Consider the following 57,905-nt stretch of genomic DNA (forward strand, 5'->3'; position numbering starts at 1 on the left):
CATTCCAGTGCTGGATGATCACCACAGTGGATTTATGTTTTTAAGAATCACCTGGAAAAGGTATAGGAAGAAATGAAAACAAGTTGCACAGCTTTTCTTACTCAGAGGCAGAAAAGGTGTCCAGAACAATTTGCTCTTAATGGCTGTTTTAGCTCAAAAGAGGCCCTGAAGTGAAGAATAAACAAACTGTCACAGGAACAGAGCATAAGTCTCTTAAGATCAGGGTTAAGGTTCATTGGTACAATTGCTGTTGGCAAAACATGACTGTATCTTGGATTAATCTTGGCATGTAGAGAAATATAAAGGTACAGCGCTAATGTACAAATAATACCTTTTCTGTAACCCCTGCACTTGCAATACAACCAAATGCATCATGAAAAATACAGCATATTGCGAAAATGAAATGGGAATTCTAAATATGTTGAAACAGAGGTTTAGAAATTCAGAAAGCTAGATAATAATAAACAAAAGTTAGATAAACAGGCTCTGCTGTCAGTCTTACACAAGTTGTATTACTCTTGTTTAAGCTAAAACAGACTCCAGCCAGCCATTTATCTCAAAAAACCCTAGCTACACAATCTACAACTTGCCCTCAGCTTTTTTCCCCCAAGAAAAGCCTCAACTTTTTTTTTTTAAGATTACTTTAACATACTTTGACCCTCCCATGAATAAAACCAAATATGGACAGTAGAGTTTCATGCTGGAGGGGTAAATCCTCCACATAATTATTTAAATATTACTATATTATTGAAAAATCTCCCCGTTTTGCATCAGTAAAAAGAAAGGTTGTGCCAAAATCCCCTTCTCTTCTGTCTCATTATTTTGTTCTCACTGAATACCAGAGTCCTGAATCTAGGCACCTCTCACTCCCAGAAACATGTCTCTCCATACACTCCCCTGCCCACTCCAGCCAAAGGCATTTCAGCCCTTGAAGCTGGGTCAGAAGCACTCAGGATGCTGTCTCAACATGAGCACTCTGTTCTCCTTTGCCACCTTCAAAGCTCAAAGTCCCTGGAGGGATTGTTCAGCTTCAGGCAGTGGCCACGTGCAGAAGCTGGGACAGTCCTAGCTGCAAGAGGTGGGATGCAGCAAGGACCTCTCTCATCTCCTCCTGTGTGAGGTTCCTCATTCCCTTTCTACAGACTGTACCTTTAATTATCACACCACCTCAGCCCCTGGAAAAGTCACGTATCACCACTTTGATAGAGTGAGAAACATTTCCCACGAGGACTGTTAATATTGCAACAACAGAGCTGCAAATCCATGCTATTTATCCTTCCTCATTTATTTGCAGAGCATAGCTGAGAGGTTGGAGGAGGAGAAGCCATTCTGATAATGAAAACAAGCATGTGCATCCCAGTGGAGCATTGCATAGGATAACTGGAAGTTATCCTTCCTCCTCCCTAATAAATAATGCTGGTCAGCATTACCTGTTAGAGCAACAGCAGTGACACGCTGTTGGATTTCTGGACTGGGCAAACTCCCCAGCACTGGGCTGGTCACTTACTAAGCCTCTCCATTTGCTGATACACTCCTCCCTTCACAGGCTCCTTGGCTTAGAGAGCTGGAATATTCCCACTGGCTTCAAATATTAGTTCTTTTTTCCATTAGGATATTTTAGCAACTGTTGTACTCTCCAGGAGTTCTCTGGCCCGAAACAAAGTTTAGAACCAGCACTGGTAGTAGAGGAAGGCCAAGTTCTAACATCATTGAACAGTATGGTAAGACATAATGTGCCTGTGGACACTAACAGCAAGAGCTGCTGCTGACATGCACAGAGCAGGGAGTGTTCAGCAATGGAGAAAAGTCAAGCCAGCCTCGGATGAGTTTTCCACAGAACTGGATGCAGAATGCACAGGCAGAAATAGCAGGGCAAGTTCCTTGCAGAAGGATAGAGCTTAGGAGCAGGACCTCATGTTTGTGAAATCAGTCACCAGGCTGGGGACAAGAGCTTGCACACACAGTGTCACAGTGGCTTTTCTACCAGCTTCAGCACCAGTGCCACTGCTCTGAAGCACCAGCACCCATATGCTGTTTCAAGTCACTTCACACGAGCAGTTATAAGAACTGCTCAAGTCTGGGAATGCAGAGGTCTTCAGATATCCATCACCACAGAGACTGACCTTTATTACTTTCATTATCAGGGGCTCACATAATTTCACTATGGCTATTTTAAATGTTTTAAGCACATAAAGGTACATATATTTTCAAATCACATTTCACTCGAGTTATTTTTTCTGTATGTGAACAAGCACCTAGTAGGCTTTAAATGGTTGGCTTTAATTGAATGTTTAATGATTTGGTTTTTTATTAAAATGCATTGCTATATGGTTTATGCACATGCAGAAGAACCAAGGAAAGAATTACTAAGCTTTAAAAAACTTGCAAAATGTCACAATCATCTAAAACCTAAAGTCATATTAGGCCTGTAAAACATGTGGTCACTTAACACCTGAAAATCTTCCTAAACCTATAAACCCATAAAGTGTGTTACAAATTAACTGAGGGTTGTATAGTTAAATCTAATTAAAATTTTATTGAAAGTGTTCAAGCCCTTATGGCTCCCCTCAGAAACCCATTTCCTAAGCCCCTTGGAAGTAGGTATGCAGGGTATATCTTAATTCCCCACCCATCCTGAGCCAACCCCAGGAACAATGGGACTTTCTGGTTGCCCATATCAGCCCCCTAAACAAGCAGGCTCCTGAAAGCACACCATATAGAAATACCTCTGGGCCTACAGTGCAAGGATTTTTAACTCAGTCTAATTTAGGGCCCTGAGAACACTGGTACCCAAATGGATTTTTGTCACCAGCATCAACCTTCAATGCAGTTCAACAAAATCACCTCTTGCCACTGTCAAACATTTACAGCCAGTTCTACTATCATAGGCTCTCTGATGTTAAAAAAGTTCCATTTGTTGAGCAATAGCAATAGTGAGAAACCTCCCCACCTCCAAAAAAACCCAGTAATGACACATGGTAAGGGGCAAGGTCACTAGAAACAAGTTTTTAAACAAACTGGCAGTTAATATCCTAAAGACCCTGGAACTGTGCAACTCAGCTTTTCTGAATTTATTGTATTGACATCCACAACTGTGCATTGACTTAGGCTGCAGTCTGCAAAAATTAGGAATAATGTTTTCTTGGAATGTATGTATCTCTTTTCTCTTTTTAGAGGATTAAGTGGGAGCAGATATACCATCTATAAAACACTTACCAGTTCAAAAGCCTAATCTCTGAAAATAATTTATAAATTCTTATCTTCATGAATTTTGAGGAGACACATCATGACTCAGTTAATAGATTCCATGGTGCTAGTACAGAGAACTGAACTGCCAAGACAAGTTTTAATTTTAATTTATACATGCATTTAAAAATTTTGATTTGTAATCTACAGAAGATAAATCAGCCTGTGATAGCTGCCTGGTAGCAGCAGGAGCTGGCTGCTCCACCAGGCTGGGTAAGCACAAAGCCAGTGGTGACAGCGGCCTCACCAGCACGGTCCCCATCCTGAAGTCCCCAGGCACTGTGAGAAGAGCAGGTCTGCCAACAGTAACCAGGGTTAGCTGATAACCCAATGATTGTCACTAAAGTTGGGGACCAAGTAGGTCCCAGGTACAGCCAGGAAGCCGGCTGAGGATCAGGACTAGCAAGGATATGGCCAGGAATGGGTACAAGTACCACATAGCTCAGGCAAGGGCACAGACCTGAGCCAAAAGAGGGAGATCCTGATGATGTTCCTCACAGCCCTTTCTCACACTGCTCTCTTCCCAGTTTCATCCAAAGCTACACAGCTGCACTGTGTCAGGGCTGGCCTTGAATGCAGGAACAAAACTGTTGGTTCTCCTAGATGTTGACAACAACATGGCTTCAGCCTATCCCAAATAATGTGACAGGATGTGGGGGGATGGCATTTAAACTAATAGAGGGGAGATTTAGTTTAGATGTTAGGAGGAAATTCTTTACTGTGAGGGCGGTGAAGCACTGGAACAGGTTGGCCAGAGAAATTGTGAATGGCCAAACCCTGGAAGTGCTCAAGGCCAGACAGAACGGGACTTTGAGCAACCTGTCTATTAGGAGTTGCTCCTGCCCGTGGCATGAGGGTTGGACCCAGATGATCTTTAAGCTCCCTTCCAACCCCAGCCATTGCATGATTCTGTGATCCCAAAGCCTGGGTCCCTTCACAGTATTGCACTGTAACTGCAGCATTCACACACCTGTCTGTGTCCTCATCTGTCCTCCATGCCCTATGCCTTCTGCATTTCAAGGAGAAAATGCCAATGATTTCACCAAATACCTACTCCACAGTATAAACAACTCACCTACAAGTGTGAGCAGCCAACCCACTTCTAAAGCATGGATTTGAGCAGGCAAGACTCAGAAACACACCCATCAGGATATGACAGTGGGCTAAAGTCACTGCCTCACAGAGCACAGCGAGCTTTCCCATACCACAGCACAGCTCCATGGCTGAGGCACTCAGATCTCTGGGGCAGACCTCCAGAGTCCTCAGGAGAAAGTGGGGAAATACACTAACAGCATGCTTCTATCCCTGAAGCAGAAATTCCTGAAGGTAATACTGACTGTCCCATGCTTGCTCACAGAACACATGTGCCAAGAACATGTCATGTCTTTCTGCCTGCACAGCAGATGCCATCAAGCAAGCAAAGGCAGTGCCACAGGGCCTGTGCACAGTGTACAGAGAAGTACAGCTCCTCCCGTCCAAGCAGGGGCTCGTATGCACGCTGCCATGGTACTGTGAACACCAGTGGTCAGAGGTTTGCTCTGAAATGCTGCTCCAGCAACATATACAAACTACAACCAAATACACATACAAACTAGTCCTGCAGTTCTAAGGAAAGGGGGGAAAAATTCCCAGCAGCAAGCATATCCCTCCCTCACACTGTCTGACAGGGATAACCAGTTTACTGGGGCAGGGACTCCTAGGAATGCTCCAGTAATTTTGTTTCTAGCAGCATAGAGGTTGCCACAAATTACTACCACCCTCTGCAACACGGTGCTTCTTAGCATAATCTAGAATTTGAGTTAGCTTGGAATCAGAGTCTGATCTTGACATTTTTTTTCCTTTAAGTTTAATAACTCACTACCTAGCTTTATTTTTTTTTCAATCAGTTAATTCAGTCTGAATTCTCTCTTTACAGATGTCCAAGTGTGCAAATGTCCCACTGGTCATACATTCAATGTCTGAATAGTGACATGATGCTTTCTGATGTTCTGAACAAGCAATCTGATATTAGCAGTTAGGGCCAAAGTCACAGAACCACTGATTCTAATTACCTTGAAACAAACAGAGTAAACTTTCACCAGTTCTGAGCTGACATCTACTGGCAGAAAACTGCAACAGGAAACATAGAGAAGTGTTTTCTTAAGGATCTCCAATTGGTACCTGGTGAATGATTTGGGATTTGAAAGGATAAGAGCTCATGAAAGCATAAATTTATGCAATTCTGCTGCAAGGGTATTATCTCTCACAGAGAAATCAAGCACATAGCTTGGGGATGTAACTATTCAATCATCACCTCAAGTTTTGCATTTCAAGCATAACTTTGAGCCAATTTTATTCATGGAAATGACTGCTGAAATTCATTTTGGTCAGATCTACTTTGGGTTAGCTTAGATCACAAAGGGTATGAACACATAATAGCTTGCAACTGTGTTAAAGCTGTTCAAAAAGTTCTTAGGTTTCAGCTGAGGCACAGTAATTAATAACATGTATGTTACCCTAGGCAGCTGTAATATAGAGCCACCTCAGCTTGCACAAAGCCACTACTGAAGAGGATTTAAAAATTCAAATTATGCTCAGAAAAACATTGCTTTCTCAGGGACTCAAACAACTCTAAGAACATTACTTCAACAAATTAAATTCAGTGAGCAGACAAGGCTGTGGATGTATCTTTTCCACCCTCAGTTTCTCATACAGCACAAGAAGAGCTTGACAGCATGGGGAGAACCCAAACGTTGATACACATGGAAGGGCCACTCACATTCTTTAGATTCAATCATATGACGGCAACAAGATCCCTCCCTGATTTATGGCTAAACACATAGGATTTTATCATGTACTGTTGCTTTAGGAAAACATTAGAAGACTTCCTAGAAAAAAGAACAGCTTATTTCCTGAAATATATCAAAAAGGCATCACATGAAGGAAAATAAAAAATGCGAAAATCAGACTTAGTAAACTATTTTTTTTCTGTTCTTTGCACCCTAGTTAGTTCTAATAACCACAAATTTAGTGCTGATATTGAGTATCAACATCCTGGGGAGTACAAAAATATACTGAACAAGCCAGTCATTTTCCTTTGGCAGGCTATTTAAATCTTTGGCTGTGAAAAGCATGCTGAGAATTTCATCCTGCTAATTTTATACAGAGTAAAAAGAGTTCCCTTTTCCACATCAGAGGAATTTGAAATTTTTTCCCCATTCTCTCTGTAAGATGGCCAAAGGTCATGGGATGGGACAAAGAACTGACGTATACTTGAACTTTTCAGAATAATGCATTGAAGTCCTATACAGAGAAGCCTAGTAACTGAGAGCTTATTTCCTGCTCAGTTTACAGAGGAATGGAAATTTTCACAGGATGCCTCCCTTTCAGAGCAGAGCAGCCCCCACATCCACATCCAGTTATGATCTCTGAAAGCACAGAAACAAGCTGGCCATCAAAAATGAAAGCCTGACCACAGTGAAATTATTTTTGAGGAGGTAATTAATAAGGAACTATGGGAAAAGGAAAAACTTAGAAGGTCCAAGGAGTAAGCAGATACCAATGCAATGAACAATGAGGCCAGGCAGGAGCAGAGCAGGTGGAGGGACACGTTTGTTTTGGGTGAGAAGCTGGAGTGCCAGAAGGGACAGCAAGGAAGAGGAGGCTGCTTATTCACAGAGCAACAGCAGGGGTGCAGGGAGCATCTCACCAGCTAAATGTCAGAAATTATTGACTCAATTGCAATGAAAGAGTTTAGAAATTCATTTTCAGGGAGAGAAATAGATAGTTGCCATCTGCATCAGGTGATGATGTAATATTTCCCCAGTGAGGCATCATTCTGCAATAGCCCCTTGGTTGGACACTAGCTGAAGGCTGAGTGAATGAAGTGTGAGATTTCTCTGGGTGTGAGAACAATCTAATGGGTGAGAAAGCAAGCAGGAATAGTGCAACTTTCTGGAGTGGAGGAATTTTTTCACTGTCATTTCCTGTACGTGCCTTTACAACTTTCATGGGTACTCTGCCATAGAGCCACAGATGAACAAAGTTACAAATATCTAGGAAAATGATACAGGGAGTTAAACAGCACAAGGAAATGACATTTTGCTATCATTTACCCCGATGAAAACCTAAGGCAACTCTGTTGAAGTTAGTAGGGTTATTCCAAATTCAGGGTACTATCCAGAGCCATATTTGGCCTAGACATAAAGCAGTAGCAAATAACCTCAACTTCTATGTCTTAATGTGATGCAAAGCTGACTCCTGCAATCATGTTTTATTTGTGGGGAGCTTCAGTTCCTGTTACCCTGTTTCCAGTGGTTCTTTAAGTATTCGTTGTTTGCATAGTTAGGGGTCCTGTCATACAGCATTCACTAGGTGAACAAGTGCTTTAAATGCTCTCACTAATTTCAACATGCTGAAAGTGAACACTTTTGGGAAATACAATTCAACTCTTACAAATTAAAACAAATCAAAGTTTTCAGTCACCAGGTTTCAATTTTATTTGTGTTTCATGTGTTTGTGGGGGTGATGCAGCAGTCTAAAGCAACAGTTTCAAAGTTGCCAGGACATCTTGGTGAAAAAGAAAGGGAAATAAAAAAAGAATGCAGATTAATTACTTTCATGATAAGAATCCAAGCAGGTTTCAATCCCAAGTTGGGGCGTAAATGTGAATGGTACAAGAAATCAAACAGAAATCTGATTTTGCAGACCTGCCTTGTACTAAAGCATGCTGGGAATGAATCTTTTTAGGTGCACTGAGAAAAACAAATGCTTAATCAATAACCAAAATTCAAAATAAGCTGGCTAAATTCCAAGTATTTGTGGTTTTAATGACAACAAATTAAATTTATTATAAAACAACCTGGTCCTCATTTTTATACTTCTGTGCATTTACTAAATTGATTTGGGTTTTAATTTAACTAATTAATCTGTGGGGTGAAGGAAAATATGAATACTGTACCACTCCTAACCAGACATACTATTTATGCAATCTTCTTAAACCATGACCCACGATAATTGATAAAATACAAACATTTCCATCATGTCAAATTTAAGACTTCGAAGTCAAGGTAAGAAGATCAAACCAAAATTAATCTATCTACTCCCCTTCTTGTGTCCCTCTAGTCTGTGTTATTGGCTACCAAGAGAGCAGATATGGCCCCAATAACCAGCTGGTGTGCTTTAGCCCTTAGCAGCTGTTCCTGTTCTATGTTGATGGCTTGCCAATGAGAACCATTGATAGGGCAGGTTTAGTTGGGGTTGCAGGTGTTTGATGGAGCTATTGTAGAGAATAAGATGAGGGTGTGAGTAGGTTATAAAGACTACTCTGTCTGCCTTTGAAAGCTCTCTTCCTCCTTCATCTTTTGGGAGGGGAGGAATTGGATTGTGGCTTTCCCTAAAAATTAAGGTAAAAAAAGATGACTGATCTGCTTTGAGGGTGGAAGTTTAGGTTTGAATTGCCCAAGACTGGTTGGTGTTGGTTATGGTAATAGCTGTGTAAGTCAGTGTTTTCTCAACACCTAATATTTTATGGATTGTCTTTAAAACTAAGGTTTGTTTGATCTATCCCAAGAGAGATCCTAAACATAGAGAAATGCTGTTTTCTGGGTGTCTTTATGGAAACAGTTGTCCTATTGAAAGAAGAGATGGTGCTACTTGCACTAAAAAGGCTGCACTCTGTTCTGTGTAACTTAATATAATTCCCTAAGGGAGGTTCCAATATTATTTATGAATGTTCAGTGTGATTATTGGCAGTCACCTAAACAAAATTTGTTGAAAAGGCTTCAAAGACTGAAATGTTCTTAGTGTGTAGAACCTGGTGCACTCTCTGCCTCTGTTCTGTATGTAGTATATTAATATTTCTCCAAGTTGCTGTTCTTGTACAGTATATGATGTATACAGGTTTTATACTAAAACAGAGCTAAAACAAGAGAAAACTTTAATGCTTGCTTTTAGAGAGTACTCACTGACAGCATATAATCTCTTCTTACCGAGAAAAAGGGAAATAAATTGATTCTCACAAGATGTGATATTTTGCCAAAAGCCTTGACTTCTCTAGCAATGTAATTCATTGTAAGCAATTTGCTTTTTACTCTTAAACTGCAAACACATTTCTATCAGGTTAGGTAGAATCTTCAAACTGGGTCTTAAGGAAACACTCAAGGCTTCTCTTTTTAAGACTACTTGGCCTTTGGGACCTGATTCAGCAGCTCAAGGACACATGGGGCTGGGAAGGGGTGGTTTGAAAAATATCAAAACACTTACCTGGTTGGAATCTGATCACACTTTTGCTTCAGTATGCAAACATAAGTTTTATTTTAAGATAGGGAAGTCTTCTGTGATTGGGAAAATGGAGAGGGAGGTAGTAAAAAGGAGGGACTGAAAACACAGACTTGTGTCTGTCTTTAGAAGGTGCAGGCTTATTTCTCTTGTAAGCAGGGAAGATAGCTTTCACAGCATAAATTAAGGTTTTAAAAGCTAAGCATCTAAGCCTAAGACACTATTATGTACACAAAACTTCAGTCTCTTGGTCTCCTTGGCACTCTTGATGCCTTTTATTCTAGACTCTACTGTACTAATTTACAAAATGTTCAAGAGATTAGATGTTATACGTTCTTATTTATCTGCTTGTTGCTGTAAGATTTTTTTGCAAATTTTAAACTGTACTCTTTTGCTCCTGCCTTCCATTTCTAGCCTCAGAGCTTTGGATGGGGAAGGTGAACAGCTTGCACTTGATATCATCTAGTGTGGGTTTTTTGGCAGAAAAAAGCAGGAAAAAAATGATAGTGTATCCTAATAGTTGAAAATAGTGTATGATGGACTTGGCTGAGTTGTGAGGCACTTAAAACTGCCTCAGAACTTTTCTTTAAATGTTGGCCAGTTATAGGAGAGGCAGATCCTGTATGTGTCTGGATCTTTCCTAAGATAGATTTTTTGGTGAAAGGATTAGCACTTAGTTAATGCTATGTGGTGGTGCAAATAGTATTCACTCTTACTAGCCAAGGTGTAGGCTTCAGGAGCTCAGAAGAGGTATGCTTTGAATGCTGAAATAAAGGAAGGAAAAGATAAGATGTGTAATCAGCAGTATCTGCTGGGATGCTACAGCTGTTGTATGAGTGGGCCATATGCACTGTTCTAGCAGTGTGCTGGTTACAATAGCTATCTATCTTATTCTTACCTTTTTCACCCCTCATGCAATACTTCCTTCTATTAGGAGAAGCATGCTATCAGATTTTTTAGGAGAAAGCTAGTATGCATCCCTAGACTCTAGGTATGTCCAAATATGCATTTTAAAACCAATGTCTTGCTTAGACCACAAAGGCATGCCTGTAGTTACAGTATGGATGTTCCTCAAACAGAAGTGAACAGGTAAGCAGCATTAAATCGAGATATCTTCACTGAATGCTTCTGTTTTGTCCCCTTCAGGTTAAATGTGTAATGATCTTTGAACAAGTGGATGTACAAACTCCCTAAAGATGTCTGTTCAAAGCCAGCACTGTGCCATTATTATGAACCCTCCTCCACCAGAGTACATAAATAACAAAAGTAGTGGATGTCAAACAAACCAGCTTCAGTACTTACAGAGGGTGGTCATGAGAGCCTTGTGGAGACACAACTTTTCCTGGCCGTTTCACCAGCCTGTCGATGCAGCAGCACTGAATCTGCCTGTAAGAACCATTTTGGAACTGCAGTATTAATATGTAAATTATGTCAAATAATGTTAGAAAGATTTTTTTTTTCTAATGCAACAGATTATGGAAGACTATTTTTGCTATTGAACTGCTGTCATTAATCGAAGCCTACAAGAAAAGTGTTTTCTTTCTAGAGAAATGCTGCCAGGGATAAAGTATTTTGACAGCATTTGTGAAAACTTGGCAGCTTCTTTTTGTTAGTGACTGAGACTTTGTTGAAGTTTGGCTTCTTTTTCCTGTGTTCTATAAACTGGAGTGCTGCTTTGTGTAAATGGCTTTGAGACAACAAATGAGTGCATATACTTTTAATAAGTACTACTACCAATAGAGCTCTGGAGCCTCTTAAAATAAATATTCTTTGGGACTTTGAATGATATATGTTACATGGAAGAACAAGGACAAAATATAAGGTGAAGATATCCTGAACACCTACATTTTTGGTACCTATGACTATAGGGGAAGGTTTTCCTTTAAATTAAATACTGCTTCTAATATAACACAATTCTCTCTTGCAAATTAGCTTTCATAACTAAATGTGTAAAAATCTTCCTGTCCTAATATTAAGATATGTTTGGTGACTTATTCTTTCAATACTACAGGATTATTACACTATCATAAAAAAACCTATGGATTTAGGCACCATAAAAAAGCGACTGGAACACAATTACTACACAAAAGCTGCAGAATGTATTGAGGACTTTAAAACTATGTTCTGGAACTGCTACATGTACAACAAGGTATGTGGAACACCAACTCTTACCAGTAACTGGTTCTGTTGAATTATACAAACAAGTCTAAAACAAGCACATGGTTATTAGAATATGCAGTAAGTTAGTTGACATTTCATTATTGTTTTGAAACTATTTTTTCTGAAGTGTTGGTGATGTTTTTTAATCTGGGATTGACTGAGGACACATAAGTGAAGTCTTGCTTGCTGTTCCAGCAACTGAGTGTATAGCTTTTTCTGCACAAGGACTCCACATCCAAAATCTCTGGGGTTTAGCTGCAGAGCTCATGAACAGCAAGCACTATGTCACTGCTGTACAAGTCCAAGGCTAGCAACCCTGAGCCATGCTGTGTTCCTTCAACAAGTTCAACCTAATGAAGTATGATCATCTCCCTGTTCTTGGATATTTGTTGGCTGTGTCTTGGTATCTTTTGAGCTTCAACAGCTTCTTCAGAACACAGGGTTAATAAGGGAGTTGCACATCTGGCCCCTTGGGTTTTTGCTGTAGAAGTGTGCAGAGGTAAAGGAGAATTTTTCAATGGGACTGTGAGAGAAAGAGTATTTCAATAGTGAAGTAATTTGCTTTAAAGTGAGTTGCAGGAGCAGGGATGGCAATGATTTCAAGACCTCTCTGGTACTAGCGGCTTTTTTTGATCTGTTGGGGCAGGACTGTCTAGCCTGGTAGTTTTATGAGATAGCTCCCTTTACTGCAGCCTCTCCTTTACTGAATGGTATTGACCATATTTTGCAGCCAGGTGATGACATTGTGTTTATGGCCGAAGAACTAGAAAAAGTGTTTATGCAGAAAATAGCCCATATGCCACCAGAAGAGAGACCAGTGAGTCTCAAGAAAGGAAAGAGAAAAGGAAAGAAGGCAGAAGGTAAGGCCTTTATTACATGCTGAATTTATAATATATTAAGCAAGCAGAACTGGAAACAGGGTATCTTATTTGTCACAACTCAACCCTGAAACAGTTTGGGTGTTTTCTACTCTTTCCAGAACAATCAGACAAATAACAATACTGCTATAAGGCTTTAGAATTATTTTTTTTTAATTCAAGTTCCTTTTTTTAGAAAAAGAACTGACTTCCAATTCAGTGACTGTCATGCTGCTCAGCATTGTGTTATATAAACTAATAGGTGTGAACATCTGTGGGAAGTAAACAGAGTAACAGCTGAAAAAGACATGAATAATCTAATCAGCCAAACCAAACAGAGAAAAACATTGGTCTAAATTGTTCTCAGATCTCAGCAGTGGAGATCTGTAATGCTGCTAAGCAATACATGCAGGTATTAACTATGCTTAGTAAACATGAACCTACATGATGCAGTCTGCACTCTTTGCTGCTTGGTCTTTGTGTTTGTAGAAAACAACTTGCTTTCCCTGGCAAGAACATTTTTACAATATACAGAATGTAGTATGATGCCTCTTTAATCTTTGGTCTGAAGTCAACCCACACTTTCTTAAAGCCAAGTAAGGTGTAACTTGGCAGGATATTCTAGCTGAGGCACTAATGGTGTGAGCAGAGGAGGATACCAATGTTGCTGTAAGTAACTAACACTCTAGTTTACATTTATTTATGGCATTCCTGTATAGGCTAGTGGTTATGTGGACAGCTGGTCAATTTGACCATGAAAGAAATTCAGTGCAACATTTAAGACTTAACTTCTAAAATTTCCTATATTAAAATAACCAGAAACATGGCAGCCCAAGCCTGGGATTTCAAATGAAGCAAGCACAACTGAGAAGCAAGCTGAAAGCGAGCAGCCTCCAGTGATGACTCAAGAGCGACAGCAGGTTACCCTGGCTCCTTTGTCTGCAGCCCAGCTGACTGCTTTAATGCCAGCTGCAGTCCCTATAACAAAAGTAAGTTTCCTCAAATAACTTTCAGAATGAAAGATATTGAAATTGCTCCTTCAGGCACTTATGGCGAAAGCATAGGAGCCATGCTTATTGCTGTATGTTTTTGAAACTTTTGTTATCATAGGAGATAATAAGAGATCTCTATTAGATCTTCAATGTCTCTGCTAAATACCTGGGCCAGTACTAATTCTAGAAGTTAAACAGAAATTGGGATGATTGCTTGGCACATAATTTCTTATAAATGTGATTTTAAAATGTTGTTCTCAAAGAAAAGAAACTAAGATGATCATTCTTGAAGTATATATACTTCATTCTTGAAGTATATATACTTCTGTGGGCTTCACCTTGAGGGTAATTGGTTTTAAACCACTAAAATAAAGATCTAAGTTCTATTTAATAATTTCTCATGCTTTTCTATGTAAATCAAATACTTGTTTCTTCAAAAATTAGCATGTTTGCTTAAACACTGTGTAACTAGCCTGGGAGGTGGTGTTTGTAGCTCACAAAGCAAATTCTTGTTACTTCAATCTGAGTTGTATGTGAACATCTGAAAAAATTCCTGTACTGACTTAGTTCTGGTTGTGCTCTTCCAATGAGGAACAGGCACTTTTGCCAGTCTCCCCAATAGTGTATATTTACACTTCACCCACATGGAGTCTGAACACTACTGATGATAAAGCATGCATTATATGGCTTCCAAACCAAATACTACACAACTTAAAGAAAAAAAGAGATAAACCATTTACATAAGGCCCTCAACCAGGCCTAAATTAAATTGCAGTAGTTTGCCACCTTCCTGTGACTGTCAACTTGCAGCTAATTTCATAACCTGCCAGCTTTCTGGAATCTTCACAAATGGCTAAAATCTGAGCACAGCCTGGCCTGCAGTACATCTACTTCGTTCCTTTACATTTAAGATGGAGCTTGGTGAGCTAGGCTTTTGTAATACCTTGTTGGTTTTTAGTCTAAGCTTGTGGATTTGCTGAATTCTGCTCTGACTTCAATAGCTGTACAAGTTCTTGTTTTGGGCTACCCACACAAAAGAATTTTCTAAAACTGACCGTTCTCTTCCTGTTCTGGACACTTGTATATTTTTTCTTTTCTTAGGCAAAAAAAGGTGTGAAAAGGAAGGCTGACACTACAACTCCTACTACTTCAATAGTCACAGCAATTGGTCAATCTTCTGCAATGTTTAATGAGAGAAAAGCTGTTAAAACATGTAGAGGTGAAAATGAATGTATGGTAACAAATAAATTTCTGAAGAGATCCTTTTCAGATTCTCAACAGCCACCTGGAATTGTTAAAAAGATTCACTTGTCAGGACAACTAAAACATTGTAATGCAATACTTAAAGAAATGTTTTCAAAGAAACATGCAGCATATGCATGGCCTTTCATAAAACCTGTAGATGCAGCATCTTTCTCCACGGGGGTGAACCAAGCCATTGCCACATGTCCTACAGACCTGGGCACCATTAAAGTAAGTATGTTTCTGGGGAAATTAGGCTATTTGTGTAATTACAAGGTTTTAAATGTGTTAGCTGAAAAGGTACCATGAAAGCTGCTTTTTCTATGAAAGACACCACAACAGGCCTAGAAACCAGATGCATTTCTGTTTCTCAAACTTAGCCAAAGTCACTAAAGAGAGTCTTGTGAGTCTCATTGTGACACACAGTGGCTAATCTACCTAATTGCTGAAAAAGCTGATATAAGTAGTGAGGGAATTGTGATCACCATGAAGCTCTTCCAAGCATGCCACATGTTAAATATCTGTCTGTACGCACAGTGCTGTTGTTAATGCCCTATAAAACAAAATGAAATTCTGTCAACTCCTCCTTTTCCCTCAATCTCAATGTTCTTGAAGTGCCCTAGAACTTCTACACTGGATGTTTACATAACACATTTCACCTTTTTAGTGGGAAGCAACCATTCTAGATGGAGATATGTGGACAGCTCTCTGTGGATGCTGAGTGTATTTGTAGGGGGTAAAATATTTAGTCCAGTTAAGCTCCACTTTTTGGGAAATATTCAATTTTAATAGCTTAGCTTACTGAATTATCTTGAAAACTGACTTGCACAGTACAAAGGTTATTTCCCAGTGTCTAGTCCGTTTGTTTGACTCCAGCTATTATGGAATAAGCTTCATGTAAATACCATGTGTAGAATCAAAAACGGATGCTGAGTTCAGAACCAGATAAAACCACCCAAACATTGTTGTCTTGACCAAGTGCTGAAACTAGTACTACAAAGTCTTTCAGCAATTACAATTAAATCTGTTTAAAAGAGGAAAAAAAAATCTCTTTGTTAAAGAGACAATGTTGAAATGAGATGCAGGTATTTCCATAACATTTTTTATAATATTTACTGTCTTGATACAAGCTGAACCTGAATATATATGTTAAAATTCTTGTTCCTCCTTTCTTTCTGCTAGTTCATGGAGATACTGTATACTAAGTGTGCTTTTAATTTTCTTTTCCTGTAGAAGAAAATGGATAACTTTGAATATAATGATATACAAGAATTTGCTACAGATGTTAGATTAATGTTCATGAACTGCTACAAACGTAATTCTTCAGACCATGAAATAGTTGCTATGGCAAGAAAACTTCAGGTGAGTTATCTTTTAAGTCAGACTTGAAAAAGAATAGTTCATCTCATGGCCTGATGTAGAATCTACTGATATTACTGAACTACTGTGTTGCTGTGTAGTTCTACAAATAGTAGCTGCATAACACTTTCAGAAATCTGAAAAATATGCTGTTCCCAAACCTAACTCTTCAGGATGTTTTTGAAATGCACTTTGCTAAAATTCCTGATGAACCTGTTGCGAGTGATCATCTGCCACAGCCTGTGAGAGAAATGACAGAAGCTTATTCCAGTGAAAGCAGTAATAACTCTTCAGAAGAAAAATCATCTGAAGATTCTGAAGAGGAGAGAAAAGTGAACCTCAAAAAGCTTCAGGAGCAAGTAAGCATTATTACTTATTATCTGTGACTTAAGATCTCTCTAGTAATGTCACTTTCAATGATCTATTCCAAGACTTAGCAACAAAAATCAGTTTTTAAAAGGTTCTATTAACTTGTATTTTTAATACAGAATTTTAGTCCCATTTGGAAGCACTGCCAAATGTTAAGTGAATAGCGCCTCAACAAATACAAAGTGAGCAATGGTTCTACTACTCTTGCCTACCACTTCTTCAGAGGAATCTCAAAACTTCTTTAAAAATAAAAGCATGTTCCTGTGGTATGAGAGCCTCCAGGCACTCCACATGTAGCTTAGTGGCATATTCTTCCAACAGGGTCATTTCTTTCACATGGTCAAAAAGCATTGTTCCTACCCTCAGTCTCCTTTGAGCCATACACAGGCAAATTGTTAATTTCTCCTTCAAAAAGCTCAATATGAGAGAGAAAAGAAGGTATCTCAAGCTAAGCAGTGAAGCAAAGCCATGCTTCATATTAGGAGTGGGATAGGTGTTACTTCTTCTTGAACATAATTTTTAACCTGTTGCTGTATCTATAAACTCTGGGGAAAATTAGCATTTGTTCTGTTAGTGAAATGAGGGACAGTTTTCAGTCCTTGTCAGATTAGTATCATCAATTTATGAATGTAGGCACAAGGATGAACACAAGTGTACAAGCCAGCCTTTACAGTAGCGAGGTATTTCAGTGATTTCTAATCTCATCATCTGACCATCTTCTAATTCCTGAGGTTTAAACAAAGTTGTGTTAAGGTCTTCTCTGAAATTCTTAGCATTTCTGGGGAGGTGGGGGGGTGTGTTTTTTCCTGACAGAAAGCTAAAAAGCACATGCTGTTAGAAATGTTTGCATAAAATAAACAGTCCTGCGTCTTCTAGATGCATAATCTGTGACTGAGATACAATAGGTAAAATGTTTGGGGAATAAATATCATTTGGAAAGCAGACATCCTATTAATATCCATTCAGCTGCCACTAATTTCCTGTGATATTCAGGACCAGTTTACTGTTCCTCCTACATTGCCCAAGATTATCAACATTCTGTGGGTTTTCTTGTTTTCTTTTTGGTTTTGATAGCTTAAAGCTCTTCACCAGCAGTTGTGGGTTTTGACCAAAGCATGCTTATCTAGACCAGGAAAGAAAAAAGGGAAGGCTAAAAGTGAGAAAAGAAAGAACAAGGAAAAAGCTGAAATAAAAAGCTTGATTCAAAAGAAGAAAAATCTGAAATACATGAAGAAATCTAAGAGAAAGCTCTCTTTAAACATGTAAGTGTGGGGAACTTGTGTGGGTGTCAAATTATTTTAAACTGCCGTTACTGCAGTACACTTTTTTCCTGCAGTCAATCAAAGAAAACCATGCAGCAGGTCTTGTTGACACATAAGTCAGAAGATGAAGATGGTGCCAAACCTATGAATTATGATGAAAAACGACAGTTGAGTTTGGACATAAATAAACTCCCTGGAGATAAGCTTGGGAAAGTAGTCCATATAATACAGTCAAGAGAACCTGCACTGAGGAACTCTAACCCTGATGAGATAGAAATAGACTTTGAAACTTTAAATGCTTCAACACTCAGAGAACTAGAGAGATATGTAGCAACCTGTTTGAGGAAGAAACCAAGAATGCAGGGTATGTAGCATAAATGATGTTTTAAAAACCCATTAGATTTGCTTCCTGGTTTGCTTTCATGTTAACTTCTGTTTCACATGCAGCTAAAAACCCAACAAAGTCAAAAGAAGAACTTAATTTTGAGAGGAAACAAGAGTTAGAGAAGAGACTACTGGATGTCAATGGTCAACTAAACCCAAAGAGAGAGAGCTTCAAGAGTAATGTGGCTCTTACTTTTATTCATTTGCAATGGAAATAGCTTAAAGTGGAATTCTTCCCTTGGGCTTTAGTCCTGTTAGGTATCTGGAGCTTTTCTCCTCACAATAGGTGGGGTCTTAAGTTTCCCATTGATAATCTAAGGATTCTTTCTATGCTGACTGAGCTGAAGTCACAGCAGCAAATTTGGTCAGTTATTTATCCTGTCTAAAACAGTTTCCTTATTCCTGCACCTAATACTTTATTACAAGTAAAGATGGTAACAGTTTCACAAATTAAGGGGCACTGAACAATTCCCCTATGCTAATATACGAAAACATGGTGGGGTGTGGAGGGTCACACAAACTATTTGATTGCAATTAACTTTCTGTGGTTTAGAGACACAAGAATAACCACTTGTTATATGGCAGTGTCATGCTAACAAAACCTGTATATCAGGGACAGGCGTGCTGTGCTATCTTAGACTTAAGCAAGTTTCCTAGGAGAAAAATTCAGTTTTTCAGGCAATAATGCATTTCAAGATCAAAGCCAGAAATTCAGTGTGTACTTGAGCTGTACACTTACTGGTGGTTCTCATCAGGGGCTGAGAATGGATCAATGCAGCTGATGCTGCTATTCTAAGTCAAGCTGTTCCTCATTAAAATAGTGAGTGCTGTTATTGCCCTCCACTGGATATCTATTTAGGTCCTCTGTAAAATCAGCTGACATGATAGAAGCAGCTCTGGAAGACACAGGGACATGTGTACCCAGCATTAGCTCAGTCAAGTCTTCCTGTCTGGTATGCATAATGGCTTGAAAATATCCTACAAAGAAAATCTTAAGGAACTGAAATCAATTATAAACTATATGTTGTGAGGACAGTAAAGAAGCTGCCTAGGAAATCTTTACAACTGGTATCTGGCTTCTTTATAAGAGCTAAATCTAGACTTGTGTCCAGGGAAACAGGTATCCCTGTAACTTCTCATTTTTGAAGCTTCCACAGAGAAAAACTTTGAAAAAGGTTTGACTCCAAAATCATCATAAGCTGAGTTAAATCAACCCTGCAGATGCAAAATAGTCAGATGGTGGGGAGGTGGCAAAAGATGGCAATTTTGGGAATGCATATGGCTAGGGAAGGAAGAGTTGGCTGTAGATAAAGAACTCTGCAGGCAAGTCTGGCAGCAGCAACGTGCACACAAGCAGGCCCTTGACCACAGGAAAGTTTATGGGGGAAAATTGCTTGAATTGTGTCTTAAGTCTACTGTTTTAATCTACTTCAGAATTGTAAACTGTGTGATTACAGCTTCTCCTTGGATATTTCATTCATTCAAGTAGCATGCTGCTGGTAAATCCCACTCCTCTCTCTCTAGAGGGAAGTCTTTGTTTTCAAGTCCACTGCTAAATGGACAGTAGAGAAGGAAGCAAAATAAAATGAATTCTTGCATGGGAGAATAGACTCAACAAGGTTGATCACAGTCTTGTATAGGAAGAATGCTCCAGTGCAGGTTGTTCTAAATTCTTTCTTTTTCTCCTGCAGTTGAAAACAATGCTGAGTCAAGTACTGGGCCAAGCAGACTGAGTGACAGCAGCAGCAGCTCCTCAGATTCTGGCAGCAGCTCTAGCAGTGATTCTAGCTCCTCAGATAGCAGTGACTCTGAATCAGGTTAGAAAGTTTATTTTTGTGTTTGTGTAGGCAAAATATCTTCTCTCTTAGCATCGACTCTTCCACATGCTTACCAAGGATTTTAGTAATCTTTGGTTTGGTTCACTCCATTTTGAAGGCTTAATTCCAATGTTATGAAATGAAATGATGCCTTAATACTGTGATCCCATGGAACACAAGACAACCAAATCCCCAGTACATCCATTCAATTTACCAGTGAAAATCTATAGGGACTAAAATAAGCTAGCAAAAGGTCTTTGTATCTAACCTGGACACTTGACTCTACGGCTATAGCTTACTCATGTAGCTTTGATCCCTTTTTGAAAGTGTGATTCACTTTATTTTCATCTTCTGGTCTGCACATGAAGGGTGACCTGAGCAACAAAAGTGCCTACAGCATTAACTGTAGAGGCAAAATCCACCCTGATGCTTAAAATGTTTCAAGTTTGTTTAAAGGATATCACAGCATGAGAACACTGAATGATGTTTCTCTGTACACAGAACTTTTTGGTTTTCTAGGACAGAATAGATCTGCCAAACTGGAGGTCTGCAGTGTAGATCTCCACATGAGGTATAGGGTGAGATGAATGCTCAGCCCTCTGCAGTGTGGGAGGGAGCAAACACCGTGAATCAATGGCAATGGAGACCTTGATCCTGCAGCAATCTGTGGTCTCTTTTTATATCTGGGAGAAGTTCTCTAAACACATCAAGCTCAAGTCAAAGTGTGCAAGATAAGAATGTTCCTTTCACTGTGAGGTTGACTCTAGGTACAACTGCAAGTCACACCTTCTATGTGTGAATAATGAAACATATGTGAATGACTGATTTGGTTTTTTTCCATCCCCCTTTTTCTGCCCACCTCACTGTATTCACAGTTACAGAAACCTGTTCAAAACAGACTGGAGCCAGGCAGAACTGTCCAGCTTCTATGGGAAAATCTAAGGTAAATCTGCCTGGAATGGATATAATGATTTTGCCCTAAACAAATAACAAATTAACTATACAAATAATTTTGTTAAAGTTATTTTTTAACATACAATGGTAATAGAAATGATGCAACTTCATCAGGAAATATGGCTTGAATGCTATTTTTTCTGTAGAACTGATTGTTATGAAGATGTCCCATGAGCTGTTTTTAAAAATACCTTATGCATCTGTATAGGAACAGATATACTGGGAGGTTTTTATGTTTTATTATCATTGTAGTCATTATGTGTTTGATGAAGAAGGGCAGAATGCCCCAGGTATCCCACGCACCCCCAAAAAGGGCAAATAGTCTCCAAATGGGTCTCTGAGTATAGAATTGACCTAACAAACAGTGTAATGTTTTTAATCTATTAATACCCTCACCTCTATGCCTGAAAATAAATACATTGTACACTTATTTTCAGGATACTTTAATGTTGCTTATTGTTATGGTATTATTTGAACCAACAGCAGTTTTATCTAGAAATAATTCTTAATGCCTCTTAGATTGAATTGCTCTATTTCTGTATTATACAGTGGGTGTTATTTCTTGTCAAGGTTAGCTGCCTTTAAGAATTTCCCTTGAAGCTACCAGAGACAGAGACCTTGAATTTCAAAGCAAAATCACAGCCAAACCTTCATTCTTCTTGCAAGAGACTGACTTTCCCTTAAAGTACAGAAAACTAGGCTGCAAATTTATTATTCAGCTGCTCCTTCTGCATCTTCATAAGCAAAGATTCAGGGAAGGAATTATGCAACACTCTCTTTTTGCTTAAGAGCTTCAGCCTCTGCAGTGACAGAATGACAGCAATAAATTGGAGAAAACAGGATCCAGGAAATGAGCTTCAGCTTGGTCAGTTGTAACAGCCCCTTACTGACCTTCTGAGTAGCAACAAACATCATACTTGAAATCCTCACATTACATTTTGTTCTCAGGGGTTTTCTGTATCTGTCAGACCAAGGCAGTGAGTGCACTTTACCTTGTGGCTTTTTGTCATCTAAATGCTTAGAAAATGATGGATTGGTATCACAATAAAGGGGTACTGAATCTGATAAACAGTGGAAATAAGCAGTGGTGGGAAAAGAGGATCAAATAACTATTAAAAAATTTTGGCTGTATTAACTACTGCAGTCTCTTTATAGAGAATACCACTTTGTTTGCAGAGGACATCCTGCAATGCTGGTCTGCAAGCACAGCCCTCCTCTCTTACTAGCAGCTTGCAAATTCATGGATCATCTGAACTGCAGCAGCAACCTCCCAATGCACTGCAAATGCTTCAGTGTAGATCACTTAATCCATCAGAACAAAACACACAGACTCTCTCTGGTAATATCTTTATGCCTGTATTTGACTGCTGAGGAAAGGGGTTGTCAGGATGCCTGTATTGCCAAACAAGCTTATCTTGGAATTGTAGCACATGGATAACTGAAAAAGTTCTTGTAGGGTATGGATTACCAAAGAGCATAATGTAAATTAAAGCATGGGAGCACTGAGGATTGACTAGGGGTTTCAGATTACTGGGACACTGGTGGTGGGGCAAAGTAGTATTAAAAACAGGAGGTGTTCATGCTTCCTTCCAATGAGATGGAAAAGGGTATCTTAATGAACTTGGAGTTACAGGAAGTGTTGAACACCTTCAGGCAGGATTAGAGGCTTCAACCCCTGCCCTCTACCCAAGTTCATGTCTGAAATGCCTCCTTGCTGAATGGAAGGCTTGGTGCCACAGGTCCTCTGAACTGAGTGTTGTTGTCTAGACACATCAGAATAATGAAGTTGCTTAGGAACTTGATCCAAGGAGCTATTTTCCCTCCCTCATTTGAACAAGTCTAATAATGTTAGACACTACTGAGATTTTTGGTAGAAGACAGCATGAACTGGTAGCTGATTAACTGAGAAATCAATTAAAAACTAATTAAAAATAACTCTCTTAAATCACGTGGCTAGAATACATATCTCAATACTGACTTACTCCACAGATCTAAACAGTGACCTAATTTTGAGATGTAGGACTGCATTTTACATGACAGGGGAAAAATCATACCCTACTTCTTTCTCAGGTAAAATCTCAGCTGTACCTGCTCTGTGTGATGCTCCAGACCAGCAAACTCCTCAGAGCACTCCAAAGACAAATCAGTCTTCTGTCACCCACTCCAGAAATGTTTTTCCAGAGGTGAATACGTGCTTCTCTCCAACTTCAAACAGCATCTGTAAAGCATGTTCTTAGCCTTGAAATAAGATGTAATACAGTACTTCAGGCTTGAATTTGATGCCATGAAGGTCATTTAAGGTTTACAACAAAAGTTTTCTAAAACCCCAGTAATAAAGTGATTGTTATCCTTTAACAGGGTAGTACTTCATTGCCTTTTTGCTGTAAAGGAAAGTTTGGCTGATCACATTTATAGTGTACTATAAAGCTTATTTTATTTCTTTTCAGGGCTATAGCTTGAACTTAAGTAACCCTTGCACACTTACAGGTTAAAAGTCCACCCTGTAAACCAAAATCTTTACAAAAGAGGCAGATTATAATGTGTGTTTTGGTTTTGTAGAAATATCAATTTCACAAACTGAGCAATACTGAGACTCTACTGGGAAAGCATGTTGCTTTTCATACCTTTGCCTAAAGGTATGAAAACTGGGAATGGTATGGAAACTGGGGCTTTCAGGGTCTAGATGAGGTTGTAAAATATTTGACTGTTGAGTTCTGTCTTAATATGTTCTTGGAGAGTATCCTGGTTAGAAGGGCCTCTGTGGAGCAAAGGAAGTTATTGATTTTACTGCAGCATGATCACTTCCATGCTATGATGATTAATAATCCTTCTGAACATGGCTGGAAATTTAGTTGCTTTAATCAGGCTGTAATAGCTTTATTTTTGACAATGGATAGAAACTGCCTCTTGAATCTATGAGCACAGGAATGTGTCCTGCAAGTAAGGATGAAAAGTAGCTCACCCCTTCCTATTGGTGTCCACTGTCCAAGGTAGCAGGTAATGCAAATTGACTCAGTTTTGTGCAGCACTGTTATTAGTTCAAGGGATTACTACACAGAGTAATCTTGCATAGAGTAAAAATACCAAAAATACCCAAGATCACAGTCACCCTTTACCCTGAGCTACAAGCAAGAGTGCAGCAACTGCCTTTATGACAACCTTATTCTGCTGTACCATGTTAAGGGTTAAAGATCTTGTATCAGTTTCTCATGCTCTACCCACTCCCATCACTTGGGATTGCTGAGCTGTGCATATTCTAAATCTGAAGTCTTGATTTATGAACTTGCTTTGTTTACCATAATATGAGTGAAATCTATTTCTTCCTTGGTGTTTACAGAAGCTAGAGCTGCAAGAATTTACTGCTCTAAGCTTCTAAACCTTTAATCCTGATGCTGTATAATAAGAATCCTCATATGCTAAACACAAGTAATATAAAGGACGTATTTTCAAGTCTAGCTTCTCCTCTTCTAGGTGTCCAACACCATTTTTCAAGTTGACAGTGCTGACTGGAGTAAACAAGCTGAGCAAACAAGACATCTAGACAAATCAAATAAACTGCAAAACAAGACCAGCGTGAGAACTGCTGATTTAATATCTATAAGTCAAGAACAAAGTATGTAATGTCATAATAAAAACTGTGTAGCCATTATCAGGGTTGCAAAGTTAAAAATGCACAAGAAACTAGTTTAAAGAAATATCAAGCTGAATACCTTGTATATTATTCAGTTTGCAGAATAATGGTTGGGTATGCAGTTTTCCTTTGTTCTTCCTTTTTTTATTTGCTGCTTAAAAACAAAAAAAAAGTGAAATTAAACTGAATTAAAATGTTTGGTTCTTGTTCTGTGCTAAAATATATAAAGAAAAATTACTTTTTGATTTAAGAATTTAGCTTTCAGAATGTGGCACTAAGGATACATAAACCAGTAAACCATGAATTCTGAAAATTGATGATTCAATCTGTTGAACTTCACTGGCTTCTGAAATGTCTTCTGCTGGAGTTTCATGGACCTCTTTTCCCAGAGCACTTTGTGTGTATTTTGAGTTATTATCCTTGGCTCTTGGTGTCAAGGATCTGACAGCAAATCACTGTCAAAGAGACTTTCACTATGGAATAAACTTGCAATTATTACAAGAACACTGGCCCTCTGAAAGCTGCATTCTATACTTCATACATATTTCCAACTAAAGAATTGACTGAACATCCATGCTCTGTGTGTCCAGTATTGCCAGACACCATTGGTTTTATTTCTCCTTTCCTCTTTTCCCTCTAGAACACCTAGAGAAGGAGGGAAGAAGCTTCTGAAAACTTGATGAAATGAAAAAGCAGAGCCTGTTCACTGATGAATTCTTAGTTTTGGCAAAGAATAATGCTAAACAGTTGCAGTTTATTAAAGCAATTCTGAAAATGGAGATTTGATTCTTCATGAATTTCTATTAATTTTAGGGTCTTGACACACCAAGCCATACATCTACTGCCCCCTTTTGCTTAGACTTGCAGCAGCTGGAATTGGTACATGGCCTCAGCTAAGATTTTTGCTGACAAAGTTTTGTGGCTCTGAGGTTTTTCTGAAAACCCCTTTAATGACAAACTGGCTGAGGGTTTGATACTTTGAATCCGGCATTTATTTGCATAATCTAAAAAAGTGTTACCTAAGTTTTTTTATTAAGCATTTACTTAAATAATGAAACATCTCAAACTACACTAGAGGATTGCTGCTGAATGAGATAAAATGCATTGTAATCTCTGGTTTGAAAATAGTGTTTGGGGTTTTTTTCTCCCTCGAATAATAAAGAAGTAACAGCATGAAGTATTTGTATATCTGTAGGCTACTGGAAATGTGAGGACAAGCCCTTGATGGCTGACCTATCTGCTTTTAAAAAAAGTAAATGGGGCTGAGAGCTATAGGTGAAATGAGTTTGCATGGTCAATCAGGTAATCCTAAAGCTGGAATCAAAAGGAAAGAGGGCTGGGTGGGAAGGGGAGGAAGTGACCAAGTAGCAAAGTGTTGTGCTGAGCCTTCCTGACCAAACCTTTAAAGCATTCTGCTGGGACCTCTCCTGGAATTAACCAGGAGTTAATTTCTCATCTATAGTCGAGCTAGCTATACCTTTTCCTGCCCAAAAGTGGAGAGAAGTGGTCCAGGTCAACTTAAGCTTAGAAAATGTTTGGGAGAACTTCTGTCATTCTGAACTAAGTAATAAACTGCACTGTAAGCTTTATAAGTCAATTCCTTGAAAGACTAAAGATTTATCATTTAAATTTGAGAAAGAATAGTCTATAAAATCAACACGATCAAAAAGTCTCTTTTCATTCTTCCATCAGGTTATTGTACACCCAATGATAAATCTAATGATAAAAACATACCACAGCCAATGTCTGAACTCCTTCCAAGAAAGGTAAGTGATGCTCAAGTTCTGTTTGAGAAGAGGCTGAATGTAGTTACTAGCTTGAATAACTCCCTGACCTAGATCTTCTCTAAAAATCTGTTCTTTTACAAATAGAATATTTAGTATACAATAGGCCTTTGTCATTGGTATAATCTGTACAGATTTATCTCATTTTTAGTGTTAAAACCAAACAAATGACTCTCTTCATTGCAGAAGGTAAAGCATGTAAGATACATGCACACATGCACACAAATATATATTCAATATGCCCATGTTGCCTTACCAAAATATGGCTTGTTTCATCTAGTTTTAATATTTAAACAAGTAACTAGTGTTCCTTGATCTAGTTCTGATATCCAAGTTATTAGTGTGCTTTCCCTTACTGATCCAGTAAAAAAATAAGAGTAGTGTGGAATATAGTCTTGGTACTATTGGAAAACCTGTTCTGAAATAAGTCAAAGCACTTTTAATGACTGAAGATATTTATGACAGTTGAGCAAAATCTCTCCTGGCATACAGTAAGTTATCTTAATTGGAAGGACAGAGGGATTTTCTTATCTACTAAATTCTTCTCTTGTAATCAGCTAATTGAAAACATTAATTCAAAATTACTAATACTAGATCATGTCAACCTCTGGACCTAAAAATTTTTCTATATCATCTGTGAAACTAAAATGTTTCTAGGATTTTTCTTTAGGCACTTAGGTTTCAGAAAATTATTAACTAACATGTTGAATTCAATTCCAAAAATATGTATTTCCTTCATAAGCACATGCTTCTACTAGAAGGAGGATTTCTTAAAAATGCTGGTTTTATTCTGATTTATGCTATGAAGAAAATGCCACAGGGGAACAAGCAAAACCCACAAACCTAATATAAAATTACTGTTGTGTAAGGATTGTGTATAGAAATTAGATGGATCTCTGTATTAAAACCTTGTCAATGGACCTTGTATGAACTCAGCCCTGTGAATTCATGTTTTCTGAAATGCAGGAGTGGAGAGGTAGACTTAAATAGTCAGAATAGCTACAAAGGCTAACGTTTGTTGGTATATTACCAAAGATTCTCAAAGTTGAGGAGAAAGCACATTGAAATCTGCTCAGATTGCTGCATATGCACTAATATCCTGCTAAAGGAAAGATATTTTGGTGTAGATATTTCCAGCAGGCCTAGTCAAACAACATTGTGCTAATGTAAGAACTAAGCAGGTAAAGTAGTTGAAGAGGTTTTTTTTTTTTTTCCTCTTCTGTGTTTTCCTTTTTCTGATAACTTCAGGATACAGAACTGAAGACTGTAGATTCCTGGGTAAGCCTGTGTAAAACGATGAAGCTTCCAGCTCCAATAAAAGCATCTGCTGAGAGCTTCAATCAGTTCAGGGACGCAGTACTAAAGAGGAGTGGGCAAGTGCAGGAGTCAAAAAGGTCTCTTGGGCATGCTGAGAGGGAGCTGCAAAATCTTCCACAAGAAAACAAAAGATTTGTAACTACTTCTGTGTAAGTATTATTCTGGTTTTTGCCTGTATGATACTGGAGGGCTTAGATATTCAGGGACAAGGAGTTTGGGTTAGGTAATTGCCACATGTCAGATGAAACTGGGGAACTGTACCATGCTAAGCAAAACTGCACATCCAAAATGCACAGAGCAGCCTTTTCTCTTCAAATCAGTACTATTTCAGCAGTCAGAGAAACATCCCAGGAACTTCCTCCTTTGTTGTTGCTGTTAGTTTGCTTCTGGATTTTTTTTGTTGTTGTTTTTGTTGGTTTTTTGGGGGTTTTTTGGATGGAAGGGAGTTTGGATTTTGTTTGGGTACTAAGGTGAGAGGTTTTGGTGCCCTGGAGCACTTATGACCAGAGTTCACATTTGTCCTATTTTCCTACACCTGTAGCCAGGAATGTCCTCAACTTAGTGCTCTCCTAAGGGGACACAGGAAAGATTAGTCTTTGAGAGCATGTTGTTAACATAGCTATAAAGGGGTTCCAGTGTGCACCACTTCATACAGCAGAATTCTTTCCATTGCTGTAGAAAAGCACCTTCCATAAGCTTCTGCTTCCCTGGCTGTTTGCAGCTCCTGTTTCAGGCAGTGCCCTGAGGTCTGTGGCCATGCTGAGTGGGATAAATGACTGCCTACTAATTACTGCATTGCAGTAATATCCTGGAGTTTGTTTGCCACCTTTTGGAAACTGTAATATTCCCCTCTCCAGTAGTCTGGTTTTTTCCCCTTGCCTGTTTTACCCTGTGAAAGATAAATCTGAGCTGGTTCCTAAATTCTCCTGCACTTGCCCGTTGCTGGTTGTATTAGAATAAGTCAATTGGCTGGATTGTTTTATTTTAATAATCAGAGCATTTGAGAGACTTAAGAGTATACTCCTCATTCAGAAATTAGTGAAATCTACCTCAAATAACTAACTGAATAGGAAGAAGGTAGGAAAAAACCATCACAGGCCAAGAAAGCAACAGAAAATAAAGAATTTCAAAGCAAGCATATGTAAATTTTGTGTAGTATATCTATAAATCCCAAATGCATGCAGATTAGAAATGGGACACTGGAAGCATGAACCTACTACAGCCCAAAATTGTGTGCACATAACTCTTGTGACGGGAAATCACTTTGAAACAATGTGAAAGAGACCCTTTAAGTGCTAGGGTCTGATTTAAATTATTTGCAGAATTCTATCAGGTTATTGAAAGAACTTTTATCCTGTACTGATTTCGTCTCCTGTCTTTAAAGGGGCCCTGAAAGCACAGGATTGGATGCCATGGCAGTGACAGACTGTGAGCTTGAAAAAGAAATACCTAAGAGTAAACTGCCTGAAGCTCAACAACGTATTCTTGATCAAGACCGTAACTTGGCTAGAAAAATGGAACAAGAACGCAGGAGGAAGGAAGCAGTAAGTTTCTGACTCTTGCTAAACTGTTTTATTTTTCAACTTTACTATAGAATAAACAAATATTACATCAGATCCTTATTTCAAATGATCTGAATGATTGAAGTGTTACTACCTGAAGAGTTAGTGCAGAAAATGCAATAGGAAACTCAAAGTACGTCTTCAAGTGGCATGATATGAAAAACTATCTGCTTGGTCCTAGTACTCCCATAAGTTTAGAATAATTGTGTGGTAAAAAAATCTGAGGAGGAGTCCCTGCCCTCTAAATAATTTCAAACCTTGAGTGTTGCAAGCTGTCCATCCTCCTTAATGTGTTACATGTCACAAAAGTGCTAGTCCTACTGTTCTGGTGTGAAATACCATGCCTGAGCCTTTTTAAAACTAACTGGTTTTACTGGTGACAGTAATTAGCGTTTTCTAATTGCTACCTTTTTTAGATTGAACATTTTTTAAAAATTCATAGTGTTGTACAGTGGAATGTAAGTACCAGTGTGAGACCATGCTGGATTCAGGTAAGTTCAACTGAAGCTTTCATCCTTCAGCTCTTTTCTGAGCGCTTCAACAACACACACACTCAAACTTGTCATAACAGAGAAGACACATTCATTTTTGAGAAGATGCTTTACAGTTTTCTCTTAAATCATTAAGTATTTGACCTGCATAGTATCCATTAATGTCTGACTGCTCTGAAAAGACACTTGTTTGCTTTCTTGCAGACAGCTTGGATAATTGATGTGAATCTGCAGAGAGATATTATGGCATCTTTTGAAGAATATCTTGATTGAAAGCAGTGGTTTATATAGAACTTCAAACTACTAAACCCAGCATAGTTTTGTACTAGTTAGGATCTTAAATATTAAGACCACTTTAAAGATCTTTTCTAAAATGCTTTGTATTAAAAGCTTGTTCACTAATACCTGAAGTGTCACAAGGTTTATTTCTTTTCACTGCTTGTTTATACCATGTATTCTGTTCTGCTGAACAGTAGAATGGAGTTGTTCATTTGATTACAGTTTCATCTGTTGTTTATATCTGGTATTACAAAGAATCACTTTACTGTGACACACCTGTACAAAATCTGGGCTGTGACAAAAAGATCTCTCTAGAAGTGGTACTGTCTAAGGGAGGGGGTGTGTAACAATACTTGTAATTACAAAAAAACTTCCATGAACTCTTTAATTTCATCAGTAAATCTTATCTACTTGCATGTATTTTAAGGTCCAGATGTGTTTAATGTATTTTATGTTAACATAACATTTAGCTAAGGGTGCAAACATGTTTGCCACATAGTTCTAGTTCTTCTCAGGAAGAAATTATGGCAAACTGGCTCCAGTTTGATAGATTTTCTGATTGATACAAGATACTATTAGTGTTGAAAAATTTTCTGATAGAAACCAGAATGTGTAGTTTTTACATTCTTGTTGATTATATACAGGTATGGGAAATAAATATGGGACAAACAAAACATTGTTTTATGGAATTATTACCAAAACACAATGTGTATTACAGAAATGCTGGGTGGAAGGGGCCCCCTTCAGACAATCTAGTTGAGAAGTCTCCAAACCCTTTTTACCATGTACCCCATAATTTAAATATTTTAAGCATAGACCCCAAGACATGTATATTTATTAATTTATAAATTATATACACATTATAAATATTTCACTGTACTAGTCTATTTTTTACATTACATTATAATATTTTTAATTTCTGTTTTATTTTCAACCCTGTTTATTTATTATTTTGAAATTTTAAAAATTGTATTCAATATTTTATTCCCACACTCCACTTTGGAGACTACTGATCTCATTGAGCCTCCTGCTCAAAACTCTCTCCCAGTAGAGAACTTCAATTTGTCAAGTTCCTGGATGAAAAGTGAAGGTAACACTGCCAATTGTGATGAGGTTCTGCCCCAAGCAACTAAACTAAGTAACCTAAGTGAACAAAACTTTCTACAAATAACTGAATTTTCAGAGAAGACAATAAATTGCTTCTAAATTCAAAAATGCCAGCTAAAGCATGCCCAAAAATGGTAGCCTAGTCTTTCAGGTAGCAGGCTGATGAGTTAGTGCTAGTTCAAATATATTTATTCAATATAGTCATGGATCTTCAAACTCTGCCATTGCTGGAATGGTATTATTTCATTCAATAGCACAAAGAGTGTGTATGACAAATGCTCAGATTGGGCCAGCACCCTATGAAATGTCCAGGGATGTCTTGGCCTGGAGGCATGTTCAAGTGTACGCTGTTTGGGAGTTCTGAGAGCTTGGCTAGGCCAGGGATTTGGGATGAAAGCTGGGTTGTAATGTAAAGTGGTGCTGTTAGGATGTCTTTCATATCCACATCAAAAGTGACCTGCCTTCCTTTGTCATTTATACATTGTTAAGAGTTATTTGTCCTGCAATAAAGTGCTGCAGTTCACATCCAGGACTCTCCACCTTGCTGTCACTTGGATATACTTTCTCTCTGGGTTAATGCAAGCTCAAGAGCTCTTGCTTTGGAAATAGGAGGTGACGGAGGGAAGGACAAGAATTCCCTCTGAGCATTTCATCCATTGGATACAGCTATATGGGCATTGTTGGTTTGAACTGCTACTTTTGTCCCTTCAAAAACTAATTCCAGCTTCCATGACTCTGTACTGTCACAATGGGTCACAATGTCAGTGCTGCTAATGCTAATCTGATAAACCCTTTATTTGCAACCTCCAAGTCACTTGGAGAGGATAATCAGTTCCTGTCCCCAGACAGAAGGCTGAATCCAGAAGTAAGGGAGATGGCCTCCAAATGTGAGTAACAAGCCTCTAAGGACTGTTTGCCCAAAGCCATGAACATGCTGTCATGGTTTGACACTGGGACAATGTCAGTGCCCCCGTGAGAATACCCTCTCCCTGGTTTCTGCTGTGAGATGTGACCAGGAATAAGCAAAGCAGGCTCCTACTTAGGAAAAAAAAAAAATTAACTAAACTATAAGGAAAAGGGAGGGAAAGAAAAAAAGCACACAAGGAAAATGAAAACTTCACAAATACATCTCCTCCTCCTCCCCACCAAATTCCCAATACAATACATCCCCCAAATCATCAACTCTCAGTCTGACACCATCCTTCAGAATATTCAATCCTCAGTTCATCAAGAGGAGAAGGAGTCCTTCTTGTGCCAATGATGACCTCTTCCTTTCATGTCCAGCGCTCTCACCACTGAACACGGACCAGAGCTGCTTCTAGGGTCGACTTTTAAGCATGCTTCATCCCACCCCAAAAAGGCACAGTCTCAATTTGGGACATCTGTCCCCCCATATTTTTCACCCCCTGGGGCTAAGGGGTACCTACACCAAACCCTCTTGGTCCTGAGGCATTGCCTCCCCCTAGAATGCAGTCCCTGTATCACAAGGAAACATGGCTCTGTCCATGGCTACACAAAAAGAGTCCAGCATAAGCTACTCCATCATCTCTTCCACCTGAGTTCTTCTCTATTTCTCTCGTGGCCCATTTCCTCTTATCTCATCTATATCTCTCTTCTCATTCAACTCCAGGAGGATTAGCATTTGTAATGTTTCCATCATCCAAGAAAAGGGTTAAAAATCTGAGGCTCTGTCTATCCAGAGCTCCCATGGCTGCCCAGCCGGGCACCTTCTCGCACCGCCCCCTTTCTCCTTCTCAGCCGGCCAAGCACAGGCACAGGCTCTCTCTCTGTCTCTCCTGGGCGGGGGGTGGCTGCCTGTTGCCTCTCAGTGCTCCTCCTCCACCCCTCCATCCTGCAGGGGCCTTCCCCTCCCTTCTGTCCAGGGCCCGGCCTACCTCACCCAGCTGCATGGCTTCCCTTGGGCCTACCTCACCCGGCCCCATGGCTTCCCTTGGGCCTACCTCACCCAGCTGCATGGCTGCCCCTGGGCCTACCTCACCCGGCCCCATGGCTTCCCCTGGGCCTACCTCACCCGGCCCCATGGCTTCCCCTGGGCCTACCTCACCCGGCCCCATGGCTTCCCCTGGGCCTACCTCACCCGGCCCCATGGCTTCCCCTGGGCCTACCTCACCCAGCCCCACGGCTTCCCCTGGGCCTACCTCACCCGGCCCCATGGCTTCCCCTGGGCCTACCTCACCCAGCTGCATGGCTTCCCTTGGGCCTACCTCACCCGGCCCCATGGCTTCCCCTGGGCCTACCTCACCCGGCCCCATGGCTTCCCCTGCCCCGCCCAGCCCGCAGCCGGGCCAGGAGCTCTGAACCTTTCCCTGACCGGAACCCAAGAGAGCCTCCCAGGGGAGAGCCCTGCTTTAACCCCGTGTGCTCAGAGGAGGATCCAATGTCCCAATGGCCACATTAGGTGCCAATATTAAAATCTGAACATCCATTGGCCTAACCACAGCATCCCAGAAAACATATTTCCTGTCAAACCACCACACATGCTCAAAGATGCAGAAATACCACTTGGGCAAATGACTCCCCTGCAAATAACAAGCTGCTTAAATAAACTGTTAGTTACATAAGAGATAAAAGGTGTACTAAGTTCTGTTACACCATTCATTGACCTTTATCATTTGTGAAAACAGCTGCTTTAATGTGTCACTTGCATACTTGTGTCTATGCTAGTAGATTGTGTCTACATATAAATGAAAGGTAAGATAGTTATTAGCTTTTACAAGTTTCTCTGACATTAATAAATGGAATATGGTAAATTTATTGCTATCAACTATGAGTTGGTCAGGCTGGAGGCAGAGGCAAAATCAGTGATGTGAAAAGTTGTCCTCTTTTGTCTCTCAGAGAACCAGGATTAGTTGAGCTGACAAAAGATAAACAGGCAGATGGCACCTTATGGAGGGCAAAGCACACTGTCAAAGCACGTAAGACCATCTGCCCTGGGGTTGGTTTGGCTTGGCACCCATTACAACAATAATTTAGAGCAGAAGATGAGAAAATCAAAATGTAAAGACAGAAAAATAATTGTTGGGGCTCTCAATTTTTATTATTCATATGACAGGTAGAAGATTCTAAGCTTTCTTCTGCAAAATCCTGGAAAACATGTGGAAGGTACTTGCCTTGTACAAACATGTTTGTTACACATATGCAGACAGTGTGGTCCTAGAGTACAAAGTGTTCCTAAATAATAGAGAAATTCTACAGCTTCCTTAGAACTGCTAGGTCACCAGCACTAGCTTCTTCCCAGCTCAGATGCCAGATCCATGTCCACTACCTCAAGATGGCAAAACTAGATAGCTAAGATATCTAAACTCTGTTGCCAAAAGGTTTGTATAATTTAGAAATTTGACGTAACTATTGAGGTAGTTAGTGGTGTATAAAATAAAAACAAACTTGGTTCTATTCTTGTGAAAAAATTTGTTCTGCTTCTTTCTTTGTACAAGAATTACTGCATAGCATGGCCAAATACCTTTGTATAATAAGGCACATCATGGTTGCATCTTTATTCCTTCTTGTATTCTAGATGACTACAGGAGTTTTCTGATTGCCTTGCCTAAATCTTTCATCAACCTTTCTTTGAAGGCAAGTGAAAGCTTGTGGTCAGATTCAGGATTTCAAATGTGTTTTCCAATTTTTCTTAGGGGATGTTTTACAGTAATTAATTCTTATTACTGGTTCATTAAGAAATTTGATGGCTACCATGATATAAACAACAGCACTGGTTGTTTTGCTCCTGCCAAACTTCCTAATTTATCTAACTGGGTCACTGGTTTACTGAGGTGCACTTCAGGGAAAAATTCTGCTGCTGCTTAGTCTGATATTGAGAAGTTGCAAAGGCTTCTTCCCTACAAGAAAGGTCATTAGCATGAAGTCTGATGTATAAGAAATGAGCTGTATGCTAATCCTAGGGTTGGCAGCGTGAGTAATCTGAGCACGAAGGGAAAGCTCAGGCTCGGTAGGCATGATTCATGCAATCCTACTGGAGTCTGCAGAGGTCGGTGTCTGAACTGAATCATCTGCATCTGATGTTCCTTCTCTTCTTGCCCAAGAGAAGGAGGGAGCCTTAAACAGCCCTGCGCCTCTTTCCCCAGCAGACTAATAAAGCTCCTGACCTCACGTTTGTAAGGCTTGTGTTCAGACAAGGAGCAGGGATCATGAACAGTGTTATTCAGCATTGGCAGCTGGTGTAGGTCACTGATATTTCATTTGTGTTATAGATAACAGCAAGCTTGGAAGCTTTTTATAGCTACCTAAAATGTTATCTTTAGTAATAGAAAATAAATTCATATTAGGGCTTAAACTTGTTTAAGCTTTTAAAATCATCAACATGCAGTAACAGGCCATTATTTACAACATTCCTTTCTGCTGTTTTAGTTAATTTCATTTGATTTTTCTAAAAAAGGAAAAATTTTGACCTTATTGAAACCAGCATTAATTCTGTCACTGCCTTCAATGGGCCTAGTATTCAACATCAGTGTCTATATTTGTACGTCTGAATTTAGAACAAGTAGGAGAAAGCATTTGGTATGTTACAGACAAAAGTCATCTACAAGCTGTGTTCCATGCAGAGTGAAAAATTATATATATTTTGTCCTATATATACATGCTTATCCAATTTTTTTTAAAACTAGCTCATTGAATCACACATCTTAGAGTTAACAGATGGATGGTGTCTTTGTACAAGCTTCTACTTGCACTGCTGGACAGAGCAAAAATATTTCTCGGAAGTAAAGTTCTAATCCTACAGACTTATCTGGACCAAGAACAATTTTTTTTCATAGAATTTGGCAACCAGGCTCTCTTCAAATGGCAAGAAGCTGCACGTAGGCCTACATATGAGCTGTGACTCTCATATGGCTTCCAAAAGTCTTAAACCTGCCCATATCCTCTAGTCTAAAAAGCAAAGGTTCTAGGAGTAAAGGTGAGCAGGCCATGCAGTGAGTTAGATCAGGATTTGACACAGAAGCTCATTATACTTTTCTGGCAGTCAGCACCTACCATGTCCACATTTTGTTATCTTCTAGAGCTAATAAACTGTAATTTCTTAAATGCACTTTTACAACCTGTAAAATCAATTGCTTCATATAGTTACACTTCTACTTACAGTTTTGGATTACATGAGCCATTCTAGTTTTAAATTTCCATTTACCCTTCATATCAGTAGGTTAGTAGGAGACAGACTGGAGACTTTCTTTTTACCCTGGCATCTGTGGCCTTGTATGAGACAGTGACTCCTTCGTGTATGCTTGTAGTGATGTACTAATGGGCAGGCAGGGACTGTTCAGCCTCTATCAGCCCTCCGGAGCTGAGATATCGATACAGACTTAAGTTTAGGTGATTTATCTTTTTAAGAAATATTCACTAGTATTAGCATATAATAACTAAAATTGTAAATACGTTTACAAAATCACCCTTAAATGGGTAATAGTGAAACGGCAGTGAAAGAATGAAGTCTTGAAAAACACCATGGTGCGAGTACACAACCCCATGCCGGCAGTTATCCGCCTCTGGCACGGCAATAAGGTAAGGGCGCTCAAGGGCGCGCTCGGAGCGCGCAGCGCGATCGCCGCCGGGGCCTGGGGCAGGCACGGCGGCGGGGACGGCCCGGCGGCCGCTGCTCCCAATGACATTCCGAGCGCGTGCCGATGTGAATGGCGGCTCTGCCTGAGCGCGCAGGTGACACAGCCGCGCCCAGCCGCCCAGGGACGGCTTCTCCCTCTTTCGCCGCCAAATATCTGGGGAGAACAGCCCTCCTTGGCCAAGCCCTGCGTGGGCAGGCGCGACCTCCGCAGCCGCGCCGCCGCCCCCGAGGCACCGCCCGGGGTCCGGCGAGCCCCGGGACGTGCGGGCGGCCGGCGCTGTGCCCGGCGCTGTGCCCGGCGGCGCAGGGCGAGGGCCGCGGGGCGGGCGCGCCGCCGCCGCCGCTCCTGGTGCCTCCGCTCGGGCGGCTCCTGGCGGCGGCGGCGCTCCGAGCCCCTCCCGGCCGGCGGGGACGGCGGCGGCGGGGCCCGATGGCGAGACCCGGCGCTGCGTGCCCTCCGCCCGCCCGCCGGGTGATGGTGGCCGCACGAGCGCTGCTCTTCTGGGCGTTGGTTTACAGCTACTGCGGGGTGTGCGCCTGCATCGCCGGGCTGCGGCTGCTCTGGAGCATCGGCCGGCGCCCGGGCGAGACCTTCCGCTGGGTGGTGCGGGAGAACCCCCCCGCCTGCCTCAACGACCCTTCCCTGGGCACCCACTGCTACGTCCGCATCAAGGTGAGGGCGCGGGCGGGGGGAGCGGGCCCGCTGGGCGCGCAGGCACCCACCCCCGCGCTGTGCAAGGCACCCCTGCCTGCCCTGCCCTGCCCTGCTGTGCCGGCTGCGCTGTGCACGGCACCCCTGCCTGCCCTGCCCGGCTGTGCGGGATGCGCTGTGTATGGCACCCCTGCCTGCCCTGCCCTGCCCTGCCCTGCTGTGCCGGCTGCGCTGTGCACGGCACCCCTGCCTGCCCTGCCCGGCTGTGCGGGATGCGCTGTGCATGGCACCCCTGCCTGCCCTGCCCTGCCCTGCCCTGCTGTGCCGGCTGCGCTGTGCACGGCACCCCTGCCTGCCCTGCCCGGCTGTGCGGGATGCGCTGTGCATGGCACCCCTGCCTGCCCTGCCCTGCCCTGCTGTGCCGGCTGCGCTGTGCACGGCACCCCTGCCTGCCCTGCCCGGCTGTGCGGGATGCGCTGTGCACGGCACCCCTGCCTGCCCTGCCCGGCTGTGCCGGCTGCGCTGTGCATGGCACCCCTGCCTGCCCTGCCCGGCTGTGCCGGCTGCGCTGTTCATGGCACCCCTGCCTGCCCTGCCCTCCTGTGCGGGATGCGCTGTGCATGGCACCCCTGCTTGCCCTGCCCGGCCGTGCGGGATGCGCTGTGCATGGCACCCCTGCCTGCCCTGCCCTGCTGTGCGGGATGCGCTGTGCATGGCACCCCTGCCTGCCCTGCCCGGCTGTGCGGGGTGCGCGGACAGCCCGCCTGCCTTGCCGTGTGTGCTCGCACAGCTGCACAGGTGCATTCAGCACCTGCCTGCGTTTCCCCGGCGAGCGGTGCCGTGCCCGGCCCGGCTGCAGGCCCTCAGGCCGGGAGAATCAGTGCCCGGCCTCCGGGTGCGGAGCCCTGGGCGGGCGGTGAGCGGTTCCTTGGCCCCGGGTATCCCGGGGAGCCACTGCTCCCTGCACCGCCTCTGCTCTCTGCTGTTTACGGTTTGCCCAGTTGCACCGGCGAGCTCGTTTCGTGCACCACTGTTACAGGGAAAACGTAGAGCAAGAAGCTAATTGCTGACCTTCAGATTGTACAGTTTAAGCCACCAGTCAATTTCTGTACTTGTCTCAGGTCTCTGTGATTTGCTTCTTTACTGAATGCTCTAAATGAAGTTGTATTAGCTAGGTTTCTTTTGCAGCTATATGTGAGCAGAGAATGCATAACAAGTTTTGTCAAGTGCTATTTTTCATAAAATAAGCATAAAGATCTCTGTTCCCAGGGTTCTGTGCAGATGGTTTTGTGCCAGGTAGTACTAATATAAATTAGTCAGCCTCAGTTTGTCATGATTTGCTTGTTTTCTTTTGCTAACATCATTAGGAGGCATGTGTGGGCTTTTTACTCATATGACATGTTCTTTTTTTCCTGTACCACAAAGCATTAAATGAACAGGCTGCTGGGGAAGTGAGAGGGGTATGACAGTAACAGAAGAGCATTTGGGGGCAAATCGAATTGCTGTCAATATGACAGTTGACCGCTCATTTCAGGAAGTAAGAAACACTTGCTGTTGGATAACAGCAGGCTAATGGATTACTTTCCAAACACATATATCCTACAAATCCATTCAAATTTCAATAAAACAGCCATTGTTGGAAAAGGTGGCAACATCCTATGTCTGTTCTGGAGGTTGGAAAAAAGGGAACAGCAGCAACTGAAAAAGTCCAGGATGGGCCATGTGATATTTAAACTGCTGCTGTACACGTGGGAATAGAATTTTCAGGAGTAAAGGAAGTTCCTTAAAAGCAACAAATAGATTAGAATAAAAACATGGAGGGTAAATCCCAAGAGGACGCTGACTGAAAGAAGCAGCATGGAAGAGGGCTTACCTATTACTCACTAAATGAGAAACTGTGGAAGAAGACTGAGAAACTTCTACTTTTTTAAATAAGAAAAGATTAAAGACAGAATGATCTGGAGAATGATACAGATGATGTAATGGCCCCAAAATTTATTGGGAATTTATTTTTACCTCTAGGGACCTCAAGTTCATTGGCATCCCAGAGATGAAACATCAATGTAATTAGGGGCAAAAAAGAAAAAGTCCCTATTACATCCAGAGCAAATATTAAAAATCCAAATAGTTCCCTCTTCAGAGTCCTTTCAAGAATGAGGATATAAGTTAATGGTTTTGGAGCTCGTTAGTGACTTACAAGTGTAAAGATATGTCAGAGCATTTGAAGCATCTTGGCAAGAAAACCTTTTTTCATGCATTTGTGATCCTTGCCCTGATATTAGCTCTTGATGTGTAGCAAAGGCATGGGTTTTTTCTTTCTTTTTTGAAATAGCAGAGACAGTGCAGGCTTTGACATTTGTTCAGGAGCTGTACAACCCTTCTTCCTGCAGTTTCTTTCACATGACTTCTAAACAGTATTTCGTGAGCTAACTCCCAACTTCTCTATCTACTTCTGTGTCAGAATTCAGTAAAACCTCTAGGTCATGATCACAGTTTATTTAAATTCTACTGGATTTCACCTTCAGTCAATGCAAGCTTGTGTACATCCATTCTCTTCAATAGTATTTCCGTGTACAAGCAGGCAACTACAATAAGTAAGTTGCCTGCTTGTAATTCTCATAAGACCCAATTCCTTAAAAGTTGCGTCAGAAACTGACTATTGACACGGCAGAAAGAAGATTATAACATTAAAGCTTAATTTTCTGAAGTGAGTCTGAAACCTAGAATTATAAAAACTAGCAAATATGTCTTGCTTTCTGGTTATTTAATTTTGATTGCTTTTGGTTGTTAAGAATCCACGTGGTCCTTTATCTATCATGCCAGAATGCAATGTGATGGTTTTAAATAGTTGCATAATCTTACCAGCTAACTGAAAGATTGGAAGTGCATTTAAAGTATTCTGCATTTTAAAGTCTTTCTTTAAAGCAGATGACTGGTGTCAGTGTGAAAGCAGTGTGCTTGCTGTGACAATAACCTGCATTTCCCAGTGGCTGTGCCAGGCAGTGCTCTGTCAGAAGTGTTTGTGTGCTCAGGGCTGGGCTGGCACACAGGCACAGCCAGGCAGGTACTGGGGATGGTCCTTCCTGGAAGGAGCTGTGGTGGGTGTGCAGGGTGTGGGACACTCAGCATTGCCAGGGTGTAGCAGATACCTGATCTCAGAAGTAAAGAAGGCTTCAGCTTCAAAACTGATCATTTGATATTATTTTAGGTTCACTATATTGTTTCTTAGAATATGATCTAAACCATCATTATTCTTAAATCCCAAAGTAGCAGTTCTAGGCAGCAATAAACACACTTCTTTTCCTCTTATTTTAGGATTCAGGGTTACGATTCCACTATGTGGCTGCTGGAGAAAGGGGCAAACCACTCATGCTGCTGCTTCATGGCTTTCCAGAATTCTGGTAAAACTCCCTTCGACATTTTCTATTATAAAAGAGGCTGCATAAGATACCCAAGGACGAACACCTCTGCTTAAATATCCCCAGTGCGATCCCTTATATGTATTTATGAATACTAATGGCATGAAGTTTCACTAGGCAATGAACCATTGAAACATCTTTTTAACTGCTGCATCCACAAAGAAAGTTCCTTCAGACTAACACAAACCAACCATCTTTTTTGTACTGTCAATCCATTTTTCCTCAGGTATGTACCCTTTCCTGCAAACTTTGTGAAGGAACTGCTAATTTTAAACAAATTTCCTGTTTGGGTAGTACTTGTACTATATGGCTAAACTTATGAATTATAGCAGAGGGTGTTAAAATAAGGATCCACTATATGTTAAGTGCAATCAGGATTGCTCCATTTATTAAAAATACTACACATTAATTTTTAACTAGGGGAGGGGAAGAACTATGAGTTCTATAGGCTATTGTGCAGCCTAATTTCAGAATGCTACTCAGGGAAAAAGGTTCTATTATTAGTTCATCACAAGATGAATGATGAATCAAACCCAATCCTAAATGTTTGTTTATAACAATGAAAAGCAGTCATGTGTCCAATGATGTAACCAAATTGCTCAGGCTGTCGTTGTCAGGTTTAACTAGTGAAGCATGGCTTACAGAACTTGCACAGGAAGAACAGTAAGGGAATAAGGGGAGTACTAATGCCAGAAATACAGCAAGGTGAATGATCCTTTTCCTTACCAACTCAGCTGTGGGGCTAGAGGCCACTGCTGGAGCTGTGATTTTCCAGTCTGTACTCAGGTCATACCATGCTAAACTGACCCAAGTAGGAGAGGTCAGTTCTCTTCCCTCAGCAAGTTCCCCTAGGTACTAATGCCCTTCAGGGTGATGGGACAGAGCCACATTTCTGTTGTTAAATTTTCAAAGAACATTATTCTAGTAATAAATTGCTATCTAAAATTATTAACGCTGTAAACTTTGATTGAAAGGACAGTTAGATGGGTCAGTGCATATTCTCTTCAAACATTATGCATATCTTGAATAAAGCATATTCTAACACAGGCAATGAGAATACAGCTGATTTCCCCTATGGGGGAATAGTAAAAGAGAAATTAGCATTTTATATACATATTCTACTGAGATTAGGCATATTATTTTTAAAAAGCAGAAAGTAATTCTTACAGTTTACAATAGTGAGTCATGCTATAAGTGGCAGCTACTAGATTGTTTTGTCTGACCATTCAAAGGGATGAATAAAAAATCTGTTATGTAGGTCACTGGGACCACCAAGAGTTTCTATCACTGTTTTTAAAAAGAACACTATATGCTAATAGTCTGTAAATTAATCATATTACCAATATTTGTGTTAGGTTATTCATTCACTCAGTGATTTCTTTTTCATTCAGGAATAGTGATTGTTCTGAGAGCACGAGATAAAATAACCACAATTTAAGAGAGATGTAAAGCAGCAGCAAATTTGTATTGTTTGTCTAAGAAAACAAAAATGATTTTATCCACAATTACAGTTCCTAATTTTAATAAATCCTCTGCCTTCAAATGTCTCAAGGTTATAACTAGGACAAATATAACCAGACAATACTGACCACTAAGAGTGATAGAGAATGCCTGAAGGTGACAGATCACTAAAGAATGTAACACACCAGAGCCAATGAGGGTTTTAGATGCATAAGAACTTGAAAATCAGTACATGGTGGAAGGTCAATAATAAAATACTTGAGACTGGACATAATGTGTTGAGGTAGCTGAGTACTTAAAAGTTGTGCGTGAGCTGCTACATTTTATACTACTTGCCCTTTAGAAAAAATATGATCAGAAAGTCTCAAAATAGATTCAAGCTTATGAACATGGAGGCATTCACAACATTTCCAAATTCTGCTTGCAAAGCAGTTGTCCAATATTTATATATCATATGGGATAAAAGGGTTTATTTGAATATAAAACCTACACATTTGATAGGTCAGACATTTGGAGACTGATGGACTGTTGTGAAAACAGAGGATGAGAATAGCTTGTAGACATTTTCAGAAAACAAAAATAGTTGATTTATGTATTTATGGGCCTGGTTCTTTCTTCTTACTGAAGTATATAGAATAGCTGCAACAGTTACCATGGCAAATTCAGCTTCCAAGTCATTATATAATGCCTGTAAAAAATTCATTCCCAGAGATCTCAGCTAAACCTTGTCTTCACATTATATAGCACTGAAATGAAAATGTTCTGTTTGTTTATATGAAAACAGATTCATACCATTGAGTGTTCCTGTAACCTTATTTAAGTTCAAAGTCCCTAATAGGCTGGAGGCAAAGGTAAAGTGGAAGAGCCCATGGTCTGAAACAGATGTTGTTTGGATTAAGGTAGAATTCTGTGCATCACACTTACAACCACTGATGATCCAAATGTTATATATCCTTTCTCTGAAACTGTTGAAACGAGCAGAAATAAAAGCTAGATCCTAGCACAGAGGGATGCAGTCACTGTTATATATGTCCTGAAGGATCATGTTTTTCCTACATCTTTCTAGTACAGTGTAAGATAAGACTATGTCTTGGGACTGGCTATTCTAAAATTTATTTGGTTTCAATAACAGCTGAAGGACAGGTCATTCTTACAGGTTAAGACCCACCATTTTCTTTTTATTTTTGCTTCATAACAGACATCCAGCCACTACATACAGTTACAGAGTGAGGAATAGCCCAGGCCCTTGCCTGAGTTCTTGCCTATGTATGCCTTTTGATGTATGTAATGCTATCACTCTTTTCCATAGAAACCAAAGGATGAAATACTCTGTCTAGTAACAACACATTGAGAGAGCTTGTTCTGCAACAGTTCTGGTACAGAGACAAAGATGAAAGTGTACACAGGATAAATCCTATAAACTTCACCAAGATCATTTGCTATTAACTGGATTTCTTTCTTTGGTTTATTTAGTGTATGAATTATCTGATATTCTTTTTCTGAATAGAAAAAATTGCAAAACACAGCTGTGAGTAAGCCAGGGAGAAGAGGAAGCTTTTCAGGTCTTACTTTTTTGATGCTACTATGTCTCAAAGGATAAAGTCCTCCCTATGCTCTGGTTTATGCCTTCTTCCTTTGCAGCAAAGGGACTGTGCCAGACTCCAGGAATTGTTGAAAAACCCTGGCTCTGGCCATGTCCCCTTTGTGGCAGCTGCACTTTGTTACTGGGGGATTCAAGACAGGAGCACAAAACTACTGCAGCCACAAAGGACCATCAGCACAGCAAAGAAAGGAAAAAGAATCTCATAGCAAACACAGCCATGCTAGTTTAGCCTCAAATATTTGGGTGCAAAAGCATTGAGTGCATTTTTGGTATCATACTGCTTGACCTTGTAACTCCAACTTTTTTTCCCCTTTGTTAGGTATTCTTGGCGCCATCAATTGCGGGAATTTAAAAGTGAATATCGAGTGGTGGCCCTGGATTTGAGAGGTTATGGAGAAACAGATGCTCCTCCTCACAAAGAAAATTACAAGTTAGATTGCCTGATAGCAGACATAAAGGATATTTTGGAATCTCTAGGTGCGTTAGTAGAAGAAAAATCTACTTGACTCAAAAATTACTTAATTTTCTAGGAAAAGAAACCCATATAAAGATCTAGCACTGTTTTTTGTTTGTTTGTTTGTTTTAATATTAGCATTGCAGAGGTGTAAAAATCTAAGGATACTAATATTATTAGGACAATTATAAATGAAGAAGTCTTTTTTTCTAATTACAATGTGTATGTCTGCATAAGCAATACGTGAAGATTATTTTTTCATCAGGAGTTTTGAAAAGAAAATTCCTATGTACTGTAAAATGCAGTACAAACCTATGGTTCTTTTCCTTAAGAAGTCTTTCCTCCTAATCACTTGCCTTAGTGGATAATATTCTGAGTTAGAGTCTTAAAGAACTTGCAGACCAAGGAATTTATATCAGATGACATTCTTCTTGCACAAACAAGACATAATAAGTATTGTGGGCCTTACAGAGATGGTGAGAGTTCATCTGCTGTATTGGGAAAAAAAACTCCAAAAATGCTGCCCTTTGCACAATACTACTCCTGTCAGTTCTCAAGAGCTGAATCACTCTGTCTTACACAACAGTGAGAGCAGAAGGGAGAACAAGGGGCACACTGCTCTCTGTGGCAAATACACAGGGTAAAGGCCTAGAGCTGAAGTGCAAAATTCACCCCTCCAGTTCAGTTTGAAGTGTGTCCCTGTTTGGGTGATAAATTGTAACCCCTGGTGAAGGCTATTTCCCTTCCATACCAAGATCAACACAAGGGACTAGATTGTCATTCTCTGAGTAGTTTTGATTCCCTGGATATTCTAGCCATAGTAAAATAACTTACTGCATTTCATATGGAGAAATAATAAAGCAGTGATTCAAGTTCTGAGATTTGAATTTAGGATTTGCTTTGCTTGTGATGTTTGAGTATTGGCAAAAGATTGGGCAGGCAGTCCTCACACAGTGTTGACATTTTCCAGCCTTTGCTGGTTGTGTTAATCTCCATGGTAATGCCATGGTTATGCTTGAGAAGCTCTCAGCATAATTCAATTTCAGAGGGATTTAAATTTTTTGGGGAAAATCACTTCAGAGCCCTGTTATCTTTGTTTGTCCTAATCTCAAGTTAAATTCTTTTGGAGAACTTGATTATATCAAAAGTGCTCCAAAAGATTTCTATCCAAGAGGGTTTATAAGGTTCTTTGACAACTGTGTCCAAATCTATGTCAGAATTCTAAACATCTTGGCTTTTATATGTTTCATTTGTAGTCTGTTGCTCACCATTCCAGTCCTCAATGAGGAGGGTAATGGTATCTGACACTAGAGTATATTGTTTTCCAGAGTGGTTTAAGAAGGAGTGTTAGAGCTTTCAAAACACTCAGTCACTATTCTGTCCATGCCCCTTCTATTGCTGCTGGAATACAATTTTTATTGATGGAAGAATAAGTTTGTGAATGTCCAGAACTTACAAAATTGCCAACAAAACAGCATATGGAGAAAAGCTACAGGCCTCCTAAGTATATAAATGGGAGTGTTTACACATACTATTTATATGGCTACTAAGTATAATGCCCACCTTTTGCATAATGATGCCACCGAGTGCTTAGATAACCCCTCATATTCAGCGAAATACATTAGGATTAATTTTGTTCTGGAGGTGCTCAGGAGATTGCTCAGTCTTCTTGTCTGCAGTTTCAAATTCCAAACTCCCTAAACACGGCAAATGTACGTGTGTTATAATGACTGCAGGCTGAAGTGTCCATCTGACCCTGCACTGGCCAAGATGTGAGCAGGGTGGCCATCTGCATACTGAGTGACTTTAGGGTGACATGGAGGTAGTAGAGTTAAAGTTGAATCAAGTCCAATTAAATACTTTGACATATTTGTAAATTTTTAAACTATAACAGTGCCCTATTTTTTCTGACCATTAGTAATGGAAGTGGTGCAGTATTAAAGTTACATTAATGAATGTGCTGAACCACCTATTCAGCCCAATAATGATTTTATTGTATGAGCTGATTTCTGTGGATACTAATTCCTTTGAAATAAAAGCCTGTGTCTGTGTTTATGTGGTAGGATACAACAAGTGTGTGTTGATTGGCCATGACTGGGGAGGAATGATTGCTTGGTTAGTGGCCATATGTTACCCTGAAATGGTGACTAAGCTGATTGTGGTTAATTTCCCTCATCCTTCTGTATTTACAGGTAAGTTTGACAGTAGTCTTTGTTAATGCAAACTATCTGCATCTTGGTCATGATTGTGCTTGCTTTGAGAACCAACAGCCTGCCTCAGTAGATAAGCTCTATGGCTCTCACAGTCTGGACTGTATTTTGTAAAGCAGTAATATATCAAGTGTTTATTTGACTTCTGAAAACAAATCTATTGTAGGAAGTGCGAATACTTGCCACAAAAGTTACAGATGTTTTTTTAATCCTTGAGGGTCCACAAACATAATTTTCAAACACATGAATCTGGTTTTTTGCATTTATCACTGTTTATCACTGTTATATATATCAGGAAATAATTCCCAAAGACGGATGTATATTGTATTACACTTTGGTAAAGGCTGCACTGCATTATTAAATCTGCATAAGCCTGTCTTTGTATGAATGTGAATCAGACATTAGAATTACATCCTGATTTAGGTGACAAGTGACAATTTGTGATCTGGTACAATATTCATTGGAAGAAGTCTTTCCAGGCTACTTAATAGATGATTAGGAATATACCAGTACTTTGCTGAAACATGACTTGTTTTGCTATTTGTTGTGTGATAGAGTTGAGTTTGTCTACTACCCAGAATTACAAAACATTTCACAGGAATTATATAAACATTCAGCAATCGAAAGGAAAGTACTATCTCACTAATTTGAATTTTTTCAATTGCTGGCCTTACCCTATCTCCATTTAAAAAGTCACCCCATTTCCCCATAAATAGCTAAGAATATTCAGCAGAATTTTAATTTTCATTTCAATTGAAAGTAAATCTGACCTTACACTGTGGGATCAGCCACACCATCCATATTTGTTGTTCTCACAGTGTTCTTGGGCACCTTTCTAAGATACTAAAGAACATTTTGCCAGGTGGTAAATCCACACTTACCATGGAGAGGTCTGTTTTCCACACGAAAGCAGAAGATTTTGCCGTGTTTTCAATGAGAACAGGAGCGAGGCTGTAGAGAAGATAATTGCATTTTATTATAGTATTTGTTTGCATATTTATTGAACTACAAAATCTGTTCTGTACCTTAATGAATTCTCCCTACATCAAATTTATTCTACTTTGGGTGACCAAAAGAAAACACACTGTTTATAAATAGTACAGAAAAGTAAAGTGATCTGTGCTGACAATGGCCCATCAGGAAAATATAATGGATAATGCAATTTAAGAATGTATAAGATATGAAACTTTAGAAGATAGCTAACACTTCAATTTCTGTTGGCTTAAAACCCATTTTTATTCACAGTCAGAATTAATATTTCTGAGAGATGTCCTGTGTTGGGAATGTGGTTTTTTGCATTCCTAAATTTACACCTGTACAGGAAAAGTTCTAGACTTCCTAGTAACTGCAGACATTGTGTGCTTGCTTTGAGGAAGTTAGGTATTTGAATGTCAGTGTTGGCTCTTGAAACTCACTGGAGACACAGATTTACAATTAAAAAAAGAACAAAACAGTCAATGCAAGTTTGTGATAGATAGATAGATAGATAGATAGATAGATAGATAGATAGATAGATATAGATATAATTTTCTTTTGCTATATATGCTATGTCTAAAAATGACTGTAAAAATCTTTGAAAAGTGGTTCTATGAAATCTTGATTACAGTTCTTGAAATTGCCATAAAGACACTGTTAGAAAAATTCTATACTTCAATGAACAGTAGTGATGCAGTTTTTAGAATGTCAGTGGATCATCATCTACCGATTTCTGTGCATCACATAATTGATGAGAGAAATACCTATTTATGCCTGTTTTTCCATATCTGGAAAAAAAATGCTTTGGACTAGCTACACAAATAGATCTCTAAGTGAAAAACTACCATGCAATTAAACTCTCCAGTGCTGCTGTCCTGACCTAATCTTTGGCAAACTTTTGTTTTGCTCGCTGTTTCTAATAACATTTATAAAAGAAGTACCTTTTAATGGCCACATCATATATTTACTCCTGAAACAATAATCATCTTTTGTCACACAGCATACTTTAATGTAATATTTTTAGAACATTCCTTTAAGTTTAAAAATAGTAATATTACTAGTAATTTTGTTTGAGCCATCAGTTTTCATTTTTAATTCATGGACATTTTTGTTTCAGAATACATTCTACGACATCCATCACAATTGATTAAATCTGGTTACTACTTCTTTTTCCAAATGCCATGGTTTCCTGAATTCATGTTTACACTAAATGATTTCAAGGTGAGCAAAATGAATGCTCTTGTTTATATATGTAACTGTGAGTAATGGAATAATTGCCACCTACATTGATCCCTTCTGATGTAGTTATAATTACTGGAAAAATATGGAGCCTTCTGATTTTTCTTCTTAAGCTTTCTATAAAGTAGCATACAAGTCCACAGAGTCTCTGAGATGAACTCTTACTTCTGCATTTCTGGGAGGTGCTGTGGGAGGTACTTTTAACCTCAACACTGCAGTGCATTACTGCACCTAGAGAGTCAGCTGGTTTCACCTGTGCCCGCACCAGAGGGACACCGCTGGTGCCTGGGGAGTTCCTGCTGACTTATCCTGTGTGCAGTGGGACATCATCCTCTTATCTCCCAGAGCCTGCCACAGGGCAGGCAGTATGGGAGGCTGGGCACTGCATCCAGCCAGGTGATGAACTGTGCCGAGAAGCCAAGGCCAGCCCTCTGTATAACCTTAAACGTGAGCAAGAGGCGATAGAAAAGAACAACAGTGCGGGACACACCCTCCTACACACCAACAGCCCGAGCACAGCTCCCCGTGCTGCACACACGGCACAGCCAGCAGGGAGGCCATGAATCCTCCTCCCTCCTGCCCTGCCACCTGCTGGGGTCCATCCCCAAAAAAACCCACGGGCCTGCACTTGCCTGTCACAGGTAGCAGGGCAGGATGCAGTGACTTGGTAATACTGGTATTTCTCTGTACTTGATTATTCTGGAATAAGTTCTACTAGAGATGTTCACCTTGTGCTTTACGCATAGCTCTCTAAAAACTCATTTGAACCATTCATTGTACTTTGAACATAAATAGATTTTATAAATATGCATAAACAGATTTTAGAAAGATGTGTCCTGTTGAAGGAGACAAACCACATTTTCTAGCTATCTTACATAATAGCTTTTTCTTCTTGCTTTTGTAGGTTCTGAAAAGTTTATTTACCAGCCAGGCCACTGGAATTGGAAGGAAAGGCTGCAGATTAACTGCAGAGGATATTGAAGCTTATCTCTATGTCTTTTCACAGCCCGGAGCATTAACAGGACCCATTAACCATTACAGAACTCTTTTCAGGTCAGTATAATAGTCCCAAGCAAAGGAAAATATTCTAGAGAGTCCTCTGGAGCCCAAAGATATTACTGCTGCTCCTCTCCTGCTGCTGGACCAGAGGAAACCCCCAGGTGTGTTCCTGAAGCCTCACCAGGTGGGCACAGGCCCGGTCAAGCAGTGAGAGGCCAGGTGTGTTCTGAGAGGTGTCCACACAAAACAGCAAAACAAGCAGAGTGCACAAAAGGAAAATCTTTGTTTCAAAATCTAATAAAGCAAAGACTCTTCTTCATTCACAGCCCCCATGGCAATCCCAAAAATCCACCTCTAAATAATATTTTAAAAATTAACACCAATTAATAGTTTGCACTACAATTCATATTATGATAATGTCTATCAAGAGCTTATTATATAACACTACTAGATGATATGGCATCCAAGTATGTTACCCTTACTTGTAACTTTACAAGACCATATCTGGCACAATTGTATTGTGTTTAGGCTTTTTCTGTTTTTCAGAAAGGTGGGAGAGGCTTTTTATAACTAAACCTAAAACTAACCTAACTTGGTTTGGGTTTGGGGTTTTTTTGTTCCTTTACTGGTCTTGGCAGACTCACTTCATAGAGTAAAACAGAGATAGCATCATAATAGGAAATATTTTTGCAAGGTTAGTATTTATTTTCTCAAACAGCTTTCTAATGGTTTTAACTTTCCTGAAAGGAGTTGGCTGGCCTTAGAGACAGGCACCCCCTTTTTTACCTACCAAAAACAGGGCCAGAAGGTCTGAACTCTGCATATATTCTGCTTAAAGCATTAACTTGGACTATATCAAGAAGAGTGGCATTGAATTTGTTTTTCCTTTACCATCTCCAGTCTTCAGCAGTGATACATGTCCTGCACGCTTCTCCAACAAAAGACCGGCTTCCCAATATCCTTTCAAACAGCAATTCCCTTCTGTCCCTAAACTCAGGCAGTAGATGTTTGAAGTAGAATAACTTTTCATTTTCCATGGTCCAAATTTACTGCCACCTTTATTGCTCTTTCTGTGTCACTGTCAGGAGAGCAATCAGCAGGGAGAACACTGTGAGGGAAACAGGGACCTGAGCTAGGTGCTGCCTTGTACAGGCTGAGACAGAACTGGAAGGAGAAGGCAGAAGGCTAACCCCAAGCACGGCTGACAGTGGGGAATAAATGAGACGGCTGTGCTGGTAACAGTACATTATTAAAGCTGTGCAGAGAGCAGCCGATGCCATCAGCTGGGATGTCCGAGGGCCGCGGCGCTGCGTGCCCGCCCAGCGGCTCCCCCGCCCGGCAGCAGCCCCGGGCAGGGCCGATGAGGAGCTCAGAGGCGCCAGCGCCCCGAGCCCTGCTCGTTCCATCGGCCGCACCTCGCTCCAGTGCATGTGCACATTAACCAGCTGCTCCTCTGCCAGCAGCAGTGACGTGCCTGTGACAGCTGAACTGCTCTGGGACTCGCAGACAAATGGAAGAGATGTGGACCTTTAAACTATTGTTTCAGGCCCCTTCAGATTAAAAAAAGAAAGTGTAGTATCAGTTATAAGTCAGAAAGTATCTTCACAGCTATTAATTTCTCCGTGTGTTTTGAGTGTATGTTTGTGCATTGTTTGCTTCATTCTTCTAATGAAAGTACACCTGCACTGAATTCAGAGAATCTTATTTAGGTGCTGTATCTTTTTGTTTACTGCTGTAGCCACAATGCAGTAAACAAAAAGATCAATCACTCAGTTCTTGCCACCAGTTCTGATGGTCACACCTAATGGGATGGGAATTGTTAAATATGAAAACTGGATTGGAATTTTCCCTTTCTCTCATCTAAGTCATTAAGCATCCATATATTTGGATGCTAATGACTTGTATTCACCACAACTCCCAGTGGGCTGATACTGGTGACCTATGTGTTAAAGAGTTCCGACTCATTACAGTCCACTTGGAGGTGCATTCTTCAGAGCCTCATTTTTCTGGAATATTATTTCCAAAGAGAAAATAACCTACTTCCATCCTTCACCAGCACATCTTTTTATAAATAGCACAGTGGTCATTCCTTTCACTATATATTAAATACAAACACTTTAAGAATAAATCCATAAAGCTTTTATATCATGCTTGGTTAAGAGAGAAGCTGAAACTTGAATTTCTTCTTATACACCATTTGTTTAGAAAATAGCATTAGCTCTCTTGTAACAGTTAAGAACTTCACTGTTTACAGAGAAACTGTATAACAATGCTGAGGTCTGAGGGTCTGAGAAGGTCTGAGTCTGTTTTTCAAAGACTAATATTTCACAAATGGAACTTTCCTTTCTAAATGAGAAATCTGTGCATTAATTGTTACTAAAGGCAATTTCTGGAAATTTCAGGCATGATATAATTTCCCATATTCTGGACTGAACAGAAATATAATGCAATTCATAGGCAATGAAAAGTGACCAAAAAAGCCTATGAAAAAAAGCCTGTATAAAGCCTGATAGAGTTTACCTAAGTCAGGCTGCAAACCTTGCAAGGCACAAAACAGTAAACTGTACAGTGGTGAGAAAACACACGTTAATAGTGAAGAGATCCAGGATACTGGAGTAAAAGGTGAAGAGATTAGTCTCAATGCACAGAATCAGATATTAGATTATCAGTTTTTAAAATTGGTACTATGAATAAGCTGTGGTTCAGTGGGTGAGGTCAGGTTGTTTGCAAAATGAGATTTAAATCCACTGGTAGAAAAGGCCCTTTTAAGAACTTTTGTAATCATCAATCAAAATGAAATTACTGTCTAAAGTGATCTTTTATTAACATTTCTTGACTTTGCATGTAAGTAGAGAGGAAGAATGTCTTCAAAGTCTCATTTTATTTGTTTTACTTTAAACTAAGACATGACACCTTCTTTTTCTTGCTTTTTTTAAATAGCATAGTCTCTATGTTTTATTAAACAAGACCTAACTAAGTGTGTTTTATTTTTCAAGCTGCCTGCCTCTGCAGAACCATGAAGTTATCATGCCAACCCTGCTGTTATGGGGAGAAAGAGATGCATTTATGGAAGTTGAGATGGCAGAAATTACAAGGATTTATGTTAAAAATCATTTCAGATTAACTATTTTGTCAGAAGCCAGTCATTGGCTCCAGCAGGATCAACCTGACATAGTGAACAAGTTGATATGGACCTTTCTTAAGGAAGAGACAAAAAGAAAAAGAGAATGACTGTACATGTTTTAAGGGGTCTAAATAAAAGCTCTTCGGATTTAAAACCTAATTGTTATCAGGGCCATATTTCCAGCCTGCCTTCTATTTTGAGCTCTGTTAGAGAAGTGTTTTCATTGTACTGTACATTTGGACACTAATCGTACAGCTAAAAGAAGTGAGTATGAGAATATATGATACCAACATTGGTTTTACCTGTATACTTGTATTTTGCACATAAAAACACCTGCCTTAAAATACATATGTATTTGTACAGAAAGAAAATCATGGAAAGTTGCTTGGTTTTGTTTTCCCCCTTGCTTTACAGTTGTAATGTGTGGTGCCTTTTACAAATTTATAATGAAACAATAGAGTGGTGCCATACTGAAGAAAGTCACAAGTTTTCATTCTAGATTTGCCTGAATTTTTTTAATGTATTTTACCATTAAACAGTAACTCTTTTTATCTATATTTTAGCATACTGAATGATTGAAAATTTTCTGGGTACGTTTCTAGTCTTCAAGTGAATAATGATCCGTATCTTGTATTGTTGAGTGCAGCTGCTTTGCGCAATGTGTTTTTCTTTCTTGACTAAAAAATGGAAAACCTGTACACTCCACATGTCTGAACAAGAACAATGGAAAATTAAGATATAACATGTATCAAATCCACCTCTGTCTAATAAAATGCAACTTACAAGACTCCCTTTACTTTATCTGTCTTCCTATGGAGAGATTTGCTGAAGCTAAGAACTGAGTTTGAATAGCTGAAGCGTCTGGTCTGGTATTCAGCCTGGACACTCATCCTATGATTGTTGTCAATTTTTGAAAATAATGCCTCATTGTTGGCATTATCCTTCCTATGTCAGCAACTACCGTTCTTGTCTCCAAGAACTGCTGCCAAGTTCCTGTGTTTATAGGAGAGAGAGACGCAGTGATTATGAACACAAAAGGTAGAATTAACTTGCGTGTGATGGCAGGGGAGAAGAAAAACTTAAGCTAACTACAATGGGAAAAGAAGCAAAAATACAAGACCGCAGAAATAGTGTCACCTGCCTATCAGGTTTCCAAAGCCTCCCTCTCCACCTGCAGAGCAAGTGCAGTGCCCTGGAATCAGAGGTGAACAAGAGGCCACTGAGGGAGGCATCAGGGCCAGGTGAGCCTGAACAACTGTCCACACTAAAGTAGAACAGAGCTGGGAGATGCTGTGGAGTCCCAACACATCCCCACACTGCCAATTGTGTCATCCCTTTTGAGCCACTGTGTCCCACTCGGTGTGGGTGCAGTGTAACCCTCAGTGTAATCCTCTCCAGGAAGGACCAAGCGGTGCTGCCTGCCCAGCGCTAGCTCATGGCTGGAGACCTGCTCTCGTCCCCAAATCCCAGCAGAATCTCCTCAGGATCACGACAGTGGTGTTATATTTGCTTCTTTCCATCATTTCAAGCATTTTCAAGCATTTTCCCCTGAATACTTTCAGCGCTTATGAACGCAAATGGTTATGTGCTTCTCTTACTTACACTATGAAGCTGGAAAGGCTCTCCCTTGTCTCAGGAGGTGGCACAGAGAGACTTCTATCGCCTGTGCAGCAGTTTTGCTGTGGCAAGACAGACAGTGCTGGGGAGTAGGGATTGTCCTGCGGAGCACCGGCTGCTCGGAAACTGCAGCCCGCCCCGCTTCCTTCCTCGCGGCAGGTGCACACGGCAGGGGCGGCCGCAGAACGCCGGGCCCCTCACACGAGGGCGCGGCGCTCGGGGGACGCGGCGGGAAAGGCCTTCGAGTGCGGGAACGGCCCTCGAGTACGGTAGCGGCCCTCGAGTGCGAGAACGGCCCGCGAGTACGGGAGCGCTCCGCGGTAGGAACGGCTCACGTGTGTGGGAGCGGCTCTGGTGTGCGGGAGCGGCCCTGGCGTGTGGGGCGGAGCCGCGGCCGGTAGGGGGCGCACTCCCAGCGGCACCCGCCCTCGGCCCGCTGAGACACCGCCCCATCAGTGAGGCCCCGCCCCCAGCAGGGAACCCGAGGGGAGGGTGTGGCCTCCCCGATGGAGGCGGGGCCAGGCTGGCAACACCGGCTCTTATTGGTGGAGGCCCCTGCTGGCCCCGCCTCGCGAGCGGCGCGAGGAAGGAGCCGCGTCCCGCACGGTACGGGTCCCGCGGCGCTCCGGGGCCGGTTACTGCCCGCGCCCCGAGCGCCGTCCCGGTGCTGTCCGTGAGTGCGGCGGCCCGCCGCCAAGGCACCGACTGTCCGGTGTCTGTCGCCGTGCCGGGCGCGGAGCGGAGTGGCGGCCGGCACATGGCGCGCTGCGGCGGCGGCGCAGCGCCGAAGGGCCCCGGCCCGGCGGCGGCGGAGCGGCAGCGGCTGAAGGAGGCGCTGGCCGAGCAGCTCCGGCAGGACCTCGACAGGTGGGCGCGGGGCGGTGGCCGAGCTGGGGCGGCGCCGGGCGGGGCGGGGACATGCGGTAACGGTGCCGTCCCGCAGGCTGCTGGTGGAGGGGACCCACTCCGACGTGACCTTCCAAGTGGGCGACGAGGAGGTGCGGGTGCACCGGGCGGTGCTGCTGGCGCGGGCGCCGCTGCTCTGCGAACGTCTGGTGGGGAGGCAGCTGCAGCTGCACGGCCTGGAACCCGCGGAGTTACGGGAATTGCTGCGGTGAGTGCACGGCCGCGGCAGCATTGATGGGCCGGCCTCGGCATCGCCGCTCCTGTGTCCTGCCTCTTCCTTTTCTCCCAGTCCCAGCACCTGTTTTAAAGCTTTTCCCATTCAAGGCAGTACTCTCGCAGCCTTCCTGCAGAGTTTGCAGAGGACTTTCTGTAACTTCTTCCTTTTCCTCTGCGTTTTCCCTTCTGCTGATAGCACATGGCTGTACTGTCCACCTTAGCGTGCTTTTTTTTTTTTGCATGTAAAGGACTTGTAATAGAAAAAGAAAAAAACAGCAAAAAATCTTTTGAGACTGTCTGTGCCTACTAAAACCCTTTTCAGGAAGAGTCCCAGATGAAAACTGCAAATAAAACCAACTCTCAGCTCATATTTGAAAAGGTTATGGTATAGGAATCGAAAAGAACTTCAGCAAGTTGGATGAAAATGCATTAAGTTCGAAACTCATCTCTCAAGTCCTAGTGAACCATAGGCCAAACACAGCCTAGCTTTGGTGCAAGCTGGGATCCCAGAGGGAGGTGTGTGGGCTGGCTGCTCCCCAGGGACTAGTGCAAGGGCCAGCATGTTTTTGCACTGCCAGCTATTTTCCCGGTGCCACATATGCAACATCTCTCATGTCTTGCTCCAAACCTTAGGTGAGTTTCATGAGGGGTGTTGGCTGGTGCTGCCACCAGACCTTGCAATCCTCCTTGTAAGTTCCTCTAATCCCTTTTTTATATTGCCACCTACTTTCCCTAAAAAAAAGTTGGTGTTAGAGCACTTACAGGAATGCACGAGGAGCAAAGTAGTAGAAAGAAATCATTCTGGGATATAGCATGAATTCAGGATGTGCCTAGAAAATGTATGTACTTGCAGGCTCCTGAGACTGTTGCCAACAGCAATGGGATAGTGTTGCAGTTGTAAGTTTAGTCCTTGAAACACAGCCTAATTATGAAAGAGAACTTTCTGAGCTCAGAGTAATATCTGAAACATAGAATCCTTGTAGTGGAATCCTTGTAGGTTGATTACAGGCATTTGCTGGGTTACTGCCACAGCGTGGCAGGAGAATTAGCAAAACAAGTGGTAAGAAGCAAAACAGCATGGGTTTTGTCTTGTGTTTTTCCTGATTTCATTGTTACTGTGATGCCATTAATTTCTTTCACATTCATCTAAGTGGTGTTACAGAAGAATTTCATAGAGAAGTAGGAGAATGCAATTTAAAAAAATGAAATTAATTTTGAAACAATTATTCTGAATAATTATTTATATACTGTTATATCAGGGACTTGTATTCCTAATGCTAAGCACTTAATATGTCACTGATACTTGCTTTCAGTTTTGTCTGGGTTTGCTGTAAGGCAAGGAAGTTCTTCATGTTCTCTAAAAAGCATGGTATTGGAAAACACCTTTAAACTCAGCTCAACTAATTGTAAACCTTGTGTCTTTTTACAGTGAGTTTAGAATCTTCAAATGAGTTCCCCATGTGTACAAAGTGTGCTTTGCAAGAAAATTGCTTTTTCTTAACTTAGTTTTCAGTGCTGTTTGATACTTCACCATTTGAGTCCTCTAACCTAGCACATTCTGTGGAGATTGATGCTTACAGAGTGCACTGAAGTTTGAACTCATTTGCACCAAAGAAAGGATTGGTTGAAAAGAGCCTAATCCATTGTTCAGGTGATCAAGTAGTATCAGTGGCTGTTCAATCTCAATGGTTTCTTACTGTTACTTTGTAAGTGCAAAACAGTGCCTTAAATTAGTTTTACTGGAAGCCAGCCTAGTTCTTGGAGCATGTAAACTGCCATGATGAGTTGTAACAGAGACCTGTAGCTGCAGCTGAGCTTCTGAGAGAAAGTTATTTCTTCTACAAAAGTTCTGGTTTCTTGTATATATGGAGAAGTAGAATACTAGTAATAGTTTTGCAGAGTCCATCAAAGCTATAACAAAATCTCATTCCTTTTCCTGTTTGTATTCAGCTTTTTGTATTGCAGCTTTTTATTTTCCCAAGTAAAACTTATCTTTCCATGGGGATTTGGGGACTTTATTTTCTCACAAGCTATATCTGGCCTGCCTCTCAGTGAGGCATGCTTCCTGTGGGCCTCTGTCTCCCTTCATCAGGAAACTTGAAGTGGGCCATGTGTCACTTGGGTGCTGAAGGCTGTGCTCCTCTTCCCTCTTGTTTGGAGCAGGAGACAGGACAAAGTAAACTTCATGCTGATCTTTCTGCATAGCTTCAGCACAAAGTAGATGAGCAACTAAGCAGTGCTTTGTTTCCCTCTGTACACTTGCATTATCTGAGGATACCAGGAAGAAACTTCTGGTCCCCAGAGGTGCAGCATCCACACTGTAGACACTATGCATGCTACACTTGTCCCAGATGAAATTAATGCAA

The 57,905-nt window shown here is 40.9% G+C and overlaps 3 protein-coding genes across 3 annotated transcripts; all 3 read left to right on the forward strand.

The window, feature by feature from the left end:
• The first annotated feature begins 10,700 nt into the window (after positions 1-10,700).
• BRDT (bromodomain testis associated) lies at positions 10,701-29,994 on the forward strand. Its single transcript, XM_066555819.1, has 19 exons — positions 10,701-10,892; positions 11,516-11,653; positions 12,395-12,524; positions 13,341-13,510; positions 14,615-14,986; positions 15,989-16,117; positions 16,288-16,473; positions 17,558-17,745; positions 17,820-18,109; positions 18,193-18,306; positions 19,821-19,946; positions 20,822-20,889; positions 22,077-22,239; positions 22,971-23,083; positions 24,372-24,513; positions 26,224-26,297; positions 27,564-27,781; positions 29,017-29,176; positions 29,890-29,994. Exons 1-19 carry the CDS (start codon positions 10,701-10,703, stop codon positions 29,956-29,958), a joined length of 3,042 nt encoding a protein of 1,013 aa, XP_066411916.1. The 3' UTR covers positions 29,959-29,994.
• A 7,079-nt stretch (positions 29,995-37,073) lies between these two features.
• Positions 37,074-53,587, forward strand: EPHX4 (epoxide hydrolase 4). The gene is made up of 7 exons (XM_066555471.1): positions 37,074-37,337; positions 40,632-40,717; positions 44,119-44,276; positions 46,317-46,445; positions 48,556-48,659; positions 49,582-49,730; positions 52,673-53,587. The coding sequence occupies exons 1-7, from the start codon at positions 37,095-37,097 to the stop codon at positions 52,905-52,907; spliced, it is 1,104 nt and encodes a 367-aa protein (XP_066411568.1). The 5' UTR covers positions 37,074-37,094; the 3' UTR covers positions 52,908-53,587.
• A 1,587-nt stretch (positions 53,588-55,174) lies between these two features.
• On the forward strand, positions 55,175-55,798 carry LOC136560045 (BTB/POZ domain-containing protein 8-like). The gene is made up of 2 exons (XM_066555660.1): positions 55,175-55,284; positions 55,361-55,798. The coding sequence occupies exons 1-2, from the start codon at positions 55,175-55,177 to the stop codon at positions 55,533-55,535; spliced, it is 285 nt and encodes a 94-aa protein (XP_066411757.1). The 3' UTR covers positions 55,536-55,798.
• Positions 55,799-57,905: the final 2,107 nt, after the last annotated feature.

The sequence above is a fragment of the Molothrus aeneus genome, chromosome 9 (genome assembly GCF_037042795.1).
Source record: "Molothrus aeneus isolate 106 chromosome 9, BPBGC_Maene_1.0, whole genome shotgun sequence".
Taxonomy (NCBI): Eukaryota; Metazoa; Chordata; class Aves; order Passeriformes; family Icteridae; genus Molothrus; species Molothrus aeneus.

Bases quoted from the DNA above. Each gene is read 5' to 3' on its own strand.
- BRDT (XM_066555819.1), top strand. From the start codon at position 10,701: ATGTCTGTTCAAAGCCAGCACTGTGCCATTATTATGAACCCTCCTCCA. The intron at 11,654-12,394 runs GTATGTGGAACA...CATATTTTGCAG, and splicing joins ACTGCTACATGTACAACAAG to CCAGGTGATGACATTGTGTT. The intron at 20,890-22,076 runs GTAAATCTGCCT...CTTTGTTTGCAG, and splicing joins CTTCTATGGGAAAATCTAAG to AGGACATCCTGCAATGCTGG.
- EPHX4 (XM_066555471.1), top strand. From the start codon at position 37,095: ATGGCGAGACCCGGCGCTGCGTGCCCTCCGCCCGCCCGCCGGGTGATG. The intron at 37,338-40,631 runs GTGAGGGCGCGG...CTCTTATTTTAG, and splicing joins ACTGCTACGTCCGCATCAAG to GATTCAGGGTTACGATTCCA. The intron at 46,446-48,555 runs GTAAGTTTGACA...TTTTTGTTTCAG, and splicing joins TCATCCTTCTGTATTTACAG to AATACATTCTACGACATCCA.
- LOC136560045 (XM_066555660.1), top strand. From the start codon at position 55,175: ATGGCGCGCTGCGGCGGCGGCGCAGCGCCGAAGGGCCCCGGCCCGGCG. The intron at 55,285-55,360 runs GTGGGCGCGGGG...GCCGTCCCGCAG, and splicing joins CTCCGGCAGGACCTCGACAG to GCTGCTGGTGGAGGGGACCC.